The following is a 72,089-nucleotide window of genomic DNA, read 5'->3' as shown; positions in this document are numbered from 1 at the left end:
CCCTTGTTTCTTCCAAGAGATCCAAATAAAGCCTTTGACTGACCTCTTCATCTTCTTCCGTGTAACGATCTCTGCGAAGCGATCCCGAACCAACTTCCACGGGAACCATAGCTTCATAACTGTAAGTCAGCATAAATGGAGTTTCTCCCGTAGTAGATCGTGGAGTAGTGTTGTAGGACCACATCACTTTTGGGAGTTCTTCAGGCCAATTCCCTTTGCACTCTTCCAGCTTTGCTTTGTGGGTATGCTTTATTATTTTATTCACAGCTTCTGTCTGCCCATTGCTTTGAGGATGATAGACCGCTGCAAACTCCTTCTTAATTTTCAATTCCTCACATAGTTATCGCAACTCCTTGCTGTCAAATTGCTTTCCGTTGTCAGATACAAGCTTGTAAGGGATGCCAAACCTGCACACGATGGAGTTGAAAACAAAATCTCTGATTTTCTTTGCGGTCATAGTAGCCAATGGCATAGCTTCCGCCCATTTAGTAAAGTAATCAACCGCAACCACTGCATATTTGACGTCCCCTTTAACTTTAGGTAATTTTCTGATAAGATCAATTCCCCACATGGCGAATGGCCACGGGCTTACCATAGGCGTCAAGAGCGTCGCCGGCATAGACGAGTAGTTTGCAAAGCGCTGGCAGCGATCGCATGCCCCGACAAAATTTGTAGCATCCTCTTTCATTGTAGGCCAATAGTACCCTTGGCGCAAAACTTTCATCGCCAACGAGCTACCCCCCGAGTGATTGCCACAGATTCCCTCATGTACTTCTCTTAAGATGTAATTTCCTTCTTTTTTGTCAACACATCTAAGCAGTGGTTGATTGAACCCTCTCTTGTACAGAACTTCGTCGTACATCACATACCTTGCAGCCTGATAACGGAGTCGACGAGTCTTAAACTTATCCTCGGGGAGTGTTTCCTTGTGAATGTAGGCCATAATGGGCGTCATCCATGTTTTCTTGGGAGCCTCATCCACTTGCATAATTTCTACCTCTGGGATAATAGGAATCTCCTGGATTTCAAGGGGTATGGATCCTAACAACACAACCTCTTGTTGCGACCCCATTTTTGCTAGTGCATCCGCGTTACTATTCTTCTCCCGCGGCACACATTCCAACCTAACTTCTTTGAACATTCCAATCAGGCGCTGTGTGCATCTCAAGTATAATTCTGTTCGTGGACCTCACGCTTGAAATCCCCCGTTCACCTGATTCACCACCAGCTCTGAGTCGCTCCTCGCAATTAGGTTTTGCACTCCCATTTCCAAAGCGATCTTTAGGCCATTAATCAACGCTTCATACTCCGCATCATTATTTGTTGCATAAAACTTGAATTGAATTGCGCTCATCAGATGATGGCCTTCTGGAGACACGAGTATTATACTCGCACCTGCTCCTCCATTGTTAACTGCCCCGTCCACATGCAAGATCCACCAGGGATGTGAAAATTCCTCCAACGACTCCTTAACGTGAGATGGATGTAGCATAATTAAAGCTTTGTCGTTAACTGCGGAGTCAAATTCCAACAAGAAATCAACTAAGACTTGTCCTTTAATCGCCGTCCGAGGCATATATTCTAAATCAAACTGTCCCAACTCTATAGCCCACTCCAGCATTCTCCCTGATGACTCTGGTTTGTGAAGGACTTGCCGTAGCGGGTATGTCGTACGGACTTCAACTCTATGGGCCTGGAAATATGGCCGTAATTTTCTTGATTCAAGAATCAGGGCATAAATCAGCTTCTCCATGCTTGTGTAGCGAGTTTCAGCATCGTGCAACCGCTTGCTCACAAAATACACCGGTGACTGCTGCCCATCTTCTCCTCTTACCAGAACTGTGCTGATTGAATACTCAGACACTGCGAGGTACAGTATTAGAGATTCCCCATCCAATGGTTTTGATAACATGGGAGGGTTCCCCAGTTGTTCCTTGATCTTTCTAAAGGCCTCTTCATATTCTGGTGTCCATATGAAATCCTTCCCCGCCAGCTTAATGGCTTTGAAGAATTCCTTACATCTGTCGGATGACTTGGAAACAAATCGATTTAACACGACAATCCTCCCAGTTAAACTCTGCACCTGCTTTACATTGGTGTATGACTTCATATCCATCAATGCCTTGATCTTTGCGGGGTTAGCCTCAATTCCCCTATGGTTGACAATGAACCCGAGAAACTTGCCCGACTCCATGCCAGACACACACTTTTATGGGTTTAACTTCATGCGAAACCTCCTTAGAATGTTAAACATTTCTATCAGGTGCTTGATATGGTCATTCACCTCCTTGGACTTTACCAGCATATCATCCACATACACCTTCATGGTTCTCCCAATTTGGTTCTTAAACATCATGTTTACTAACCGCTGGTAGGTTGCGCCAGCGTTAATCAAACCAAACGGCATTCCTATGTAACAGTATAACCCTCTGTCAATGATGAAGGATGTATGTTCTTGATCGGAACCATACATCGGAATTTGATTGTAACCAGAGTATGCATCCATAAAACTCAGCAAGGCATGCCCTGCTGTCAACCAACTGATCAATTCATGGGAGTGGGAAGCTATCCTTTGGACAGGCCTTATTGAGATCTGTGAAATCCACACATGTCCTCCATTTCCCGTTCGGCTTTTTCATAAGCACTGGATTTGCAAGCCATTCGGGGTAGAAGGATTCTTTGATTAGTCCCAACTCCAACAACCGGTCTACTTCTTCTTTTAATGCTATTTCCCTTTCCCCGCTCACCGTGCGGCGTTTTTGACGTATGCCCGTACAATTCGGGAAGATATTCAACCGGTGACACATTACTTCTGGGTCGATTCCCACCATGTCTGAATGACTCTATGCGAAGACATCAAGATTTGCAATTATGAAGCGGGTAAGACTTCCCCTCATTTCATCATCTAACTGGGATCCCACTTTCAAAATCTTGTTCGGGTCATCTTTGTCAACCGGAATAGATATTGTGTCTTCGGCCGGTCCCGTCTTTTCGGCGGGCATAGGGATACTGGGATCCAAATCGAAATCAAAGTCTCGGGGGTCCTCGACTTCCACTCTTGCATCTGAGGGCGCATCCCCATGAGTGGGAGTATCTACCTCAGGACAAGGCATGGTTTTGTGCAACGCAGATGAAGAGGGCGCGTCCTCATTTGGAGGAGCATCAACCTCAATTCCATTTTTACTCTTAAAGGGCGCGTCCTCTTTTTGAGGAGCATCCACCTTGAAGTTATTTCCGAGACCTTGCAAAATCTTACTTCTTCCTTCCAATTTTTCCCCGTTAACCTCCTTCTGCATGATCTCCTCCGCCTGGTTCACCACAACTTCTTCCACGCTACGGATCCTCGAAACATTCCCCAGCGTCAAAACAGAGTTCCCGGTGACATAGGTTTCTTCCTCTTCGGGGCCTTCTATGAAATAGTGGGCATGAACCTCTCCACTCGGTTTTGTATGAATGTCCTCCGCACCCTTAAATGGAAGACCCTTTCCCTCGTACCTTCTCCTGCGGAATTCTTTAACAGCCTTATGATAGCAGTCGCGTGACTCGTAATGCGACCCTCTCAAACTGCCTACTCCGTTAGGTTTCAGAAACTTTATCATCAAGTGATGTATCGAGGTTATCACCCTGAACGCCCTTAACCACGGTCTTCCCACCAACACGTTGTGCGCGGAATCCTGATCCAATACCTTGAAATCTATCATTTGAGTGACAAACAAAGCTCCTTCCCCAAGTGTAACGGGAAGCCTAATTGAACCCATAATCCTTACTGCTTCTCCAGTAAAGCCATAGACGTGGTATCTTCAAAATACATGTCACTATCTGGGAAAACCAATTTTTTGTACGTGCTGTAATACAGGATGTTCGCAGAGCTCCCGTTGTCCAAGAAGGCCCGATGCACGTTCATTGCTCCGATAAGCATAGTTATTACCAGCGCATCGTTGTGGGGATGATGTACCCACCTTCACTCTCTCTCTCCCTGAACGTAATATCAGCTGACTCCCCTTTGAATATTTTTGGGGGTCTATCTTCCAAACTATGAATGTTGGTGAGCGGCGGATGCCGTGCTTCTCTCGCATTTCTTTCCAATGCTCGATTACTATCACCAACAAAAGGTGTCCTCCAAAAATTTCCCTGATACTACCAGCCCTCTGAAACTTAACTTCCGTAGTTTTTTCAACATCTTCCACCCGCGGGGGCTGCCTTTCATCCTTACCCTTGTCATCGCTTCCCTTGCGTCGTTTCACCTTATCAATCCACTCTCCCAGGTACTCAGTCTTGATCAATTCCTCAATTTCATCTTTTAGGTGACGACACTCGTGGGTGTCATGGCCGGTAGACTCATGGTAATCACAATACTTCTTCTTGTGTCTACTCTGCCATGAAGTTAGACGGTCTGGTTTCTTGAAGATTTCTTTATCCTTATTTACCTCGAAGATATGATCAATGGATGCCACCAGTGGGGTGTAATTTTTGACCCTTCTCTCATAGTTCGGTGGCGGGCTCCATTCTCTCCGCGTGTTCACGGTATTCACTCTATTAGGGCTTTTGGCATTCCACCGATAATCTGGGCTCAAGGATCTATCCCTTCTCTTTGATCGCCCCTTGGAGTTATGGTTGTTGTCATTATTTTTTGTTTCTGCAAGCGACTGCTCAATCGCTTTGAATGATTCCGCCTGCGCAAGCACATCAGCTAATGACACAGGGTCCTTCCCTTGCAGGTGCTTCCAGAAATCCGTTCTCATACGTAGTCCAGCTATAAGAAGTATTTTCAGCGTTTCATCAGTTGCGCCCCTTACCAAAGTGGATTCTGCATTGAACCTTTTAAAGTATGAGGTCAAACTTTCTCCTTCCTTCTGTTTCACATTAGCTGTAATACCCCAATTTTTGGAATTTTTGAAACCCTGATGAATAGTAACTTTTGCTGATGATGCTGATTAAGGAAAATTATCAGACCACACTATATAGGAGTACTGTTATGGAAATTCTAAGATCGTATTAGTATTCCATAAAGTAAATAAGTGTATGTAAAGATCGTCAGAATCCAAATTCGAACACTTTGATTTTTCCCGAAAATCCACCAGATACCGAAAGAATTGAGTATAAGGTAACATGATTAAAAGGATTTAAATTCAAGGATTATAAGAGAGGATCATAAAAGGAATATAAAATATTGAGAAAGGTTTAGGGGAACCCAAGTAATAAGATCCCGGATATGATCCCTCAAACGACGAACGAGAACGAAAGTTAAGCGAACCGTAAAACAAATAAGCGACCAAGAGATAAGCTTGTACAAGAAGCCAAGGATTGTGACATCATCACACTACAAGGAGAAGACATGTGGCAATAGGATGACACAAGCATGATGACATAAGCATGACAAGGAGAAGTGTTTTGTTGGATGATTCTAGGCCAAGTAAAAGTTACCATGGTAAATTCCATGTAACCAAGCTAAACACCACACAAAAACACCAAGCAAGCAAACAATTCATTTTCTCTCTTTTCTTCATGAAGCTCTCGGCCCTTTCCTTTTTTCAATGAAGAAAAATTGCAAAATTCAAGCTTCACTCCATAAACAAATCCAAGGTAATTTCCTTAGCTTCTTGATGATTAGATAAGCATATCCTAGGAGTTTATGCTTCCAATTCTTCATGAATCTCTTCCAATAATTCAAGGAAGAAGATGGTGAATAGTAACTTTTAAAAAATAACTTTAGTTTTCTTGAATTTTTATGAAAGTTTAAGGTTATACAAGCAAGGATCAAGGTTCTTTTAGGCATTCAAAGCTCTTGTGTTGTGTTAAGAAGCTTCAAGAAGGTATAAAATCCAAACCCTAGCTTTAGTTTTGAGTATTTAGGAATGGTTATGATTGATATAGTATATAAGAAGCATGATGCTTGTTTGTTTAAAGTTTGGTTGAGTTTTTTGAGATTTTGATGGTCGAATCTTGGTTATTAGTTAATGAACCTTAGTATGGTTAGTAGCTTTTGTTGTGATTGAATGAGTTGGATAAAACATGAAGTAATGGACTGATGTAGTGAGGTTTGAGGGATTTTGGTTGTAATGTTGATTGTGGATTTGTGGATTGATTGGAGTAGTTTAAAATTTGGTAATCGCGTAAACATAGCCGTCGTAATGCCCGATTTACCTTAGACTGTTTTAGTTCTTAACTTCAGGACCTGTGAATTCACTGTAAGATTCTGACCATTGCATGTTTAGATAGTTCATGTTACGAGCTTCGTTTTGATATGTGGTTCGCTTGAATCCGATGTACGGTTTAGGAGAAATGATAGTTTTAAGTAACGGCGTTTCGCGAACGAACCATTACCCTTTGCCTTACTTTAAAACCTTGGTTAAGGCCCTTAAATGACTAATTGGAGTATGAAACAATTGTGTAACGTGGATTAGGCAGTTGGTAGGGTACTCGCGAAAGAATCGCCTTAAAATTCTTAATGGTTAAATTATTAAAAATGGTGGAGCCGAGGGTACTCGAACGACTTATGTGATTCGTTAAGCGTAAGAAGTGACCATAAGCGAACGTTAGGGCTCAATTGGTTAAAGTCTAGTTTCTTAAGCGACCGGGGTTTAATTCCGACTTATGTTGTTGTTCATAGGTTATCGGACCCACTCTAAGCTTAAATCTCTCAGGGAACACTCAGGCAAGTTTTCTACCCGTTATACTGTTGTTGTAATGTATATATGTATATGCATTATCTTGTGATAAGTGCATGATTATTATTAGCAAAGTCTTGCGATATATTGGAGCATATGATATGATATTTATATGCATGCCTGTTTCGTAATCTTGATATCTAAATGTTGATTCAAATGCTTATAAGTTGCATAATACCTATGCTAGAGATAAGCAGTAGTTGCGTATACCCTTAGTATATGGGACCCAAAGGTGAACATTTTCAAAACCAGGAGTTGATGTTCCCGAGTATATTATATACATATATATTTAAATATATATATATATAGTTTTCAAAACTATTAATCGAATAAGATTTATTCGATAACTTTATTTTAATTAATGAATATTAGTTTGAATATTCATTCGAGGACTTATGACTCCGTTTATTTTATTTAATGAATATTAGTTTGAATATTCATTCGAGGATTTATGACTCCGTTTATTTTATTTAATTAATATTATTTTGAATATTCATTCGAGGACTAATGACTCCGCTTATTTATTAAATAATATTATTTATTTTATTAAAGAATAATATTTCGATAATCAAACTCATTTTTCGATTATTCAAATAAAGATCGTACTTTCGTATAAGTATATCTTTGGTTATTTATTATTCATTTCAAGTATGAGTTTTAAAACTTCTAATTCAAATTATTTTTATAAAGATTAACCTTATGGGAATATTATTTAAATAATAATATTCAGATATTTTCTAATATATCGGGACTGATTTATTTCATTAAATCAGCATTACTCCAAACATTCTTAAAAATGTTTTCGAGTCTTCAAAATGATTTTTAAAAGTTAGAGCGGATCCCAAAACTCATTTTTATATTTAAGATCTTCCTTTCGAAGGAGATTTAAATACTCGCTCAAAACCTGAGGGATCCGGCTCTGTGGTGTATTTTATATTCGCAACGAGGTTGCTGTTTTGAGAAAATATTTTGATTACTTGTCCAACGTTCAGGAAGTAAGTCCATCTATTTGAGTCGGCATAAGCAACATGGGCTCAGTGGGCGTCCATGAAAGTGTAAGTGGCTCAGTGGGAGTCCATCAATACGTAAGTTGCTGAGTGGCAGTCCAGCATAGGTCCTAATGCGGCCAGGGTGATGACCAGTGGGGAATTCGTCCATCTACTAGTAGAAAAGGTTATTTATTGGTAGTTTTGCCTGATCAACAAGATATCAGGTTTATGCCAAGGTTTTCTCCTTTCCAAATTCATTGGATATTACAACTCTGTTTATAATTTTCATAACAGAGGTTTTCAAGGAGTGTATGAAATGTATATATATATAGGTGTGTATATATATATCGGGACTTAATGAAGTATCTCGTAACTTCATTATTTATAATGATATTTCAAGGATTGAATCTATTCAAATCTTATCTTGTAGTCTTATCTATGTGATGAATTTTTGAAACGGATTATACCTTGAACGGTGGTAGTTCAAGTAGTATTCAGAAAAGATATAAGTATATTGGAGTATCTCGTAACTTCATCTTTTCAACTTATATCTGGTTAATGATTATCTTATGCATGACAAAAATTTTCAGAAAAACGTTGAGACAAGGTTAGATATATGAGATCACCTTGCAACGATATTTTTTTATATACAGTTATAAACTGGAACTCTGTGTATATTATATATGGCAGAGGATTTCAAGATTTTGAAAAGTATATATACATATATACTAAATATTTTGCGACTTGGTCGCATTAAGAGATCAAACTTGGTTCATTTCTTTTTGACCAAGACTTTCATGAGTGCTATGAGAATGCTCATATATTGTAAATTATTATACATATTATTTTGGTGGGCTTGTTGCTCACCCTTACTTTCTTCTTTCATCACACAACAACAGATAGATAAGATGAACATGATCAAGCTCCCAATTCGTGAGCGGTTAGGAAATGTTCCGCAGTTTCCTGTAGGCGTTGATGCCGTTGTAGCTGAGGTAGGAACTACCAATAGGCTAGGCTTTTAACTTTTGATGTGCCAGACTTATGTACATTTATGAATTGTAATAATGGCAAAGAATTTATAAATTTATTCAGAAACCCTTTTAAGGTGTAATCGCTTATAATTATGGAATAAAATGACTTGTGTTATTTTTGGATATTCATCTCTGAGACTATAACTTGTGGTGTGTGTGTATATTGTGGGGTCACAGTACGCAGTAGTTGGTTGATTATTAAGATTAAGTATTATTAAGGGAAATGGAACTCGTGACAACCCGGATCCCTGACCCCGGATTTGGGGGTGTTACAGTAGCCAGTGTGGTAACTGGTGGTGTGTACTTCACTGCAGCTTGGAATTGAGTTAAAAATAAAGTTTTCATCTGTTCCCAGGATGTGATCACACCTGGATCGAGTTTCTGGAACCACTGCTGAACGCCTTCTCTAAAAGTGGTCACCAGGAGACGGCATCGAGCCAAATCAGGTACTTGATATACATCCATTTCAATGTTGAAACGCCCCAGAAATTCCACAGGTCAGAGTTCCCATAAAAGCGCAAGTCATTGGTTGTGTTCATGTATCCTGCCGGCAATTGCGCCTCCCTCACAACAACAGCAAAAGGAGAAGGAGCTTGCGCAGTTGTCGTTACTCTTCCTCCTTCAAGATGGTTGAGTAACCTTTTGAGATCGTTCACATTAACGTCCCTACCCCATGAATGGTTTGAACGTTAGGCTGTTGGAGTTGTTCCGCGATTTGTTGGGGTTCCCCTTGATTACCCCCGGGTGTAGCGGTGGATATTGCCGCCCCTCGCCCTGAGGCTGCGGCTGTGGCATGTTACCATCTTGGTTTTGAACGTTTTCCCGTACGCGAGGTTCCTCTTGACCGCGTCGTGAAATTTCATCATTATTTTGCACTCTTACTTGAATTCGACCACCGTCCTGGTCATGAGGACGCGCCCTGGCCCGTTACCCGTAGCACTGTGGGAAGCTACAGGGATAACGACATGAGCTCCTTCAGTGGAGGGTGCGCCATCTCTCCTACCATTGTAGGGTGTTCTTCCATATTGGTATCCCATCCTTCCTCGTCCATTCCTCTGATAACCCCGTTAGTAATTCCCGGGCCTTCCTCGCGGAGGAGCACGCTCGTGCTCGCGGTGTCACGCCCTGTCATCCCTTTGGAATGTAGGGGGTACACGCGTTGTATCACGGGGCCTCGCTTCTCCAGCATTTCCTTCCTTTTTCCATCCTACCAGCAGCATCCTCAAATCATCATCTTCCAACCTTATGCCAAACCTTCTTTTCAAGGTTGAAAAATCCATTCCTTCCTCATCTTGATTTTGAGTGTCCTCCGCACGACGACGCTCGTCCATCTTACGCCCAGACCTATGTAGGTGTGGTACCACCTGGTTACCAAGGCGAGGCCTTTCCTTACCATCAGTGTCCTCATCGACAAGCTCTACAATAGGCTCTACATCATCAGAATATTCCAAGCGCCGCGGAGTGATTCGCGGGTTTTCTCCGCTGCCCTAGGTATCATCTTCAGCTACCGGTGATTTCCCCACGGCATGGCCGTGACGGGAAAAATGACAACCTCTCCTCGTTCTCCGACGCTCCACCGTATTCAGTCTTGAGTGAAAACTATTAAGAATATCCCCCATGCGGTACAACTGCTCCAAGATATCAGCATTGCTGATGAGAACCGGAGGTGTCCCCCCCACATCCGGAGCTCTTGGTGGATCTGCCATATTTCTGGGAACGTAGGGTTCATGGCGAGAGTAGCCTCCCCCGCCTTCTCCTTCAGATTTGCTATCACTTCCATCATAAGAACTTCCATCACGATTGTAAGACATCTTTTCCTCCTAAGATTACGATCTTAATTAGCACCCCTCCTTCTAGCGCCAATTTGTTGACGGAGGAATCTGGTGACAACAAAGATTGAGGTTTCTCGCCGGAACTAAGATCTGTGACGATGGTTCTTCGCCGGAAAATCAAGCGGTGTGTGGTGGTTTGTGGTTATTTTAGGCTGAGATTAATCACAGTAAGTGGTGACTCTCTTATCAGCTCTCAACTTCTTACCCTTTCAATGTGCCTACGTACCCTTTATATAGGGATCAAGCCTGACGTAGTTGTTGTAGAACAAGAAATCTAATGGGCTTAGACTTCTTATTCCTAGGCCCGATAGAAGCCCATCCAAATTTCATCTTCCGCTAGCTTTAGGAATGTCCAACTATGAGGCCCAACCGCAAAGGCCCAAGGCTCGTCCGTAATCGCAAGACTTCACGGATAATGCATTTTTCTGCGCAAGGACAACACTCCGCTACAACTATTTCCCTTGATTTACGGATGCAGGTACAACCACGGTTCACCCCAAGTGCCGGACGCATCCCTGTCCCCCGAATGAGGATAACCCACCAGATAACAGGACAGGTGATCCCAAGCTCTTAGTTGCAAAGTACGGGATGACTCCAAAGTTCTCCAACGAGGACACCCGTTGAATACAAGAACAGACTTCCCAAAGCACACACCAATGTTAACCCCGTATTCCCAAAGAGGACACCCGTTGAATAGAGGAGGAGGTCTTCAATCATCAGGCATACCCCTGGAGGCCTTCAAGCTTTTTACGGACATCCCCCTCCTTGACCGTCTCAAGGAGGGAATTCTTCAAAGAGTACCTGCAACAAATACGTTAGTAAAAACAATCTTCATTGCTCCTCTCCATGCAATCTTTGCCCTGAAGTCACCATTAAAGTGTATTGACCAACCACAGGACGCGTCCTAAGACTCTGGGCGCGTCCTCACCTTTATTAAACCAACCTTGTTTCTTCATCAACCGTTTCTTACAGCATGCCACAGCAATAAGACGTGTCCTAATAGAGATAGGCGCGTCCTCCAACTTCCATTGCCAAAAGACTACATTTTCCAAATAATTTCACCACTGTTGACGCGTCCAAAACGCTTGGGCGCGTCCTCTCCCAATCATGCACTCCCAAGCTTCGCCATCTCTAGACCATAAAACATCTCCTCAAATATAGGCGCGTCCTCGGTGCCTGGACGCGTCCTAACCTTCTACAACGCAATACCGGGTTTGACCGCACGTAATCCGCATTTGACCCGAGTTAATTCAATGCCAAATTTTGGGTATAAAAACACGCAAAAGCTTATTATGATTCCTGTTGTATTTGCATCTGGTAATTTCATCCTTATACCAAATCTTCCAGAACCCTACTCAGACATTGATTTAAATCGACCCCCTGTCATGCAAAATTACATTAACTTATATAAATACACTAGCTAGTACCTGATAATATATATATATATATATTTATATATACACACACACACAAAAGTTTAGTGGAGTCCGTTTTTTGTTCAAAGACTTGCGATGTGCTCTCGAGTTTTTTTGGGAGAGAAGAGAAGAGATGGGAGAGAAGAAAAGAGATGAGAAAAAGTGGAAGAAAAATGAATCTCTCTCGTGCTCCCGAGTTGAAAAAAAAGAGTTTCTAATGTAATCTTTCTTATGCTCCCGAGTTAAGAGGGAAAGAAAAAAAAATTACTTTTAACCACAATACCCTTAAAATAAATAAAATTGTATATCCTGCAAATTGATGATGCAGATACGATAATTTTTTAACTTTATAGAGATTTGCAGACACAGATATAATGCTTCTTTTAGCTGGAATAAGAGATGAACACAATGAAAATAGATAAAAATACAGAAGAAAAAAATATTTGCCAATGATTTTAGATAAAGAGTTTCAAAATTTATGTGACAAGGTTGGGTGAGGAAACCAGTAGAATAGAAAATTTGAAAGCTAATCAATTTATGTATGGGTATTTTCTCTTCCATTCCAATCTTTTCAATTTTGGAGAGAAAGTTTTGTAACCAAATTCTATCATATCTTCTCTCCTGTCAAAAACTCTGAGCACAGTTAGGAGAGAAAATTTTAAAATTTTAAAATTTTCTTTAAGAATCTCTTATCTTCTATCCTAATTTCAAATCGAGAGAGTCTGTATATAATAAAACCTATAAAACTATAAAAACTGTTTATTTTTCCATACTCAATATAATTTTTTATCTATAAAAACTGTTTATTTATGCATAATTTTTTTAAATTTTTTTTGTCATTTACTCTACATCAAATATATTACGCTATAATTTTTATTAGGTTAAGTTATGAATTAGAACTCTATTGTAGAATATAATTTTCAAATATAATTTGTTATTTTAAATTATATTTTTTATTTAGATTTTAAAGTACTACACTTTATTTATAAAAAAACTACAATTAATATGTTCTTCTCTATTTTTTTAAATATTTCGCATAATATTTTATTCTGCAAGTTGCATTAAATTTTTTATTTAGGTTTAAAAGTACTACATGTTATAATTTTAAGTACTACTCTACATCAAATATATATATCAAATATATTACGCTATAATTTTTATTAGGCTAAGTTATGCATTAGAACTCTATTTTTTAATATAATTTTCAAATATTAATTGTTTATTTTAAATTATATTTTTTATTTAGATTTTAAAGTACTACACTTTATTTATAAAAAATCTACAATTAATATGTTCTGCAATCTATTTTTTTAAATATTTCACATAATATTTTATTCTGCAAGTTGCATTAAATTTTTTATTTAGGTTTAAAAGTACTACATGTTATAATTTTAAGTACTACACTCTATTTATAAAGTTCTACGATTTGTTTTGCACTATATTTTTTTAATAGTTTTTTTCACATAATATTTTATTCTGCAAATTATATTATATTTTTTATTTAGGATTCAAAGTACTAAGTTTTTATTTATGCATAAATACTTTTTGTTGTCATTTACTCCACATCAAATATATTACATTATAATTTTTATTAGACGGCTAGAACTCTAGTTTAATTATATTTTTCACATATATGTGTTCGGCATGTTAAATTATATATTTTTTATTTAGATTTTAAAGTACTACATTTTATTTATAAAAAAATCTACACTAAGTTCTACACTATATTTTTTCTAATATATTTTTCACATAATATTAGATTTTGCAAGTTGCATTATATTTTTTTATTTAGATTTAAAGTACTACATTTTATAATGTTAAGTACTACACTCTATTTATAAAATTCTGCACTATGTTCTTCCTTTCATTTTTTAATATATTTTTTTCACATAATATTCTATTCTGCAAGTTGCATTATATTTTTTATTTAGGTTTAAAAGTATTACATTTTATAATTTTAAGTACTATATTCTATTTATAAAGTTCTATACATTATTTTTTTAATATATTTTTTACATAATATTTTATTCTGCATCTTGCATTATATTTTTTAGGGAATTTGGCAAATATACCATATTTTGGATATCTATTTGCAAATATACCAACTTGTCTAAACTCTTGCAAATTTATAATTTTTTAAAACACACAAGAAACTAATTTGTAAATATACGTTTTAACTACCTGGTTCATACTCTCTCTGCTCTCTCATCGCTCTCTTTATCTGCTTTTCATTCTTGTTTCAAGTTAAATTACGGTTTAATCTTTGTTCGTCGTGTCCAAATAGGTCATTTCTACGGTGAGTCTCCCAACGGCGCCGGAATTGCAGAGATTCCATGGTTCAAGATGCACAACTTAGATACACTGATGCGTTCGATGCCATGGTGGATAATGTACACTCTGCAATGGAGAAGGCTAGTGGCAAGTATTTGAATATAGTGATTTCTAGTTTGTTATTTTAGTTGTTTTTTAGGTTGTAATGTTTGGCCCCGCAGGAGAATTTATTTTTCTTATGTAGTTGCGGTTGCAGTTGCAAATGTTGCAACGGGTTGATCTCAATTGCTTGTAATTTTTATTATATTTAAATTTGAAATTGCTTTGGTTGTATTTGTGGTTGCTGGCCCTGTAGGGGAACCGTAACCTGTGGATATGGTGGTAGTGGCGATTGGTATGGAGGTGGGTGTCATGAATGTGGTAGTGGTGGTGGCAGCTATGGAGGTGGGTGTTTTAAGTTGCAGGTTGTTTTGGTTGCATCTGTGGTTGCAGACTCTGTAGGGGCACTGCAACCTGTTATGCAACCACTCATGTAAGATTCAATAGTGATTGCTTTTGGTTGAAATATGGTTACAGAAGTTACAAACCGTATTATTAATTTTGATTGCATTCAGTTACATATGGTTGCATCCAATTGTATCTAGATGCAATTGCCCCTGAGGGGCCAATATAAAAAAGTTGTACAATATATCAGGTAACTTAAATTGTTCGAGGAAGTGATCATAGTGGATAGTGTACACTTTTCAATGGAGAAGGCCGGTGGCAAGTCTTTGGATATTGTGGTTTCTAATTTGTTTGGCCCCGCTGGGGTTTTATTTTTCTGCATTGCAACCAGTTGCAACTTATTATGCAAATAAATATAATTTTCAAAAGATTTTTTCAAAGTTGCATTTCTGGTTGCATATATGGTTGCTAGTAGTTGCAGATATGGTTGCATATGCAACCACCGTATTTTTGCAAATATTTTTTGGAACATAGTATTTTTGCAAATTATTTTAAAAAATGACAGTATTTTTGCAAAAATTCTTTTAAACTTAGTTATTTATGAAAAAAGCCCTATTTTTTATTTACGATTAAAAGTACTAAATTTTATAATTTGAAGTACTACACAATATTTATAAAGTTGTACGATATATTTTGCACTCTATTTTTTTACATAAAATTCTCACTTAACATTTCAATCATGTTACAATTTAAACTACTACACTATATTTATAAAGTTCAGCACTCTATTTTTTTAATATATTTTTAACATAATATTTACATACATGTTACATTACATTAAATATTAATGGTGTCTTTCCCTTTGCATTCATTTGTACCCGCGATCTTACAAAAATCTAACGGTAGTTATATAGGTCTCCAAGTCTCCAAATAATATTGGTTCTCCACGGAACCCAACTCTCTCTCTCTCTATATATATATATATATTGTCTTACTCCAATACAAACCGAATTAAACTACAAACTACACCACACCCAATTTAAATATACCCTCTCATATACAACTCCACATAATTTCCTCCATTTTAATCGAATTTTTCCCATTAATTGGTGAACTCTTTTTAAAAGCTAACTTCACAATATTTTTCTAGATCCTCCAACAATCAATACGAATACCATATTTGATATATTTCTGCGATAAATCACTAATTATGACTACGAGAATCACTAAAATCTACTAGTTCCTGGAATAGTACTGATGTCAGCTTAGTAATTTGGGTAAGTTTAAATACCGATTTTTCGTCAAAATATAGCAAATATACGATACAAATTGATGAGCAGGAGATCAAGAAAAATACGGTGAATTTATTTTTTAAAAAAAGTTAACTGACTAACGGGAAAGTCAAATTAAAAATGTAAGGGAAAATATATACATTAATATATATTGCACATGGAGAAGAGAAAGAGATTAAACATGTGGCCCTTATTGATCTGTAGTTTGTATTCTAATATTGGTTTGTATTTAAGCACTTGCCTATATAAGGAACTATTCAAATAGAATCACCCTTAAAATAAAAACTAGAAACAAGCCCAACCCAACATGAATTTTAAATACACAATCCCACACATAACTCTTACATGCATCATGTTATACACAACACACCTAATTCCCTCCATTTTTAAATTAATTTTTTCTAGTCATTCAACGAGTTTTTTTTAAATTTGACTTCACTGTATTTTTGTACATCCTTCAACGATCAGTATTAATACCATATGTGCTATATTCCGGCCCAACCCATTAAATTTTATCTCAGCACCCCGTGTCCATGCTTTTGTTAGCCCAGTACACTCCTTTATCAATAGTCGTAACTCTTACATACAGCATGTTCACAAAGCACCACTAATTCCCTCCATTTTTAAAATATTTTTTTCTCTTATTCAACGAGTTTTTTTTAAAATTTGACTTTACTGTATTTTTGTACATCCTTCAACGATCAGTATGAATACCATATGTGCTATATTCCGACGATAAATCACTAATTATGCTTACGAGAATCACTAAAATTTAGCTAATTTAACTAATAATATAAAAGGAACAGAGAGAGATATTCATACTAATATACTCTTCAATCACTAAATCGTATGACGACAATCACTAAACTGAACATAATAATCACCAAATTACACATAATAATCAATATATTGTACATATAAATCACTATTTACATGGTCTGGTTTCTAGGGTTTAGGGCCTTAGGCCCTAAACCCTAGACTAAGTTAGAGTTTAGGCTCTAGGGTTTAGAGCCCTAAACCCTATACCCTAAACCCTAAATAGATGGAATGTTTATCAACTAATTTCCTATTATTAGAAAGGGCTAAATATTTTTAAAACCTATTTAAGGATTTGGTGAACCCTAAAAACTTAACAACTACTAAATTAAGTTCCAATTTAAATTTTAGAGAAAATTTTTAGATCTTGAATCACTAATTATGCTTACGAGAATCACTAAAATTTAGCTAATTTAACTAATAATATAAAAGGAACATAGAGAGATATGCATACTAATATACTCTTCAATCACTAAATCGTATGACGACAATCACTAAACTGCACATAATAATCACCAAATTACACATAATAATCAATATATTGTACATAAAAATCATTATTTACATGGTCTGGTTTCTAGGGTTTAGGCTCTAGGGTTTAGGGCCTAAAGAACCTAAACCCTATACCCTAAATAGATGGAATGTTTATCAACTAATTTCTTATTATTAGAAATGGCTAATTATTTCTAAAACATAATTAAGGAATTGGTGAACCCTAAAAACTTAACAACTACTAAATTAAGTTCCAATTTAAATTTTAGAGAAAATTTGTAGATCTTGAATCACTAATTATGCTTACGAGAATCACGAAAATTAAGAAAGTTTTGAAATTATAATAATTCCGGTTTAGTGATCCTGTTAAGTATAAATAGTGATTATCGTCGAAATATAGCAAATATGGTATGCAAATTGATCGTTGGGAGATGGAGAAAAATATAATGAAGTCATATTTTAAAAAAAGTTTATCGATTAATGAAAAAATTAAATTAAAAACAGGAATAAAATTATTTACGCAAGAGTACAGGGCACACAAATGAGTCACGTGAAATTCAAGTTTGTTTCTGGAATTCAAGTACAGGATACACGGAGGATACACAGAGGGACGAGGAGAGAGAATGAGTGGATAAAATTTATGTGGTGGAGATTCAATTCAAGTTATAAAATTAGTGGTTGTCATTGGTTTCTAGTTTTTAAAATAAGGTTAGTTTCTATTTGACCATCTCCCTATATATATATATATAGGTTGTTCAGATAAAAATAATCTTAAAATGGATACTAACATAATTAACTAATGGCCCAACACTTTAACAACCTCACCCACTTCGATCATGACTTACACAAAAGTTATTTTTTTATCACCTTCTCTATTCTTCATTACAACTAATCAACCACCATCTCCGATCTATCTCAACCCACCGCCATGTCCGATCTATCTCCGCCCGCCATCACTACCTACCACTAAATTCTTCGATTCATATAATCACCTAACTTCAATCATTGTTTATACTATATAAATCACTAGCTTGTATAGCAGAAAATGATGAAGATGAACAAAGTTGGAAATACATGACAAGGGTGTTAGGACAAGGGTATTGGTGTTTGGGGTCTATTGAATGATTACTGTGAAATAGGGGGAGATATATATTAATGAAATATAAAATCATTGAACAATCACCAATAATAACCACCAAATTCCAATAAAAACACCATATCTGAAATTCGAACATTATATATGAATAGATATAATAATACATATGAAATTAATCACCAGATCTACTCTTCAATCACTAAATCGTATGACAACAATTCACTGATTTATATCACAAAAATCACCAATTTATATCATGAAAATCACCAAATGTTATATACAAACAAATAAATATAAATATATTTTTATGACATAAATCGATGAAAATCGGCAATCTTGTTGGTCGGAGAAGTTAGTGATGATTTACTGTAGTAGAGTTATAATTAATTTATTAAGAATGAGTTGGGGAGGAAGTGGTCCAATTGGTGTAGTAGGAGTAAGGTATAATAGGAGATTAATGGTGTATGATAGGGAAAAATGACGAGACACTAGGAGAAAGTTGTGGTATATGAGAAAGGTGTAGCAGGAGAAAGACGATAAATTACTAATTATGCTTACGAGAATCACTAAAATATGAAAAGTTCTTAAATTATATTAATTCTGGTTTGGTGATCTTGTTAAGTATAAATAGTGATTTATCGTCGGAATATAGCAAATATGGTATGCAAATTGATTGCTAGGAAATAGAGAAAAATATAGTGAAGTCGGATTTTAATAACAGATTATCGATTAATGGCAAAATTTAAATTAAAAACAAATAGAGAATTATTTACATATAGATGTACGAAAGGGAGTAACAGTTGGAATTGAAGGGAAGAGAGAGAAGGGGTTGGATAAAATTTGTGTGGTGAAGATACAATTTAAGTTATAAAATTAGTGGTTGTCATTGGTTTCTAGTTTTTAGAATAAAATTGGTTTCTATTTGACCATCTCCCAATATATATATACAGTATATGATATGTACCTGGTACCGGCTTGTAAGTTACTTAAAAGTCAGAAAAAGAAAAAAGAAAACTATTTGAAGTTATAAGTTACTTATAAGATATATTGAACGAGCACATGAACAAACATATGAAAAAGTGAAAATGATATCAGATGAAGCATACACATGACATAGTTTTGACTTTTGAACCTCCTGAGTAGGGGTGTAATCGAGCCGAGCCGAGCCGAACCGAATACTGCCAGGCTCGGCTCGAGCTCGATTAAAATAGTTCGGGCTCGAGCTCGATCGAGCCTTTAATTTCAAGTTCGAAGCTCGGCTCGTAAAAGGTTTGATAGGCTCGAGTTCGGCTCGAAAGCTCGAATTAATTTACTAAATATTAACAAAAAATTAGAAATATGACTGGTTCAACTCGAGTTCGGCTCGAGTTCGGCTCGAGTTCAGCTCGATAAAAATAAGTAATATATAATAAATATTAAATATTTACCTAAAAATATATTTATAATAAAAAAAATTAAAAATACTAGAGGCTCGATAAGGCTCGCGAACCTTACGAGCTGAATAATTTGAAGCTCGAGCTCGGCTCGGTTAAAAATTCGAAAAGCTCGAGCTCGGCTCGATTATTTTCGAGTCGAATTCGAATATTTTACGAGCCGAGTTCGAGTAGCTCACGAACAGTTTGGCTCGTTTACACCCCTACTCCTGAGTACTGATCTAACATCAATTGTATTTCTTTATTGTTGCTAACACGAGTGAGATGATTACTTCCCGACAACGAAAAATAATTTCGATCAAAGCTAACATCATCCTCGTAAACTCCATTCACATAGCTAGCAAAAACAAGAGATAATACAATTTTTTTGAGAAAATATAAAGCCATTGTGTTGAAAGTATTGGATGGTCAAATGTTGGAGTTTAGCAAGAGCAGTTTATATAGATGTCTTATGGGCCTATATGATATTGGGAGATTAGGATAACTATGAATTAAACATTTAATAAAGATACCCTTAATTATGTCTGAAATACTGTGGACAGTAAATTAACCGCGTTATGCATGCATTAGCTGTAAAAAATTAAAGTTACCCCGTAACTAGATAAGTGATGCTCAGCTGAATTGAAAAAGAAAACTTGACAAAACTAATTAACAGTATGAACATATAAAATTTGTTATTTGAGGAACATCCATTAGTCTTGCCTGAAAAAATCGGTTAATTCATTCTTCACTCGTTTTTAGCCTACTAATTAACAGCAGGCTTTGTTCTCAATTATCGGGGTTCTTCAAAATTTAAGATTCGGAGAAAATAGCCCATGCAAAATTTACTCCCTCTGTTCCCGCTCTTGACTTTGTAACACCTATTTTTTGCATGTTAAAAAATATACTTAAACGTAATTATCATATTTTATACATATATAAATAAAATTTTAACTATAAGCTTTAGTTTGATATAAAACTAAATTTTAATTTTTATAGAATATGAATAATTTTTTTGTTACCTTGAAACATGAGCGTGTTAAAAAATTAAATTATTGAAAATAAGACTGAGTAATAATTTGTTTAATAAACAAAGTCTAAGATATTATAAACAATATATATGAATGAGCCGTGCTCATTAGGTACCAAAAAATGTCCAACATAACACATTACCATAATATCTTAGGCAATAACGATAATAAACTGACAAATAAGTTTTTTTTTAGAGAAGAAAATTCCATTAATCACGAAAAGAATCACTCAGAACATACTCCAACACACAGGAAGGAAGGTTGAGTTCCATGTTCACTCCTAACACGTGCATTACTCGACATCTGATTTTTATGCTGAGCCTTCTGCCACTCATCAACCATCTTCGTTGCTACTTCCATAGCCACATTTGGAGGCATCTGTTTACCTTCCCAGACTTTCCTATTTCGTGCAAACCAAATTCCCCATAGAGTTCTTGCTAGCCTTACCAAGCACAAATTTGAATCTAAGCTGAGCCTTTCCAAAACCCAAGTAGATAAATGATTCACATTCGTTGTCTCATACTCCTCCCCTATGTAGGACCAGCATCCCCTAGCATAAGGGCATTCCAGGAACAAATGCCGAAAGTGCTCCACATCATTACACATAGGACAGAAAATTGGAACATTCACCCCTATCCCTCGTAGCATGTTCCTTACTGGTAGATTGCGCTTACATACCCTCCATAAGAAGAACTTCATTTTATGAGGGATTTGAAGCTTCCATAGCCTAGCCCGACCTTGAGAATCACTCTCCAGACTCTGAGTATGATGTCTTTCAAACCAGTAGTGATAACTCGATTTAACTGAGTATTGTCCATCCTTCGTATAAAACCATGCTACACGATCCTGGATTTGATTCTGAGGAATACGTGTATTCAAGATACAACGAGCATCACCATCATGAAAGGTCTGAGTTACTTTTGCCTCATCCCATTGTTTACTATTTGGATGGAAAAACTCACACACCTTGTCAACTCTGGTGTTATTCGTATGATCAATATCCACTCTGTAATCTGACTTCCCCCTCAGCCACTGATCAGTGAAGATGCTTATATTACGACCATCACCTAACACCCATTTAAAACCTCTGAAAAACTCATCCTTTGCTTCACAAATTCCTGACCAGATGAAACTGGCATTGCTGCCTTTCTGCGCCTCCAAAACATGCTTGTCTGGAAAGTACCTTGCTCTGAAAATCCTCGCCACCAATGACTCCGGATTCTTCAGGAAATTCCAAACATGCTTACCTCGTAAGGCTAAATTATAGCCATATAGACATCTGAAACCCATCCCACCTTTGTTTTTCGTCGTACACATCTTATCCCAAGCATTCCATCTAAAACCTTTACCACTATTTTTTCCTGATTTCATCTTTTCTATTTCATTTGATAACGTTTTTGGTAACAGGAAGCATGACATACAGTGAGCGGGAATGGACTGAGCTACATTTTTCAGCAGGATCGATTTACCAGCTCTTGACACTTTACTATCACTCCACCCTTGAATTCTTTTCCAAACTCTTTCCTTAACAAAACTGAATACTTTCTTCCTTGATCTACCAATTAGAGACGGAAGTCCCAAGTACTTACTCTCCTTCAGCTCATTACTCACACCCAGGATGCTAGTAATCTTGTTTTATTTGTCTCTTCTCACATTTGAGCTAAAAAACATTGTAGATTTTTGAAAGTTCACGGTCTGCCCTGATTGCCTTTCGTAAAGATTCAACAGATCTTTCACCACCTTGGTTTCCTCCACCTTTGCTTTGAAAAAAAGGAACGAATCGTCAGCAAATAGCAAATGTGTAATTGCAGGAGCAGAGCTGCTAATACGACAACCATTAATATTACCAGTAGCAGCTGTACTGTTCAACATATTGGATAACCCCTCTACGCATAAAAGAAAGAGATAGAGAGAAAGGGGGTCTTCTTGCCTTAAGCCTATATTCGGCATAATAGGGCCTACATATGAGCCATTTAGACATACCATGTATTGAACCGTAGTTACATAGAGACGCATCCATTTCAGTCATTTCTCGTTAAAACCCATTGTCCTCATTATGTACCATAAGTAGTCCCAGCTGACTCGATCGTACGCTTTACTAATGTCAAGTTTCAACGCTACTTCCCCATCCTGACTTCCTTTCTTGCCTTTCATGAAGTGAATCAGTTCAAAAGCTATAAGCACGTTGTCCGTAATGCCTTGACCTTGGACAAAAGCCGATTGATTCTCCGTAATCACAACTGGTAGCACCTTCCTGAGTCTATTGGCTAAGACTTTTGCCAGGATCTTATACAGAACATTACACAGGGCAATCGGACGAACATCTTTAAGATTTTCCACATGCTCTTTCTTAGGAATCACCACTAAATTTGTACTATTGAGTTCTGCATGGAATATAGACTCATCCAGCCACTGTTTACAACAACGAAAGACCTCCCTTTCAAATAAACTCCAAAAATGCTGAAAAAATATTGGGCTATAACCGTCAGGCCCCGAGGCTTTGTCTGGGTGCATTTGTTTTAAAGCATAAGTAAATTCCTCAAACTCTACCTCTGCTGTGAGCATTTGATTCTGTTCTTCCGTTATGACAGGTGTCTCTGTGCTACCTCTGGGAACATCAGTATTGTTGACCTCTGTAAAAACACCTCCAAAATACTCTTTTACTAGCCTGCACATCTGTTCATAAGAATACACCCTCTCATCAGTTTCATTAATCAAATACGCAATCCTGTTACATTTCTTCCACTTCGATGCTTGTGCATGAAAAAATCTCGAATTGGTATCCCACTCCTTTAGCCAAAATACTTTAGCACGCTGCTTCCAATATGATTCCTCATGTTCTAGCAAGTCGTTTAGGATCTCTCTTTCTTCAAAATAAGTCTTGATTCCTTCCTCATCATCACGATCATTTAGTGTATTCAGTATCTATTTCTGGCGCTTCACTTTATCTCTAAACTTGTGGAAAAAATTCCTCCCCCACTTCGACATGAACGAAGACACAGAAATAAGCTTTGGAAGTATATGAGTTGCTGGTAAAGCTTTCCTAAAACCTTCGACCTCAGCCTTAAAGCTTGGCTCTTTTAACCATGAATTTTCAAACCTGAACCTAAAATGTTTTCTGGACACTAAAGTATCCAATAGTTTCAGTTCAATTGGTTCATGATCCGATATAATAGTATGCCTCAGTTCAAGTGTTCCCAATGGGAATTTCTGCCACCACCTCTCTGTAGCGAAAGCTCTGTCTAATCTCTCCTTAACCCAGTTTGGCTTCCCTTTACTCTTCTCCCAGGTATACTTTCCTCCCTTAAGGTCTACCTCTATTAAGTTACAATCTTCTATCGCTGATCGAAAGCCATCCATCAACGCCTGAGAATGAGGATGGATTCCCTCTTTATCTGAAACATAAAATAAGTGGTTAAAATCGCCAAAAACACACCAAGACAGTGTATCTTTAACCGCAATCTGTCTCAGCAAGTCCCAGGACTCTTGCCTCCTGGTACGCTCAGGCATTCCGTAAAAATAAGATAATCTCCACACATGGGAGTTTTTTCGAAGAAAATCACATCAATATGATTAACAGAGGAGTCAACCATTTTATAAACGACCGATTGCTTCCACATAACAACGAGGCCCCCACATTGGCCAACTCTATTCACTGCAAAGTACTCTGAGAATCCCAACTTTACATGAAGACCAACTATAACATTATTATCAACTAAAGTTTCAGACAAAAATAAGAACGCGGGTTTAAGAGACTTCACACGGTCTCCAAGGACACGAACTGTACGAGGTTTCCCCAAACCTCGAGAGTTCCAACTTATTAGATTCATAATGGATGACTAGCTTGCTGAGCAAGCTTAGCCAAATCAAATTAAGAAGATGTTGAACAATCGGAACCAGAAAGACCAGCTTCTAGAAGTAACATGCTTTTGTTATTCGCTCCATTTAAAATATCATCTGTATCCATTGTTGTGTCCGTTATAGGCCCACTTCTCCTTCTTTTTCAATCCTCCACAATAAGCCCATTTTCCTCCTCTATACTCGGCCCAATATTTATATCCTGGGTACACATTCTTGAATTTGAAATTGTCCCGCTCATTTCCTTTCCTAATATCTCCTTATCCTTTCCAGATTTAGCTCCCATGCTTAAATCATGCACCACAGTTAAGCTTCTACCCTTATCATCAAAATTTCCTCCCGTGAAAGGTGGACAGTTGGTTGATCGCCCAATCTTCGCCTCCCAGTCAGCATCGTCCTCGTTACGCAACCATTTGCTCTTTCCCTGGTTCGTACCTCTTCTCGGCGCTGTCCGGAGCCATGTTCCCCCAATCTTTTGCACCTGCTTCACTCCGCTTATCTATATTTCTTCTGCAGAAATGTTCCGTATGGGATACCAAACCACATATAAAGCAAAAGTCACCCAACCTTTCGTACTTGCAAGTAACCACGAACTCTGTTCCATCCTTCCTCTTGATTTTCTTTCTCCTCTTTAGAGGTTTACGCACATCCACCCTAATCTTTAATCTCATGTATTCCATCCATATGCTAGAATTATTCTCCGCATCATACTGCACAAACTCACCAAAGAAATCACCCAGCTGCTTACCCATTATCTCAGACATGAAACCTTTGGGTAGATCGTGTATTTGGATCCACATCTTCAAGAACCATAAGGAGACATTCAACTCTCCAGGTGGGATTTTATTCATAACCAGCATTGCATTGTCGAAAGACCACGACCGTCCATTAAACACCCACAGCAAATCCTCTCGATAATAAAATTGAAATAAGAAAATGCCAGAATCAATCTCTTTGTTATTAATCCCCATCGTTGGCTTCCAAATGTCTGCCATTTTAGACGTCATGGCCCGAGCATTAATATTCTTCTATGTTAGGAACCTCCCCACAAGACATAATTCGTATCTGTTAACTTGCTCCTCCACGTCCCCATTGAACATAAAATCTCCGTTTTCCTCCTCCTCTATGTTAAGATCAGCCAGTTGTTCGTCGAGATTTTGATATCGTGCCATTAGCCTCTCACAAACCTGGTGAAACAGGTTGAAGAGAAAAACAAACTCTCACAACATTGGAGAGAACTATACTTTTATCTATTGAATACTTAAAATAATATTAAGAAATATTTATGAATTTAACTGACAAATAAGTTATTTGGAATGTTTTATGAAATGCTTTTTGGTATCCTATGTAATATCCCTTAATTTTTAGAATTTGATTAATAATTCAATAATAGAATAAAAAGTATTAAAATTAGATAAGGACTAGAATTTAGAACTGAATTAGATTAATGAGCCTAAATTTTGGATCAGATTCTAATATGGATAATTTGCAGTATAAGATATAGGGTTTTGTATCGTTATAAATACATCATATTCGTCTTTCTCGTTTTAATTATTAAAATCCGTAAGGCTTTTAGCCATAAAAATCAGCAGTCTTGTAAAAATTGTAGAGAATTCATCGTAAGTTGGAATTCGTTGATTCTGGAGTTTTAGGAAAGGTCTCTTCGTTCTCTACAACTTTCGTATTTTTCAAGAAAACGTCGTTTAGAGGGTCAAAAAGAGTAAATTCAGATCTGGTCAGGTTTTAAGGTAAGTACACTTTGACTTACTATTATTTTCTGAAAAGATTTTCATATTGTGAATTTCGAATTCCGTATAAGATATAAGAATTTTGTTTCGAACTATATAAGAATAAGATTCCAGAATTTTTAGAATCCTGGTCTCTACGTTTTTGAACTCGTTCGTAATTTACCCTTAGTAGGCGCACGAGTGTGCAACTTTAGATATATATTAAGTGCGCGTAAATATTGAACTTTAGATGTCGACCACTGGTAAAGTGTGGTAAATAATAATAAGAATAAGAATTAGATGTCGTATATTAAGTCTATGGTATTTATAAAAATTATCGTTTCGTTCTGTTTTATTATATTCCGATCTGTTATAAAATATACTATGTTCTGTTTTAAATTCCCAATTTTAATATATAAAACTTTGGATTGGATTTATTTTATAAAATTATTATTGTTTTGAGAAAAATCGTTTTATTAAAATACTCATTGATTTCGATAATATAGTTAGTCAATTTGTACTTGCTAGGTTTTGTAACACATTATTTTAATATTTCAGGTTTCGTCTAACATTCTAGTTGGATAATATTGGAGTTCAAGAACTTAGTATTGGAGTCGATTGACTTTTGGGCTTCCGATTTGAGCTACGCTTTCGTAATAATACCTTTGTAGTAGAAATTTGGATTAATTATTGTATTGTATTTTGATTTCGATTTTAGGATTTATTGTTCGGAAGTGCGGTGATCATTACCTTTGTAATGAGATTTTTGATCAAGAAATTGTATTTTATTTTAGTTTTCGATTTAGACTTAATGGTTCAGAGGTGCAGGCTGTTATATCATAACATTTATATATAATAATTAAATCGTGGTTTGAAATATTCCACGGTCCAAATGACAGAAAAAAAATATAGGTAAAGAGGATATAACCTATATAATTTGAAATAGTGTGCACCAAATAAAATATTGGGTGAATGATAAAAAAAATTGCCTTGGTAAAATTAATTCAAAATTAATTGAAATTTGTATACAACAATTCAAATAACTTCTAGAAGCTACGCAGCAACAGCCTTACAGGAAGATAAACAAGTAATCTTTCTGTTTAGTGAAACTATAATATTTCTTCACTGGAAACATTTTTGCTAGAAAAAAGAAAAAAATTACAATTTAATTTCTTCAGCTTGTTCCCAAAAAAAATTTAAGGAAGAAAAGAAAAGATCTCTAAAGTTTTATAAAAAAGATACTTATATATTTGTCCCCAATTTTTTTTTTCTCATTTTTGAAAGAATTTAGAGAGAAAAGAAAGTAACTCATTTTTCATTCTTTTTTTTTCTTTCATTAGTTCTGAAACACAGTGTAACGTTTTCAGGAGGGAACAACTTTTGAAAATGAAAAATTTGAAAATGAAAAATGTCAAATGCAAGTTAAGATAAACACAAGCCAGTTGATTAGGGATTCACAATTTTGAATTTTGAATTTGATTTAATTTGATACTTCAATCAGTTAATTGATCCTGATTTGGTGCTCCTTATAAAAGGTAACGTGAAAACGAAAAACAAGGAGCTACCAAACTCTAATAAACACAAACCCCGTTAGTATAAATTAACCCCCCCCCCCCTCTCTTAATATTTTGTGTCCAAGCTACTCCTTGGCCAATCATAGCAATGTCACAGTCATCATCTTCTGCTAATGTAAGTTCATAATATCAGTTATCCATGACTGTTTAAATTTTAGTTATAATTCCAGTAGTATTTGTTGTAAAAATATCCAATGGTAGTTTGTTAATGTACCTGGCTCTTTGGCTTGTTTACGTTACAAGTAACTTATAAGTTAAAAACGACTTGTGTGGATTCGATGGGTCCTAATTTGTGTTATTTCCAGAAAAATGGCTGTTCGAGTGCGCTCCACCGTGCATGCCTGGAGCTACAAGGTTCTGCTTCCAAGATTGTCAGGCTTATTGATCAGGAAAAGGTTTATTATGTTTCTTTTACCTTTTTTTTTTCAATCCTAGTAGTAAGTGGATTTTGATGAACATAATTAATAGTTTTTTTCAGCCCTGGCCATCTTGATTTAAAGATAAGGTGTACATTTTTATAATTATGCATTTTAGCCCCGGATGTTTTAAAATCTTGATTCTGGCATGTAGAACGGGTCGGAAGCTGCAGGCAGAGAACATACTGAGTATCAGGACTCCATTATCAATGCCCTGACTGTGGAGAATTTTAAGCTGAAGGAAGAGAATGGAGCAGCTAAAAGCCTGCTTATTTCGGTATTTTCCTTTGATTTTTAATTATTTATAGTGAGAGGTATGTTGATGGTTTGATATGTTGTAGTAATTCGTTTTGCTGTTTTGATAGAATCTGCCTGAAAATTTTAGTGAAGAGTGCGGCATAGAGATCAAACTTATAGGAGAGATAGACATCGCGCCCTTCATTAGCATTTTTACGAGAAGACAATCAGCCAAATTGTCCAATGAATCGACGATAATGAAAGCTACCGAGATGTGCACACGTTGTCAGGAAAAAATTAAGGAAAGTGGCAATCAATGGAATTTCGAAAGTATGTTTCTCCAAAACACTGATTTGCATAATTCTAGATAGTAATACTTCATAGTAGTTTTTTGAGATTAGTGGATGATGTATGCAGGAGATAGTGGACGATAACGATGTAGAGCTGAAGAAACTAAAGAAGGAAATGGGATTTTTGGTTTTCATGGCAGTTAAGATAGGCTTGGAGGAAATAAATAAACATAATCCGAGTGGACGCTATCCTGTTGCAAAGCTGTGGCATGTGAAGGAAAACAGAGAGGCGAGACTTGATGAGATTATGCAGAGTATGTTGAAGAAAACGACTCGTAAGCGCAAAGCAGGTGAGGATCCTACTGGCGAGTGTCAAGCTTTTACCAAGTGAATTATGCAAACTTCAACTTCTTGTTGGATCTTAACTAAGCAGCTTTTTAATAACAGTTTGTTCTTTTGATTTACTTTTGTATGTTGCACGAACAAGTACGAGATGCAGTGATTTGCAGATTACAGGCTCTGTTTTAAATTTATGCAATGTTTTCTTTCAAATATAACTCTTAAGTACTAGCAAAGCCAAAACAAAGTGTGTGAGAATTAGAAATGCAAGAAATTGGAAGAATGGGCAACACTCAATGGTGTAGATCATGTGCACTTTAGCTTGTCACTTCCACCCTGTGGTTCCAAAGCCCTACTCAAGAAACTTTACAAATCAGATGCTCATACTTATGACCTTAAGGGAGTTGCAAACATTTTTTTTAACGCAAATGCATAGGACGTTTTTGTAATTGTTTATGTTGATCGAATAATTTACAATTATTTTGAATCGCACTTGGCGGCACAATTCTCGGTGAAAAAGTAGTCTTTAGATAAAAGGAGGCCAAATGAAGAAGTTTATCCTAGTTCCATTAATATAGAAATAATGTATTAAATGAAAGTTTATCATCGGAGATTTATATGAAAATTTTAATTCTTTTGTATGTAACAAAGACAGGAAAAACATTTAACAAAAAGAGACAATGACATATTTATATATCTTGAAAATTAGTGATTAACCGATTTATATTTTATCGAACTGATTTTTGAATTCGGTCAATTCATCAGGTTTGATCATTCAACTCATCGGGTTTAATGTATTACCTTCAATCTAACATAAGTCCAATAGTTTTGACCCATTATCCATAAGTCCAAAGTTCAATTGTTTGGCTTTCATTTAGGCCGAGTCCCTGTCATATTTTTTTTATAAAATTTAAATTAAGTAAATTTTGATCAAATATTAAATATTATTAAAAAAATTAAAATTAAAGATTAAAGTAGATTAAATTTACTTTTGGTGATGTAATTTTTCTATTTTATTTAATTATAAAATATTAATAAATTTTGATTAAATTTTGATCTATTTGACTAGTTCAAAGTTACATTTGACAACTAAAAAAGGAAGGAGGATTACGGAAGTGAAAGAAAATGGAAAATATGTTATTTTCTTGTCTTTCCTAACTTTTTGAAATAAAACTTTAGGTGTAACTATTTAAAAAATTTCTCACCTAATTTCCAACCTTTCTATTCATCTTAAAAGCTATTTTTTCAGTAATAAATTAAAATCTATAAAGTTTCCACTTTTTTATTTTATTTTTATATAAATTTGGGAAGCACAGTGTTAGAGAAATGAGAGGAACACAAGGCAGATATAACCGACAGCTAATTGTTCTGTTAACTATTTAATTAAATTAACAAATGTTTTAATATTTATCAAAATATTATTGAGGATTTCTGATTTCACTCCGACCATCATCATCATCTATATATCTTAATTACTACTCCTTAATTTACTCATATATTTTGGTATATCCATGCACTATCCAATTAGTTTCAATTGACCTATCTTAATTACAAATCAATCTATCTATGGAAAATAATTTTAAAAAAAAATCATATCATGCATGATTTTCTCATAAGGATATTTTTGAAATTCAAATTTAAATTAAGATATTACCATGATTTTCTCATATCACTCATTATTTGTTAACCAATACTCCTTTATTTGTAATATTTTTAAATTTTGAATCTCAAATTACTTATTTATAGAAACTATCACTAATTTATATCTTGCTTGATTTGTGCATTCAGTTGAGATAGATTAGATTGATATATACACATACACAAATTCAAACACACGTATAATCAATTAGTTTTCTTCTCAAAATTTTCAAATCTCAGAATCTCATTCATCTCTCTCTATTTTTTGCAGGTTACATGCAAATTTTAATCGGATTTCGTTTGATTTTCATGTTTTACAGGATGATGAATGCGAGATAAAAAGTAATCACAAGAATTCTCACTTTTAATCATACAAAAGTTTCGTAGACCAACTGTTTGAATAAAATTCTTAGAGAATTTCAACTCTTTGTATTTGTTTTAATTGTTTGTATGTGTTTTAGAGTAGATACGTATTTTGTGCAATAAGTTTTGTGAATTTAATTGTTTTAAATTGTGAACGGAGGTATGTGTTTTTATTATACAAATTGTGTGTTTTTTGTCTAAATTTTATGCTAATATATGTTTATCCTCATATTTTTTTTCACATCCGTCGTTGGTACTTATAATTTTGAAATTATATCTTGATTTGCAATTTATTTTCTAATTATGCTATCATAATGGAGATACCATGTCAAGCATCACGATAAAGGAAAAAAGAAACATAGTAAAGAAGGTGAAATTCGTATTCTTTCTTTACACTGTTAGTAAAGTTGATTTGTATTCATATTTTTTTAAAGAACAATATTGCAAGTTGCACTTCTCGGTAGTTGAGACTACTTGAGACCCTTTTTTCCTATATAAGGAGTGCTATCTTAAATTAATTTTTCACACTCCCATTTTTATGTACCCAATTTTCTGATTTTTTTGTTACTTCATGATTTGTTCATTATGTGTTCTTTTAATTCATTGTTGTTACTTTGGTATAACTTAGTTTTATTGTATATGATTTTAAATATTTTGAACTAACAAGTTTTAAAATGGTGAATTTTTCAGATTTGTAGCTGAAAACGTGTATCTTGCAAAAAGATGTGAAAGTTCTCAGTAAAATCGAAGATTAATAACTGCATCTATGTCTTTAAATTGATGGACTTGTGTTAATGTTATAATTCCTATTGATTTTGAGGTAATATTATTTTTCCCAATATGTATTTTGAAGTTTTATTTTATTTTATAATATTTATATTGCAATATTTTCGATGATTTTAAATGCTAAATTTGAACTCCACTCTAAACTTTGAATTTTAAAAATTCTATAATCTAGAGATTAATTTGTTAAAATTTTAATTATTATTTTTTCATTTCTTGCTATGTAAATATTATTAATTTTTTAATCAAAATATTTAGCAAAAAATATTCATGAAATTTAAGAGTAATTTTGATATTGAAATTTGAAAGGTATTATATTTACAATATTAGCATAAAAGTCAATAATTTAAATTTTAAAATCAGGGCTCATAATAAGGTTAATATAATGAGGTATGGATGTACAATAATCTTTCTTTTATCAAATAATTTTGTATAAGTATAACAAATTACAAGTTTATTTTTTTTTGTTAACAAGCCAAAGTAAAAGTGTATTCATTTTTACATTTTCGTGAAAAAATCAATATATGACTATCATAGTATATAAATAATAAATTTAGTTTATATGCATACTTTTCATTATATATAACTAATAAAATTATTATCTCATTCAAAAGATGTACATAAAAATATTATTAAGATAAAATTGCAATATAAAAGTATGAGAAGTGCGGATAACTTATGTAACCTTATGTAATACTGACTTTGTAGTCTATTATATTTTTATATTAATCTCAAATATTGAATGAATTAATGAAAATCTTCAAAAATTTAAAAAAGAAATATGGTTAAAAATAATGATAATTTTGATGGTCACGAATTTCACCTTTAAACAAAGTATGACATTATTACGTTATCAAATCATATTGATCAAATTAATGCTAATTTAAATGAGAATGTAAATGTTATGATTTCAATAAATTATCTTTATTGATTAGCATCGATAATATACTTATATTGAATTCTAATTCTCCCTCCGTTTTAACAAGGTGTAAAGAAAATATATTTACATATTTATTTTTAAAAAAATAATTTTTTTGAAAAAAATATGAATGCTAAACTTTTATTAAAAAAAAAATTGAACATATTATTACTATACATATATGTTTTTATTCTATTTAAGTGTAAAACATAAAAGCCAATATCATAGTCGGAGTTTTATACTTTTATTTGTAATCACCTTTCTATACATTTTTTAAAAAAGAAAATTAATGATAAATTATAACTTTTGAATTTTAAAAAATCGCTCTAATAATTTGTAAAAATTTCATGCTATTGTGCGTTAGAAAATTTATATTTGTAAATTTCCAGCACAATAAATACTTAAAAAAAAAGAAAATATATATTTGTCTTTCTAAAAAAATTGATATTTTATATTTAAATCATGTTGTATCACTAACATGAATTCTATTTTTTTACTTTATTTTCTAATTAGTTTATATTCTATGATCCATCTCAAATATGATGTTAAAACAACGTTAAGTATTAATTTTTATAGAGCATTTGGTATAGAATTTTGTTGAGAAAATAAATATTCTAATTTTATAGTATTTAAACTATAACGCGTCTAAGACGCCGCCGAGTAATATTGAAATAAATTTTTGAATCAAACTTTTCATTTAGCATGATAGTGGACGTATTTTAATGCTCTAATTTTCATGTTTGTGCAACACTGTAATTTTAAATTTGACATATATTAAAATAACTAATGTTTAATATTTACATTTTTCAATTTTCAAAAATTTAAATTGCATGGGCCGTTGTAATTTGACGGCAAGTAATATTGAACTTATTTTTTATATTAAAGTTTTATATAGATTAATGCCATTAGAGGAGTAATTAACAAAAATTGAGTTTGAGCTCATTTATTTAATGTGTTTAATATTTATATCCACATAAAAATATTTATCAACTAAAATAATCGTGTAAACAATATTTATAAACTAATATAACCGCGTAAACAATATTTATCAGCCGAAAAAATGAAATGGGAAGAAATATCAATAACTCTCTCTCAATTGAATTAATAGACAACAAAATATTTACGTAGAATTGTATAATTTAAATTATTTAAAAAGAGGAGAGATTGTAAACAATAATGACGAATTTTGTTGAACACTGAGCTTCACTTTTTAAGAAAATATGACATTACTATGCATACTATACAAAATATCAATAAATTAATGTTAATTAAAATAAAAATGAAAATATTTTGTTTTCAATCAATAATAATTATTTTTTAATACACTGTACATGGATAATATATTTATACAATTCAAATATTTCCTTTTTTCAAATGAAAGTGGCTTAAGTGATTTAAGTTTAAAGAAAACATATCTACATATTTTTTGAGTAAAAATATAAATGCTAAACTTTTATTCAAAAAAATTTCTGAATAAAGATATATAGTATGCATTTTTCAATTTCTTGGCTATTTTTCCAAAATTAACTAACATTAGAAAACTCAATAATAATAGCAAAGTCAATATTGAGTGATCATGTTGTACTAATTTTTGCATTGAGTTTTGTTTATGACATTAGTATAATACAAATAATCATGAAGATTGCGTGTGTTCAAGTCAGTTTTAAGGCTGCAACTATTTCAATTTAATTTTAATAATTATCAAAATTTACTTATTTGTTAATTAACCAATTCTAAACTTAAGTTTACATGAACACTAATCCAATATCGGACAAAAATTATGAAAATTTCAGAATTTTAGAAATAGCTACCACTATTTAGATTCTAACTACTTTTTAAATATAAAAATTTCCAAACTTTACAGACATTTAGTTTAGAAGTCTATAACCAATTATCTTTGTTTAGAATTTAAGTAATTTAAGTAATTTAAGTGATTATTCCTTAAAGGCCGGTGAGGCTTAAATTCAAAATAGGATAAGTTTGATGTAATTTATAATTCTGTCGCGATAAGGATTAATATAGTGCGAAAAACTATTTACACTTATTTTCACTACCTACAAGATTTTTCTTTCATTGTGGATCTCAATTTTTTTTGATAATATGATTTATAGGCCTCCATTGAGTCTGCATCTGCTGAAAAGAAAATGTAGACGATTAATGTCTACGACAATGAGAAACGTCTTAGAATATTATAGGAAACCTTTTGTTTGACTGAGAATTTTTTTCTAGGAAGCCTCTATTTTGATTGATGTGTTTTTTATTCATTTACTGTTTACATAAGAATTTTATATTTACTTAAGATAGAGCAATCATCTTGTGACAATAGCATGTATGTGGATATCGAAAGCTATCTAGGACACCTACCATCTTAAGACTTTATTGATATTTTCGGGTTATTCTTTTAAATGTATAAGAGATGTGAATAATTCATTAGAAAATAGTATTTATGTGCACACATTTGATGAATTGCATGCACCTAATCAGATTCATAACTTTTATTTTATTGTATGCTAGGAAATGTTTCGTGTAGAAACTATTAATTAGAAATATCATATTTATACCTATATTATATTGATTTTTTAGTTCTGAACATATTTCGCTTAGTTTAATCTTATGCATTATGATGTAAGAATATGTAAAAAAGTGTTACATTTCTTTTCAGTAATTAACCCACAACTGGAAGCAGTTTGAGTGTGTGATTATTTAGTTTCATTTTAACTTTTGTTTCGTATATCTTGATATCAAGTGATTTTTTTTAAGAGTGTTTGATATATTATGAAAGTTGATGTCAAACTTGATTTGCGTGGTGCTGCAAATAAGTTAATGCATTTGGTAATTCTATCATAACACCGAAGGTGTTGCATAAAGTGAAAAAGAGGCGACTAAGACTATCTGGAGCTGCACCACAATTTAATCTATCAGTTAGAGTTTCTTCACAAATTATCACCGGGCGAATAAAAACTTTATTGGGCCATTTCTCATATTTTTCCCAGTTCAATAACTTGCAGGTGATTGATCTATGTTACAATAGTCTATTTCATTTCATACCTGATCAGCTTCTTCTTAATGCAGAACATTGCATATTATTTTGATTACAAAAAATATTATCACTGGTCTAATCCCAAATACTTTTCCTTCATGTTCAACACACCTGGAGAATTCCGGGTTGGAATGATTTCAGAGCTGTGAGCATGAAAAAAACAGTTTCAATGGAAAACTACCAAACTACATTAAATAATATTTATATCACAAGATTTTAAGGCAATCTTTTTTCTGGAAAACTTCTATGATCAATGCAAAAGTTTAGTTTGTGCAATTCTCTTCATTAAGGATAAAATTTACTATCCAATGAATTTTTGAATTGTATTTCTAATATGAGAAACTTTGAGATTTGATTTTTTCGGCTATTAGTCTGGTGAAGTTGCATACTAAACGGGAGAGCTTAAATTCTTGCAACTTTAGTAGAAATTTCATCTAGCATCTGAAACTTGAGTATAATACTGTTCTTGAATATATCCAGGAACTTTTAATTTTGTTCAATTCCTGCAATTTTAGGTGAACTACAAGGTGCGTATGTTCTTGATCTGATCATTAATTAGCTAAATGAAAGCATTCCATCTAGCATTGACAGTGCAACATCATTGCTAAAATTATGATTGGAGGATAATTTTAGGGAGATTCCATATGAAATTGAAAATGGCCATATAATAGTAATAGATTATGTAAACATGCTTATGGTTTCGCTATAGGCATCAAGATAATGATGAATGACAAAAATGAAGCATGCTTATGATAATATATATTTTTCAGGAACTTATAACGATACTTTAAACTATGTCCAACTGTATTTTCAGATGATCAGATTTTTAGTTTTATTTAGTTGTTTGATACCTAACTGTTCTTTTGTCATATATCTGAAACTTTATTTCTTGTAGGTTGAGTTGACTCATATTAAGAAAATGGTTGCTAGTTACGTCTGATAAACTTGCAAAGATAAAAAATCATACTATTTTTTTTATCACAAATTCATACTATTTTGGTATGTACTGATAGGAGTGAAGTGGTAGTTGTGGTTACAACTACTGTAGCAGCACCGGAGGTTGTAGCTGATGCAGGGAAGTTGGTAGATATATGCAAGTGCTCAATACAACAATATGCTGTAAAATCCAAGTTTTTTGTTGAGTGATCTAACTAAAAATTAAAGAAGTAAAAGTGAGTAAATATGGTAATGATATTATTGAGTTAGTGTCATTCGAACATCTCTTATGGATGCTTGAAATGCTACAATATTATGTAGGATTTTCTTGAAGAATTGGATAACCTCTACGTGGTACAGTTCATATTGTTCATGATACAAATCATAAATAATAAAAGAGTCAGGATGCTTTTAATATTTAATTTAATTGGTTCTTGATGCCTGTAGTATCTTTTAGTAAGTTGGCAAGATTTTTATATTGATTTTTTGTATTTTTATGTTGATTTTTTGTATCTTTTATGTTGTTTTAGTCAAAAGTTTACCTATTTGAGTCATATTTATATATTTGTAATTGTAAAAATTCTTACATAAAAATTGTGTTTACAAAAATACATGTACTCTTACCTATTTCAAATTTGGATATTAAAATATTTTCATTTTTTAAATAATTTTGAATAAGTATAACAAATTACAAGTTTATTTTCCTTTTTAAAAAGAGAAATTACAAGTCTATCCATTTTTAATTTTCTCAAAATTACAATAGTATGCAAATAAAAATTTCAGTATTATATCCATATTTTTTATTCTATTTAACTAATAAAGTTATAATGTGAACAAGGTCTATATGTATTTGATTTTGAAATCTCTAATATGAATAAATTAATGAAAGCCTCCAAAATTTTTAAAAAAAGCAGAAAATTGTCACAATAAAGATGAATTTTGTTGGCATGGAAGTTATAATTTTATTTCCCCATTTTCAACGTAGCCATTACAGTTTTAAATTTCAACAGCGTTGTGCTTCCCTTTTAAGAAAATATGACATTATTAGGTTTACCGTACAAATTATACGAGTAAATTAGTGATTAAAAAAGAAAATATTAAGTTTTTAATAAATTATCATTGCGCATGGATAATATAATAATATTTAGAATAAATTAATGATGGGACTCTGATTTTTATGCTTTATTTATGTAATCACCATTGCTATAGAGTTTTTATAAAGAAAAAGACTAACGATAAATTATACCTTTTGAAAAATCACAATCATAATTTCTTAATTTATTTAATATTTAAAAAATATGGTATTACTAACATGAATTCTACTTCAATTTCTTTTATTATGATAATTATATGCGGTAAATTAAAAAATAACATATTTATATTATAATTCATATATTTTATACATTCAGGAGTGGGTTATACCTCAAATAAAATGTAAATGTAATGTTATGTAATTTTGCAAATTATAGAGCATTGATATGGATATGTGTTGATAAAAGAAATATTTTAATTGTATAATATTTAAACTACGAGGCGTCGCAATAATATTAAAATACTTTTGAATAAAAAGTTTCCTTTAGCAGAATATTGACTTTTATTTAAATGCACTAATTTTTATGTTTTGTATATGTATCTAGGTAAAATATTGCGGTTTTCAATTGAACAATATTAAAATAACTTATATGAGTATTATATCTTTTAATTTTTCAAATTTTAAATTGCGAGGCGTCGCCGGTGACGCCGAGTAATATTTCACTAATTTTTTATATTTAAGTTATATATATAGAAATACAGATAGAGAGTAATCGATAAAAAATGATTTCGAATTCACATGTTTAAGCAATATAGGTAAAAATGTAACACTGTAGTTTTCAATTCAACTGTTTTAAAATAACTTATATTGAGTACTTTCATTTTCTTAATTTTCCAAATTTTAAAATGCGAGGTGTCGCCGTAAGGCGACGCCGAGTAATATTGAACAATTTTTTTATATTTAAAATATTTATATAAAAATACAGATAAAGGAATAATTGATAAAAATTGATTTCAAATTCATATTTTTTAAGAAATATATGTAGAAAAATATATACGTGAAAAAATATTGATTAACTGAAAAAATCGCTAAAACAATATTTATAACTGAAAAAATTGTGTAAACAATATTTATTGACTGAAAAAATGAATAATAGAAAATGAAACAGAAACAAAATATCAACACCTCTCTAAATAAATTAATTATATATTAATAACAAAATATTTAAATAGAATTATATAATTTATTTTTTATTTATAAAAAATAAATTTAATGAGCGCGCGTAGCGCGAACAAAAATCCCTAGTTCCTCCGAATGCACACTTAATCTGTTTTAGACTCTCTCCGTCTCATCCATCACGTATATAGTTCTATATTTTTTCATAATTTTTTCTAAATATTTTATTTTTATTCAAATAATAATTTTTTTAAAAAATTAAAAAACTATAATTTTTGTTTATCTTAAAATATATAAAATTAATAAATATATATGTTATATTTATCTTAAAATAAATGTCCTACGTGATGCACCAAGAGAGTATAACTTTGAAATCACAAAAGTTGAAGCGAATCTCTTCTCAAAGTGTCAAATCTTTGTCACAGTAGTACAACAAGTCTACAAACATAAAATATACGAAAAATAGAAAAAATATATGAAGGCGTGCACAACTTCAACTTGTTTAGTTGTATCCAAATTGAGAAAACCAAAAACATGAAGTAGCTAGCTGCCTCGTGCTCTAGTCATCAAAACAGCCGTGACTAACGAGAAAAATATACGTACAAAATTAACTTTATCCGGTATTTTCGGTGAAATTCAATCTACTGCCAAATCAACCCTAAATATACACACAAAGTTACACAACATCACAAACAGATAAAACATCAAATGACCTTGCGAGTACTACGACTTGTAGAGAGACTGAGTGGTTGAAAATATCAATGTCTGAAAATTGATGTTCCCAAATCCATCTGCCCCCCCTATTCTCCTTTCTCTATACTCTCTTCTCTTCTTCCAAGATTTTTGTATTTCTGTATGTATGTGTAATTATAGATACACAACTGCAGAAGTGGAAGACTAAAGAGGAGACTAAAAATGAGTCTACAGTGAACCCTGCTGTGGGCAAAAAAATCTTATCTTTATGACTATCTCTTCTTCTTCTTCCCCTTCAAACCTTCTTACCAACCCCTAAACTTGGCTAAAAATCACATCTTTTTCCAAGATTCTCCCAAGAATTGCCTAAAAATCTCACCTTTTTTCATGATTGAAAACCCCTTTTGGTCAATTTCATCTTTTTCCAAGATTCACCCAAATATTGGCTAAAAAGCTCATCTTTTTTTAAGAATCACCCAAGATTCTTAAAGGTTGATAAACCCTTTTTGTCAATTTGCATACCCTTTTGGTGAATTTGAAGATTTCAATGGCTACTCCTACTCCGCCATACACTCTCACCACTGCTAAACCCTATCAAAACCATAGAAATCTTCAACCCCATCAACACCAACCACCAAACAATCATCACCACCATCATCAAAACCCAATCTTTACAGCCCCAAATCATCAAAATCCAATCTTTTCAGCCCCAAGAGTCTCTATCAATCATCATCATCAACGTTTTCAAGCAAACCCAAGAAATATTTCAGCCCCAGCTCCTCCTCATATTCAAAACTCACCCAGGCCTAATTTCCCTTCTTTCAGTTCTGCAAAATCATCATCTGGGCTAGCAGCTTCTGATTTTTCGGGTCGAAGATCGACTCGATATGTCTCGAAAATGCATTTTGGGAGGCAGAAGACTGCCAATGCTAGTCGACATACTTCAATTGCGGAGGAAGCTTTACAGGAAGCTATTAGGTGTAGTGGTGATGAGGATTGTATCGAAAGTATTTTGAAAAGTTTCGAAAATAAGTTTTGTGGGACTGATGATTATACATTTTTGCTCAGGGAGCTTGGCAATAGAGGTGAGTATTCTATGGCTATTAAGTGTTTTGAATTTGCTGTTAAACGCGAAAAACGGAGAAATGATCAGGGTAAATTAGCTAGTTCTATGATTAGCATTCTTGGGAGGTTGGGAAAGGTTGATTTAGCTGAGAAAGTATTCGAGATTGCTTTGAATGAAGGGTATGGTAATACTGTTTATGCTTATTCTGCTTTGATTAGTGCTTATGGTAAGAGTGGGTATTGTGATGAAGCTATTCGATTATTTGAGACTATGAAAAAATCGGGGTTAAAGCCTAATTTGGTTACTTATAATGCCTTGATTAATGCTTGTGGGAAAGGGGGTGCGGATTTTAAAAGGGCTTCGGAGATTTTTGATGATATGTGGAGTAATGGGGTGCAGCCTGATCGGATTACGTATAATTCTTTGCTTGCTGCTTGTAGTGGTGGAGGGTTGTGGGATATTGCAAAGAAGTTGTTTAGTGAGATGATTGATAGAGGGATTGATCAAGATATATATACGTATAATACTCTTCTTGATGTTGCTTGTAATGGTGGTCACTTGGAAATGGCTTTTGGGATTATGTCGGAGATGCCTGCTAAGAACATTTTGCCTAACGAGGTAACTTATAGTACCATGATTCGTGGTTGTGCGAAGGCAGGAAGATTAGACAGGGCACTTAGCTTATTTAATGAGATGAAATATGCTGGTATTAAACTTGATAGAGTTTCTTACAACACCCTGCTTGCTATTTATGCTAGTCTTGGTAGATTTGAGGAGGCATTAAGTGTAGGCAATGAGATGGAGAGTATGGGAATTAAGAAGGATGTTGTAACTTACAATGCACTTTTAGATGGATTTGGAAAACAAGGGATGTTCGATAAAGTTAAAGAACTTTTTCAGATGATGAGAGCAGATAAACTTTCTCCGAATTTATTGACTTACTCAACATTGATTAGTGTCTACTCAAAAGGTGGTTTATATCAAGAAGCTATGAAAGTGTATAAAGAGTTTAGGAATGATGGTCTTAAAGCTGATGTCGTATTTTATAGTAAACTCATTGATGCCCTTTGTAAGAAAGGACTAGTGGAATCTTCTGCATTGTTACTTGACGAGATGACCAAGAAAGGGATTCAACCAAATGTTGTCACTTACAATTCTATAATCAATGCCTTTGGTCAGTCAGCTTCTACTGAAATTTGTCCAGATGTTGATTCACAACTTGAATCCTCAGATTTGATGGCCCACGAGAACGGTTCTAAATTCAAGGGTGAAGTTGTGGAGGAAGATAGGATCGTAAAAGTTTTTGAACAGTTAGCTGGTGGAGGCTCCCGTCGAGGAATGAAAGACAACAAAGGCAGTAATGAGGAGATTAGCTGTGTGTTGGGAGTTTTTCAGAAGATGCATGAGCTGAAAATAAAGCCAAATGTTGTGACATTTTCAGCCATTTTAAATGCATGCAGGTATGCTTGTATGCTCGATCTATACATTATTTTCGTAATTTAAGTTCTTGTGATTTCAATAGAATGAAGGCCATACCACCTCCTCCTTAACTTATTAACAAAGAATTGAGGTTATTTTATTATCTTTTTTCCTGTTTTTAACTACCATTTTTGTCAATCTGGATCTCTTTTCCTGCATTGTGAACTGTTTTGTATGTAAGCCGCTAAGCACTAAACATTTCATTCCATCTCTTCTTATTGTTGCTTTTATGCCGTATTTCCCATTTGGTTTGTTATTTTGTGCCTGAATATTATTTTTATACTGTACGATCCGTTCTTATGTAAGTTGGTATAAGTATAAACTCATTCAGCAAAATTTAGAACATTCTGGGTTCATCTCGGGTGGAGATATGCGTCCAATCATTCTCATATTTATTTACATTAGGTTCAATGGTGTAATTATCATTTTTTGTATAATCCAAGTTAGATTATGTTGAATGATGTTTTTGCAGGTGGACATAGAATGACATCCATTAAACATCTTTTTTTTTTTCATTTAGGATACTAGTATTAATATGTTATATATTGCATGTATTTTCAACACAATTTTAGTAAATAATGATAATCTCAGTTCTGTTTATTGTTATTTTCAGCCGTTGTAGTTCCTTTAAAGAAGCTTCTCTGTTACTGGAAGAACTTCGTTTATTTGATAATCATGTATATGGTGTAGCACATGGACTTCTCATGGGCCATAGAGAGAATGTTTGGGTCCAAGCTCTATCACTTTTTGATGATGTGATGCAGATGGACTCACCAACTGCATCTGCCTTTTATAATGCTTTGACGGACATGCTATGGCATTTTGGACAGGTGAATTTTGGTCTGTTGATCCAGCATACATCTCTGATCTCTTGCAAGTCTCACCCATTAATTTATTTCATTGCATCTCTAATATTGTTTCTTCAATTGTCCAACCAGTATTATTTTGTTTGCTTAATTTTGTATATAGCCAAAAAATAAAAATAAAAAAGTTCCAATTTGTCAAAAACTCGCATGTTGTATCAGAATTAAGGAACTACTTTTTAACCATGCCAGCATTAGGAATATGTGTATTAAGCACACAGACATGGACTTTTGTATGCTGTGTTTGGTGCATGGTTCATACGTAACGATTCTTATTTACGAGAGACTAGTCAGACTCTGTAAATCAGAACATTACATTCTATGTTTAATATTTAATATCCACCTGACTTTTTTCCCTAGTTTTCTCTGTGAATTGTCACTTGTGTCAAGCAGGCCTGGTCATTAAAGCTCAAATTTGAACCGGCCTTGGTATCAAATTCAATAAAATAGCTTTATGTTATCATGCTTGTAAATTCTGGATTTTGCATTAGATGTTGCCTCACAGATGTTTTTATATCAGAAACGAGGGGCAGAACTTGTTGTTCTTGAAGGCAAGCGCAGACAAGTTTGGGAGAATACTTGGTCTACTTCATGCTTAGATTTGCATTTAATGTCATCTGGTGCAGCACGGGCAATGGTTCATGCGTGGTTGCTGAACATACGTTCTATTGTGTTTGAAGGCCACGAGTTGCCAAAACTCCTGAGGTAGTTTCATGTGAAAAGATTTCAGATTGTGTCACTGTTTTATAGATAGAGCCGAAGCAGTCACACTCTCTTATTTTTGTTTGTGCAGCATCTTAACTGGATGGGGTAAGCATAGTAAGGTACAAGGTGATGCTACCCTTAAACCAGCAATTGAGGCGCTTCTGGTTGGCATAGGTGCACCCTTTCAGTTGGCAAAATGCAATATTGGTAGATACATATCCTCAGGTCCAGTAGTAGCTGCCTGGTTAAGAGAATCAGGTACACTGCAAGTGCTTGTTCTCCAGGATGATAGAAATCAACTGGAAAGCACGGGGTCATATAATGTCCCCATATTAAGTGCCTTACCATCATAAGTTCCGTTCGCCCGTATTCTCCCAATTTTCCCTTGAAATGTATTAACTCGAACTGTGGTGGGGGAAAGGGCCTCTGAACCCAGTAAATTAACCAGTAAATATTTAGTGGTATATCGGCTCCTTCTGCCTTCTGTTTTCAACAAATGACTAAACTTTCCCATGTGTAACTGCTATGTTTCACGTTTGTTTGGTTTTGCTTGAAAAAGGTTCCTAAGAGGATATCCTGTAAAACATTGTAGATTTATCTGGAAAACAAAACTCTGTTTGAACGTAATGCCTCGTTGCAAGGCCGATTGCGAACATAATGACTTGGCGCAAGGCTGGATACATGTTTTTCTCTAATTTATGTTAGAGATAAATATGTATGTAATAACCTTGAAGCTATCTGGCTAATTATTTATGATTTGAAGGGTAAAATTCGTTTGCAGGTGATAAAAAAATATTGTTATAGCTGTTTTTGACTTGGAAGTCTTAGTTATTTAAGCGGCGTTAAATTTTTTCTAAATTTTGATTAAATTAATATTACAATGTAGATAAAAATTAAATTAAGTCATACTTCCGTCAAATACAGTACAGATTAAAAATTATCGGTTTGGAATATATAATCTTGTCTATTTCGAATATCATTGTATTTCGAATATCATTGTCTGGTATAAAATGAAAAACCTAATATTTTTTCTTACTTGTAAATCCAAACTACTTTATTTTGATTATACGGATAATTTTAAACTTATTATTTGTTAAAAAATGATATGAACCTATCTTTTTTATAAGTAATTATCTTAAAACCCGTGCCATGCACAGATTGTACATATTTTTTTTAAAATTACATGATTTGAGAAAAATATTTAAATTCAATTCTTAATTTTTGTTCATTTAAAACTTTAAATGAGATGACTTCAAAATAATTATATAAGTAAACATATATGTTCATAACTTTTTTAGTATATTTAAACTTATTTAAAGTGATAACATTGGTAAAAGGGAAATATTATTATAATGAACTTATTATTTTATTGAGGGTAAAAATATATTGTATCCATTATGTTTGCACCTTAAAAAACTATTATTTTAACATGATGATTACTTAATCGATTAACTATAACTCTATAAAAGATATTTGAAAAAAGCAATATTACTGATTGAACGATATAGTTTTATTGAAAATTCTAAGTATATTAAAAAAAATTATGTTTTAAATAAAATTTAATTTTTTATTTTACAAAAATAGGATACGAATTATACTTGGTCTAATATTAATTTGATTTATCTCGGATTAGTGATTTACATTTGTTAGGAATATGTTGTGAATTTGATGATAAGTTAAACAAAACACCTTAGTAGATTTAACTTAGTGAATTTTGTAGCACTCGATGGATGATCAAATATAGTCCCGACGGATGACAAATTGACATCCATCGAGTGAGTAGCTTATGTAACAAATAAGAACTGTAGCACATTTCTGTAAACATGTATTAGTCAAGTAGATTGCTTAGGGTTCTGTAAGTCATGTTGACTACTAGATTGATATGCAGAATATGTTGATTAATTGTAAATATGAGATGTCTTGTAATTCTGTATAAGTGAAATAGAGCCAAGTGGTAAATAGACTCCCGACGGATGATCTACAAGACTCCCGACGGATGATCAACAAAGCTCCCGACGGATGACAAAGCATAGTCCCGATGGATGATCAAATTCAAATAGCTGTTGACAGTGGCAACACAGTCACATGGGTTGGATGTTTGAAAAAGGAATGTGGCAGCCTGTTAAGCAGGAATTTGAGAACAAAGAAGCATTACCATTTTCATGCAATTGTGAAGATATTCAAAGATGCTGGAATGGAGTAATGAAGTAGCATGGAGTTAGACTAGATATATTTTGTTTTATTATCTTGTCTTATTGTCATGTAAACTTGGTGATATATAAATCAAGTGTAGCAAGTAGAACAATTAACTAGGCAAACTTATTTTTTAGAGAAACATATCAAGCTGTATTCTGTAAGCATTTCTCTGTAGTTTAATTGTTCAAACTTGTAAGCAACTGTGAGCTATTCAACACTTCACAGAGTTCTCAATTTAATATATATATATATATATATCTGATGGATACTTTCAAATCCACCAAAAAGTTTTAAAAGTTTGTGTTTTTATTACTTAGTATTTTGATTCCTATCACTCTTTTATTCCGCACCATTGCTAATCAAACACTGTTATATTTATCAAGTTAGAACATTCTTTAAATTTGAAAAAGTAGCCAAAATTACATTCAACCCCCCTTCTGTAATTCTTGTTGTATTGTTAGGGAATAACAATTGGTATCAGAGCAAGCTCTTGAAGAACAAAGAGTATAAAGATCACAACAAACAACAAGATGAAAAAAAGGATGTTGGAGTGAAGATTCCATTTCTAGACAAAGACAACTATCACCACTGGAAGGTGAAGATGCACCTGCATCTTCTTTCTCAAGATGAGGCCTATGTGGACTGCATAGAGAGAGGTCCTCATGTACCAATGAGAGCTGCAACTGGCAATGAACCATCGTTCTAAAACCTAGGCATGAATGGTCAGATCCTGACATTGAACAAGTCAGGAAAGACAAGAAGGACATGAATATATTGTTCAATGGAGTTGATGGTGATATGTTTGATAACATCATTAACTGTAAAACAACCAAAGAGGTTTGGGACACAATCTAGATTATTTGTGATGGTACTGAGCAAGTAAGGGAGAATAAGATGCAGCTACTGATTCAGCAATATGAGCATTTTCACTGTGAAGAAAGGGAGTCTCTCACTGATATATTTATTAGATTTCAAAAGATACTAAATGCTCTGAAGTTGCATGGAAGAGTCTATCAAACAAAAGACTCCAACCTTAAGTTCCTTAGATCTCTTTCAAAGGAGTAGAAGCCAATGACAGTCTCATTGAGAAATTCACAGGATTACAAGGAGTTCATCTTAGAGAGACTGTATGGCATCCTGAAAACCTATGAGTTTGAAATAGAGCTAGATGAGAGGATGGAGAAAGGAAGGAAGAAAGGAGGGTCCATAGCACTGGTTGCTGAGTTAGAGAAGGAGAAAGAGATGAAGGTAGAAGCTGTTGAGTCTACATCAAAGGTCTGTGAAAGCAAGGGTAAAGGGCTGGTAGCTGAAAATGAAGATCAATTGAGCCAAGATGACATGGATGACATTGATGAACATCTAGCATTCTTATACAGAAGATTTTCCAAGCTCAAATTCAAGAAGAATTTTGGAGCAGCCAAGCCAAACAGAAACATGCCTGATAAGTCAAAATTCAAGTGTTTCAAATGTGGCTTAGCGGGTCATTTTGCTAGTGAATGTAGAAAGTCTGATTCCAGCAAAAAGAAATTTGAGCCTATTGATTATAAACAGAAATACTTTGAGTTGCTCAAGCAAAAGGAAAGGGCTTTCATCACACATGAGAATGACTAGACTGCAGATGGATTGGATGAAGATGAAGAAACAAGCTATGTCAATCTAGCCCTAATGGCCAAATCTGATAAAACAGAAACAAGTTCATCACGCAATCAGGTAATCACCACTAACCTATCATATTTATCTAAAGCTGAGTGTAATGATGCAATTAATGACATGTCTACAGAATTATATCACATGCGTGTTACACTTAAGTCTCTCACTAAGGAAAATGCTAGAATTAAAGAAAACAATTTGTTTTTAAGTGAGAGGAATAATGTGTCAGAGTCTCTGTTTATTGAATTTGAGAAATTGAGAATTGAGTGTAAGATTGCTAAGGATGAATTAACAGAGTCCTTGAAGAAAGAAGAGATTTTAAAGAAGCAGTTTGAACGAGAACATGAAGTGATTAAGACATGAAAATCATCCAGAGATGTTCATGCTAAAATCACTAAAGTTCAAGGTATTGAGTCCTTTTGTGATGCAGCCTGGAAGAAGAGTAAAGAGAAGCTTGAGTCCAATTTGGTTGAAGTATTGTTGACAGATTTGGACTCGACTGATGATGAAAATCATCCGTCGAATAATTAAAAGGATTATCCGTCGAGTGACAAGGAGCCACATCCGTCGGCTGTAAATAAACCAGTTAGCAAAGCTAAGCTAGCTAAATTAAATAAGAAATAAGGATCAGTTTCTAAAAACTATATTCCAGGAGAATCTAGTCAAGTCAGGAAATAAAAGAGAGTAAATGTTGGTCATCTGTCCATCAAGCAATTGAATGACATATTAGAAAAGATTGAGGTTAAAACAGAAGCTAAAAAGAAAAACAATAGAAATGGGAAAGTAGGAATTAACAAACATAACAATTACATACCTGATAAATATCCACCAAGAAAAATCTGTGTTAAGTGTGGTAGTGTTAATCATTCGTCTGTTAATTACAAACTTACTATGCCTACTCCCCTGTTTGCACCCTCTTCTTTTCCCAACATGCCTGCCATGCCTACCATGCCTATAAATGCTATGTCTACTCATAATATGAATGCACAATTTGCTAATATGCTATTTGCACCTAATCCTTATTATGATGCATTCAGTATGCCTCAAATTCCATTTAGCACGCCTTACTGGAATAACATATTTGCAAATAGCATGCCTTTTCTTGTTAATCAAAATTTGCATGATAATTCTGTTTTAATGACTGGTTTCAAAGGTCCAACTCAGATGACTAAGGATGAATCAGAAATTCCCCAGTCAAATGAGATCAAACCTAAGAAACCAAAGAAGAAAGCTAACAAGGTAGGACCCAAGGAAACTTGAGTACCAAAATCAACTTGATTTGATTTTGATGTGTGTAGGGAGACAGAAAGAATCTTTGGTATCTGGATAGTGGTTGCTCAAGGCATATGGCTGGAGATTCTACCCTACTCACTGAGTTCAAGGAAAGAACTGACCTAAGTATTACTTTTGGAGATGACAACAAAGGTTATACTGTGGGATATAGCTTAATTTCAAAAGATAATGTCACCATTGAAGAGGTTGCCCTAGTGGACGGTCTCAAGCATAATTTGTTGAGTATCAGCCAGGTTTGTGATAAGGGCAACTCAATTACTTTCAATTCAGAAGCCTGTGTTGTGACAAACATAAAGAACAACAAAGTGGTTCTCAATGGAGTGAGAAAAGGAAATGTGTACCTAGTTGACTTCAACTCATCAAATGCATAATCAGTCACTTGTCTTCTCAGTAAAACAAGTCAAGATGAAAGTTGACTATGGCACAAGAAGCTGTCCCATCCAAACTTCAAGACCATGAATGAGCTTGTCAAGAAAGAACTGGTTAGAGGTATTCCTCAAGTGGAGTTTACTAAGGATGGATTGTGTGATGCCTTTCAGAAAGGAAAGCAGATCAAAACATCATTCAGAAAGAAGCTTGATTCAATAATTGAAGAACCTTTGCAATTGTTACACATGGACTTGTTTGGACCAGTCAATGTGTTGTCCATCTCAAGAAAACGATTTTGCCTAGTAATTGTGGATGATTTTTCAAAGTTCTCTTGGATATATTTTCTAAAGTCCAAAGATGAGGCTAGTAAAATCATCACCAATTATATAAGGCAAGTCAACAATTATCCCGACTTTAAAGTAAGAAGAGGAGTGACAATGGAACTGAGTTCAAGAATTCTGTGATGAGATCATTTTATGAAGAGAATGGGATTATGCATGAATTTTTTGTAGCAAGAACTCTACAACAAAATAGAGTAGTGGAAAGGAAGAACATATCTCTTATTGAAACTGCAAGAACAATGCTTGAAGAATCAAAGTTACCAACATATTTTTGGGCTGAAGCTGTGAATACTACTTGCTACACTCAAAATATCTCTTTGGTTAATCAAGAAAAGTGCATGACACCCTACCAATTATTCAAGAATAGGAAGCCAACTCTAAATTTTCTTCATGTCTTTGGCTGCAAATGTTATATCTTAAGGAATCAAACTGATCAACATGGAAAGTTTGATGCTAAAGCAGATGAAAGAATTTTTGTTGGATATGATGTGGGAAAAGCAAATAGAGTCTACAATCTAAGAACCAACACTGTTATGGAATCAGTACAGGACTGCAAGATGGAGATTTCCATGAAAGCCTCAAGTTTGATAAAGTGGAGATGGTTAGTGATGACAGTGATGATGAAAGTGATCAAGAAATAGTGACTAAGGATAATGCAGAAAAATCTACAACTAATGAAGCACATAATTCAACATCTGTCGAGTTACAAAATGCTTCATCCGTCGGGAGACAATCTGCCTTATCCGTCGGGAGACAATCAGCTTCATCCGTCGAGATACAAAGTGCATCATCCGTCGGAACAATGAGAGAAGCTGAGAGTCAGAATAGATCACCTATAGAAAGTACCCCTTTCTCAAATCAAAGATTCACAAAATCAGGGGGAGTTTCTCATAATCAAAACTCAGTCACACATCAAGAAAATAGTGCGGCCTCTTCATCTAGAGCTAATCTACCTCTACAAATAAAATGGACTAAAGATCACCCTTTTGAGCTCATCATTGGTTATGTATCTTCTAGAGTTCAAACAAGGAGAGCAACTCAAGAAGAATATCTATATAACAGCTTCCTTTCTAAGGAAGAACCAAAGAAGGGAGAAGAAGCTTTGTTAGATCCTGATTGGATTTTAGCTATGCAGGAGGAGCTAAACTAGTTTGAAAGAAACAAGGTATAGAAGCTGGTACCCAAACCTAAAGGAAAGAATCCAATTGACACCTAGTGGGTATTCAGAAACAAGATGGATGAAAATGGCATAGTGATCAGGAACAAAGCTAGATTGGTTGCTAAAGGCTATTGTCAACAAGAAGGAATAGATTTTGATGAAACTTTTGATCCTGTTGCAAGACTTGAAGCCATAAAAATTTTCTTAGCCTATGCAGCCCATGCCAATTTCAAGGTCTATCAAATGGATGTCATAAGTGCCTTTCTGAATGGAGATTTGGAAGATGAAGTCTATGCCGGTCAGCCTCCTGATTTTGAAGATCCAAATTTTCCAGAATATGTTTACTATCATTTGAAAACACTTTATGGATTGAAGCAGGCACCTAGAGCCTGGTATGACACTTTATCAAAATTTCTTTTGGAAAATCACTTCACAAGAGGTACAGTTGATAAAATTTTATTCTTTAGAAATGTTAATGGCTCTAGTATACTTGTTTAAATTTATGTAGATGATATTATATTTGGCTCTACAGATCAAAATCTTTGTAAAAAGTTTTCCAAATTGATGCAAAGTAAGTATGAAATGAGAATGATGGGAGAACTAACTTACTTTCTTGGTTTACAAGTTAAGCAAGTTAGTGATGGAATATTCATCAGTCAAACTAAATACATCTATGATCTTTTAAAGAAGTTTGATATAATGGATTACACATCTGCAAAACCTCCCATGGCCACTGCAACTAAACTTGAATTAAACACTACTGAAAAGTCTGTGGATATTTCAAGCTATAGGGGCATAGTTGGCTCACTTCTGTACTTAACAACTAGTAGGCCAGATATAATGTTTGCTACTTATCTTTGTGCTAGATTTCAGGCTGATCCTAGAGAATCTCACTTAGTAGCTAAAAAGAGAATTTTCAGATATCTCAAGGGAACACCAAAATTAGAATTTGGTACCCTAGAGATTCTGGTTTTGATCTAACTGGTTATTCAGATGCAGATTATGCAGGTTGTAAAATAGACATAAAAAGTACAACATGAACCTGTCAATTTCTAGGGAACAAGCTTGTGTCCTAGTTCAGTACAAAGCAAAATTCAGTTTCTACTTCTACAGTTGTAGCTGAATATATTGCTGTTGGTAGTTGCTGTGCACAAATTTTGTGGATGAAAAACCAATTATTGGACTATGGTCTACAAGTGGACAGAATTCCCATTTTGTGTGATAACACAAGTGCAATTGCCATCACTGAAAATCCACTACAACATTCAAGAACAAAGCACATAGACATCAAGTACCACTACATGTGATGAATGGTACTGTGGAATTTCATTTTGTTCCAAGTGAAAAATAACTTGCAGATATCTTTACCAAGCCACTTGATGAATCCACCTTTTCAAGGTTGGTAAGTGAGTTAGGTATGCTTAATTATTCTAGAATTATTTCAGATATTTTTTCAAGTTATAATGCAGCCAGAAACTTAATTGTTTTTTCTGTTTTGGATGAAATTTTGGCTAAGTCAAAATTTACATCCCGACGGATGCTTATTATCCATCGAGTTTGATCATCCATCGGAATATTATTTATTAATAAAAATCAATTACTTTTCTGGATTATTTTACAACCCAACGGATAATTATTCAATTCTCATTCATCGAATTGTCCCAATCTTAGCCGTTAAAACTCTGAACACTATCCATAAGATGATGGATAATTGACAGATTTTGACGGTTTATTTATTTTTAAACGGCTATTTTGGGCTATTTTGATTGGTTACTATATTTCACTTTATTATTTTTGACAATTTATTTCTGAGATAATATAAAAGCAGAATTCATTTTTATTATATTCTTTTGTCATTCTCAAATCAATTGCTCTAACTCCTTTTTTCCAAAGCAAATACTCTCTCTACAAATTTCCATACTTTAACAATGACACCAGTAGTCAAAATCATGTCTCAGTCTGGGTTCATTTATGGAAAGAACAACTTCGTAGCTCTTGTGAACAAGGAGATTTCACAATATGGAGATTTTCACAAAATGATAGATTTTGTGAAGGAATGCAAACTCAGTTATGCTATGCTGGAATCACCCACAATCTACTGTGAGGTTGTGGAGGAGATATGGACAATAGCTGTGTATCATTCTACTGACAAGACCATAACTTCACTCTTAAAGGTAAGTAGTTCTGCATTAATAGTGACATTATCAAAGCATGCTTTAAAATTCCAGATAACACTACTACTGTTCCACACACTGATGCTAATTTAGTTACCATGCTAAATTCTATGGGCTATGCACTTTCTACTTCTAAGTTAAGTGAGATTTGGAGGCTAGGTCTTAGAAAGGAATGGAGCTATTTGTGTGATGTGGTAACTAAGGTATTTTATGGTAAAGTGAGTAATTTTGATTCTGTTAACATTTCCATGCTTAACATGCTTTATATGCTAGTTACTGATAAGTACTTTAACTTCAGTGACATGATCATGTTTGGGTTAGGTTATAAGTTAGGGGAACTTAATAAGAGAGGTAAAAGTGTCTATTATACTAGATTGTTGGTGAGACTGCGTAGCTATATGAACATTTACGTGATAACTCAACACGATAACAACACTAGAACATGATAGGTTAATAATACTACGTCTACACAAGAAATCAGGAAGAATGAAGACAAGGAAAATACAAAGAATCAGAAGATTAGAAGAAGGCCCGAAGTCTGTCTATAGTTCACTGAAAAAAGTTCATTAATATGATCATCCCTCAGTGAAGAACAAAGGTTAAAGACTTTCTGGGTTTCAGAAATGTTGAAGATTCAGTATACAAGTGCTACCGGAAGATTTCAGTGTATTGGCATTGATTGAAGATAGACAGTGTTCGAAGCATAGGAATCTGAAGAATTGAAGACAGGATATAGACAGAGGTTAATGAAGACGTTGTCTAAATTACCATAAAGGATTCCAGTGAAAGTACAGTTATTTATTGATAGTCAGTGTCTGAAGCGATAAGGTTGTTGCAAGCTTAAGAGCATATGCACCCATCAGGGGCATCAATTCATCAATTCATCAATTGAATCAATGGAGTTGGTTACTATTCATGCTAAATTCACTTTTTTCCTTAGTTTTTATACATCCACATAACTCCATCAATTCATCAATTACTATTCATTAAATAAATAATTATACTATATATCATAAATTTAATTTCATCTCTATTATTTAATGGTCCCACAAATAATATCCAATAATATATTGTTGGATAATTTTAGATTTTTGATAAGATTGTGGATAAATTTAAATTTTTGATAAGATTTTCGTTGAATCACATTATGACACGTGTCTTGATCTAGATTTATAGATTGAAAATTGTCTATAAATAATATCATGATCTTCATATTATAGTCATCTCAAAATCACTACAAATCTTTGCAATAATGAATTCATTAAAAAGATTATTGAGTCAGAGGCAACAACGCAGTCAAGAAGAGACTGAAATTATGAATACCATGGTGACTGAATCGGCGATGATGATGGAGTTCATCAATACTCCAGATGAACAACAAGGACGGGGCTCACGACCTGGAAAATCTTCTAATCATCCCAGAGAAAGGCTATCGAGAGGAAAAAATCTCATGGAAGATTATTTCGTTGATCGTCCAATATTCAATGAAGATGATTTTCGTCGAAGGTATAGAATGCGCCCTCATGTTTTTAATCGCATCATGACAGCTCTTTGCACTCAAGATTCCTATTGGCATCAAAAAATAGATGTAATTGGATTATTGGGGTTGCTACCACAACAAAAAATGACTGCTGCACTACGAATGCTAGCTTACGGTGCAGCAGCTGATCAGTGTGCCGAAATATGTCGAATGGGAGAATCAACCACACTTGAGTGTATGAAAAAATTCTGTCAACAAGTGGAAGGGCTCTTTGGTCAAGAGTACCTTCGTGCTCCGACACCAACAGATTTACGAAGGCTTCTAACAAGGGGCGAACAAAGAGGATTTCCAGGTATGATTGGAAGTATCGATTGTATGCACTGGGAGTGGAAGAATTGTCCAAGCGGGTGGGGAGGGGCTTATAGTGGTCGAAAAGGACGACCTACTATTATTCTAGAGGCAGTCGCTTCTTATGACACTTGGATCTGGCACGCTTTTTTTGGTGTGCCTGGAGCTCAAAATGATATTAATGTTCTAGGTCAGTCTCATGTATTTGATAAAGTCATCGCAGGAAATAGTCCAACGGTGGTGTTTCACGTCAATGGAAAAAGATACAACAATGCGTATTATCTTGCTGATGGAATTTATCCGAGGTATTCAACATTTGTAAAAACTATATCAAATCCTGCCACTCAATCACAAAAATTATTTGCTAAGAAACAGGAGGCATATCGCAAAGATGTGGAGATGTGTTTTGGTATCTTGCAATCTCGATGGGCTATTCTTCGTCATGGTGCTCGGATGCATAAGCGTTCCACACTTAGAAGCATCATGATGACTTGCATCATATTGCATAACATGATAGTCGAGGATGAATTCGTGGAAGAAGATTTTGTAGAGCCGGTAGAAGAAGATTTAATGAATCCATTAGCATCATAAGTTTATGATGGGCCAGTAGATAGTAATGGAGTTCGAATTCCTTTTGCACCAGTACAAAGAAATGGAAGAAATCAACAAGCATTTTGGGATCGTATTGAGAACTTGGAATCAGCTTATATCCATACAATGCTTCAACATGATTTGGTGGAGCACAACTGGGCAATAGAAGCTAATCAATAGTTTTCAATTTATTATCTCTTAAAATGTACGACTTGATAATTTAAATAAATTTATTGTATTGAATTCAAAAGTATCAAACAAAATTAAAATTAAAAAACATAGAACATAAATGAATTAAAAACATAATAGCTAAATCTAATCATAAAAATCATCATCAAAGCGAGGAACATAAGCACTGCCAGTAGTAGTCTCATTCACTTGTTCCATGATCTCAGCCTTCTTTCTTTTAAACCATTTTTTCGTATTAGGGGTCATTTGGCTAGTATCCATTGTCATGATCTTTGTTTGCTCCCTTAATTCTTCAATAGCCTCGTCTTTTGCCAATCTTGCTTCTTTCCGTTCCTCAAGTGCATCAAGTCTTGCCTGCCTTGCTTCTTTTCGTTTCTCAAGTTCTAACATCTCTCTCGACATTTGAAGGGTTTCCTCGTCTCTTTTGATGTTGGCCTCCACTAGTTGTTTTTGGTGACATTGCATATTATTGAAAATAGCTATAGACATATCTTCTTTTTCGGTCATACGTTGCTTTCCTTTCTTTTTTTGCATGTTTGGACGCCTTTACTCCCATCGGTCTAACTGGACTAGAAGGACTTTCTATTTCTCGATTAGACTCTGGAGTCGTGAAACCTTCTTCATCAACACAATCATCACTATTCAAATTGATTGGTGGTGAATCCATTTGTGTTGGAAAATTTCGTTGAAATGGAGGAGAAGTAGTGGGAACGTCTATAAATTGAGGATGTGCCGCAACTGCTTCATAACATTCCCATTTGTCAAATGTCTTATTCATTTCCTTAAAATATAGTCCTTGAGCCTGAGTTATCTAAAAAAATAACAAATTTTGGATACTAAGTTATCACATAAATAATATAAAAGCGTATTTAATATATATATATATATATAATTATAATTTACCTCATCTACCAAATTGGTTCCGCTTGCACTATATCTACTAGCTTGATTTTTTGCACATTGCCATTTTTTAAGTGCTCTCTTCAATGGTGCCCAATGCGAGTCTAGAGCAATTTTTGAACGAGGTTCGGCACGAGGATTCTCTGGAGTGCCACACCAATATTTTGCATATTCCTCATGAATTCGCCCCCATAAATTATTCTTGTTTGAATAGCGACCGGTGATCCGATCAACAGATTGTCGATCCCACGAAACACATAATTGTAATTCTTCGGAAGGAAGCCAATTAGTACCCATTTTCTTAACTATAAATATGAAAAAATCACAAAATATGTAGAAAAAAATATGAGTGAAAAAATTGATATTGGAAATAATACTTAAAGTTGCTATTTAAAAGCAAAAAAAAAAGAACGTTGAAATTGATTTTTTATAGCCGTTGGCACACATGACCGTTGCTTCACTAATAAAACTACAATTTTTTTCTTCTTGTAACATGTGGGGTCCAGCAACCAATGGCCATTAATCAGTCCATTTATAATCAATTGCCTACTGGCTGAATTGATGCTCCATCAAAATTTGAGGGAGTAATAAAAGGCACGCTGCATGCCACTTTTTTCAGTGACCATCAATTCAGTTGCTGAATCAATTTTTTTTTCACTCCCGGTGCATATGCTCTAACAATTTAATCAAGGCCATAATATGAAGACCTGAATCGGGGTTAGTCATCTGTGAAGCAGACCAGTTGCACTAGGCGTCAACAGCTCGTGAAAGGAATCTGGGTATTATTTATAGAAGGATTGTTAAGTTGAGAAACGTACTTGGATTGAACATTTATCTGTTAAAGTATGAGAAGAGGTGCGCAGGGTATACAGCTAAACAGCTCAGGGGACTGGCGAAACTCAAAATTTAATTGTTAAATTAAATATATTTATTTAATGGACTTTAATATAATTTATTTAATAAACTTAAAATGATTTATTTTATATACTTTAAATAAGTTTATTTTATAAATCTAAATTAGTTTATTTATATAAGTTATATTTAAGTTAATCTTATAAATTAATTTGATTACAATTTAAACTTAAAAAGAAAAAGAAAATACAAAAAGAAATGAAAATAGAAAAAGGAAAAAACAAAAAAAAAAGAAAAGGAAAAAGAAAATAAAATAAAAAAAAGAAAAAAGAAAAACAAAAAGAAAACAAAACAAAAAGAAAAAAGGGAAAAGAAAAAAAGGAAAACAAATAACAGGAAACGAAATAACAAAGTACAAGTTAGTTTGCTTTGGTGTTTAGTTGGTCGCCACACAAGTTTTCTACCTCCTGGTCGCCACAGCTTTTGTTAAGTTAGGCTTAGTACAAATAAATGTACTAGTGGTAATAAAATATGTCGCCACAGAGCTATTTGGAGTCGCCATAGAGTGTGAAGTAAACTCCCTGTATCTCCTTGATCGCCACAGAGTTCTCTATCCTCAGCCACATAATTTTATTGAATAAAGTCTACACTTTGCAGCAGAAAGAGAGCCATTCATTTTTCTGTTCATCTTCTCTCCCAAGAGAGTAGTGAAAATGGCAGCATTGATTTACAGAGAAGCTCAAGCTTTTTGTATATCCGTTTAACTTCTCACCGGAGTAACGTTATAGTGTTCGATCTAATTCTTGTATATTCTTAAGGGCATTATAATCGTTACCCGGTAATTAAATCCTAGTATAAACAAAAGCTAGATCATTGTATATGATTTGATTTGTAAATCTTTGTAGGAGCTAGGAACTTTATTGTTCTTAGATTGTAGCCGATTAATTTATTTATAGGAGTGTAGCAACACCCCTCGAGGATTTATATACGAATATATATTTCCCCGAATATCTTGTGTTCCTTATTTTTATCGTTCCAAACACTATTCCTCTCAAGAACATGAAACCACTAACCGAGCACTAAATCTATATCCGCTAAAGATTCGAAAGAATTTTTAATTTAGTGATTATCGTATTCAACCCCCCTTCTACGATAATTCGGGACCTAACACTAGATTCTTTATAATGCTTGCTAACCATCTTATTGAGAATATTGCTGTTGAGAACCTAACCAACAAACTGAATTATTGGGTTCAAGAAAGGTGAGTCATTGCATATCTCAACATAGTAAGTCACCACAAAAAGGTGCCCCTATTTTATTTTCCAATCTTGGAGGGCCCTCAGGTAAGTGAGGTAAGCACCACTGTCTCTACTCTTCCAACCTCACAAATTTCTTTGCCTTCAAGTGTAGCTATGACATCTGTGTCAATGACCCAACATATGCCTACCCAAGCTACCAAAACAACAACATCAAAATCCAAAGCTAAGAAAACCCCCTATGGTTTCTCTCAAAAAAACCAGTTGCAAAAACTACCAAACACAAAGAGGGGAGTGTGAAGGAGGGTGAGTTAGGTGAGGGACAGGGTGAAAATCAAAGAAACCCTAAGGATAAGGCTGGTGAGATTAGTGTACCCAAGCCTAGCCACACCATAGTTTCCCAACAAACTGTGGTTGTTAACAAGGAAATCAGCTCAATTCTAGTTTCATCCTCCCAAAAGGATGTTACTATTGATACAAGCTCCCAACCAAGAGCACAGGCCAAGAGGGTTAGGTACACAAGTTCACCACAAACTTATGACAGAAAGAAAAGATCCAAAACCCTTGGGGATGCACAGGGAATATACATAGTGCAAACTGGAGCTAAAGACTCATTCACTGCACCATCTCAAAGTCAGCTTGATGTGACTCCAATAAATGTGGAGTCACAGCCAAAATCATTGATAATTGAAGCACCTGAAACACCAAATTCACCCACACACTCACTGGATGTAGACATGATTCATACATCACTTCCAAATTCTCCATCTTTAACTCTATTGGAGAAGCCAAAAATCCAAGTATGTGAGCATCATCTTTTAGATGATTTGTTGGCTGATTTGTTGGCTTACTTGCCAAATCTTTCTGAGTCTATTGAGATATCTGTGCCCAAATTTTCATCAATCTGCACCAGAGTCTACAATAGTCTCCACTCCAAACTCATTCATTTCTCCTATCTCGGCGGATATTATTCATCCGTCGAGTAGTGATGGTATCCCGATGGATGTGCCTAACAGCAGTCATCCGTCGGCTAGCCAAACTACTATTCCGATGGATGTTCCTTATCCATCGGTATTCTCTACACAACTTCACATCCCCAATAATTGTCACAAGTGCAGATGACCTAGTAGTAGTACAATCACTCTTAGGACTAAGGGCAGGGAGTGAATTGAGTGAGAGGCTGGGTTGCTCCCAGGAAAAAGAAGAGGAAATGAGTGAACCAATGCATACCATTTCTTCAGGTCTGGAAAAAGTGAGTGAGGGGAGTCCTACCTTAGATGGTGAAGGCGAGGGTGGGAAGCCAAGGGGAGCCCTTGATGCAAGAAAAGAGAGATAATGAGAGAAATGCATGTACAGGAGTGATAAGGGTGGACACCATTGTTAGTGAGTCAATGAATGTCAGTGATGCAGAAAGGAAGAGACTATTACAGCAAGAATATCAAGCTGTTATAGATTCTATCTCCCTAGATGCTGAGGCATTTACTCATCCTATTCCAGCCTATCAAACTCTAGCTGGACAGAGCAATTAGGATACTGAGAGGATGCTGAACCTAGTGCATACAACTGCTTCTCTACAAAGGACAAAGGATGCAATCACTGCCATGCCATCTACAATTGGCAGTGATTTTGAACTGGCTGAAGACTCTTTTGGGGATGATGGCGGGGATGATGACGAAGACAACATGAGTATAGGGGGAGATGCAGACATTCCTTCCTGGATGATAACCAAAAAGTGTTCATACTCACATCTCCAATCCATATTATTCAAGCTCATTCATGACACCCAAACAACCATTCAAGCATCCACAAGTGCCAACATAAAAAGGTTACTTACAGCACATCTTGAAGCTCTACAGATGCACAAGATTAAAGCTCTCCAACACAGTCAAAGTGTGGATGAAATAAAGCAAGAGGTTTCTGAGGTTAAACATGATTTCGTAGCAAGGTTGGATGCTAGACTTTCTGGAACCACCATGACTGAGATAGCTCAGAAATTTAGAAAAGAAGCTGATTTAAATAGAAAGGTTGAGGCCATGGACTCTAGGTTATATGATGTAGAGAAGTCAATGGCTAAAATACTTGCTAATCAGGAAACTCAGACTGCTCTGCTCCAACAGTTGGTGGCTGCACAACTCCCTTCTTTTCAACAACTTGATGCTAACAAAAAGAGGGAGAAAGGTTCATCAAGTGAGGGGGAAAAACAGCTCAACATTCAAGTCAGCAAAGTAATTGTGCCAGCAATTGCTTTTACTAAGCCACCAGCTATGGATATTATTGATCTCATCAATCTAGCAGCATCAAAACTGGAATCAAATGACGAACTTCCAAAGATTGATGTAGCAGCAGCTGAGAAGGAACTAGATGAAAAATGGAAGAAAATTGATGCTGATATTCAGAAGAAATTTGGTCAGCTACAGAAGCCAGACAAGACTTTTCATCACCATTCTGAAGTTAAACATATCTCAGTGAATGAAGTGAGTCTAGGCAACTTGGGAAAAGGCCAAACTTCATGCATCAAATCTCCAAAAGCTAATCTGATTTTGAAGCCTAAAAGAAACTACTCAAAGCTCTCAGACAAAAACCCTGTGGATCTTTTGTTTGAGACACCTAGGCCAGATGAAAAGAAGCTGCTGGAAAGGTCAATTGCATTTTACAAAGATCCATCTGATTCAGTTCAAAAGAAGAGAATTGCCAAGATCTACAGGAATGGAAAAGAGATCTTTGTGGTGGCTGGACACCCTCTGTTTGTAGAAGCTAAAAAGGAAGAAAAACAAAGGATCAAGCAAGAAAAGAAGCAGGCTGCTCTGGATGCTAAGAAGCTCAAACAAAAGAAGGAGCAAGCTGCTATCTTGGCCAAACTTCAAGCTATCAAATCTATAACTGAGATTTTTGAAAAACCACATGTGATAACTGAAGCTCAGAATCAACAAATACAAAATGAACATCCACAGAAAAGAAAATTCAGATACAAGCTTCATTCTAAGAGAAAATTGGACTTTAGTGATGAGGAAATGGAAGACTACATTTGTAACACCCTAAATCCGGATTCAAGGGGTTATTTATTTATTTCTTTATTCTATGTAAGGATTATTTAGTGACACCAAGGGTGTTACAACATTCCCAAACAGTCTACAACTACAATTCAGATATCCAAGCCCTCAGTGGTACATGAAGAATTCAAGGTGGATCCAACTAAGAATTTTCATGGTGAGTCTATTATTCCCAAGGATGAGCCATTAGATTGGGAAAGTATGCCAATTCCTGAATTCAACTTAGCTATCTTCAACAAGCCAAAGATGACAAAGATAAGAGCAACCAAGAAAAGGAAGCCTGTTACTCTCAGAACCAAGACCTTAAGCAAACCTAAATCTACAGTCAATAAGGAAGATCTCTTATATATCTGTGATATCAAGGAGTTTTCAGATTTAAACCTCTACTTGGATGAACTGGAAGAAGTAAGAGGAATTGATGCTCACAGACATCTTCCTGAAAGATTGGTTTTTAAGTACAAGGCAGGGAAAGAAATCACATGGCCCCTTCACAGGATTCTAGAAGAAATCCAATCTGTATTGATAAAGGTCTACTCATCTTTCAAAAAGAACTTTGGTTTTAATGTGACTGCAAGGAGATTGGTTTCTAAGAAGATTGAAGAGTTAAGGAGTAATAAATCCAAATATTCACTTCCAAAAACTCTTTCAATTTCTTTCACTGGGAAGAGAGTGCATTTGAGGCCTTATTGGCTGATACAATTCAAGGATGATAAGGGAGTTAAAAGATTCTTCCGACTGGATGACCAATTGAGTATCTCTAGCAATGAGACTCTATTGGAAATGAAAGAAATGATGGATATATTTGAAGCTGATGAACTTGAATTCCACAGACAATTTTAGAATCAAATAGAGGAAAACAACATGAAGCTTGGGAAGAAATTCAGACAATCAAGGAAATAGAATTATCTGCTCAGACTAGAGGATCACCTTGATAATAATTGTGAGAACTCTTTGTACACTTTGCTTTGTTCAATTTTCAATAAATCCTGTAGCACTTATCAGTTTTATCTACTACCTTTTTAATCTGTATTTTTAGGGTGTTTTGTTATCATCAAGTTTCTCTTAATTTATGGCTACAATTCCAGTAGACATAAATTGGGAGAGATTGTTAGGAATATGTTGTGAACTTGATGATAAGTTAAACAAGACACCTTAGTAGATTTAACTTAGTAAATTTTGTAGCACTCGACGGATGATCAAATATAGTCTCGACGGATGACAAATTGACATCCATCGAATGAGTAGCTTATGTAACAAATAAGAACTGTAGCACATTTCTGCAAATAACATGTATTAGTCAAGTAGATTGCTTAGGGTTGTGGCGCCCTCCAAATCCGGGTCAGAAGTTTGGGGTCCACACACATACACCTTATTTATAACTTGCTTATAATAATAATAAAGATAATAATAATATGCAGTGACCCTACTTATCAACTACCACGGATCACAACAGGTTAAAGTATGCACACAAGCCAACCACACTTACTTATATTACAAACCGTTCAAATCCCAACTATCCAACTCAGAACATTATTACAATCTTTTTACAAACTTAAATTATTCCAAAAGAAGCCTACTAGCTCAACTCGATCAACCTGAACCCCTAGCTCTCGCGCTGGACTGGGGATCCTCGGTACCAACCGGTTCCTTCTTAACTGGAAAAGAACATAAACAACATCGCATAAATGAGCTAACTAGCTCAGCAAGTCACAATGACAAAATTGAGAATAATGATCATTAGGGAAATATGATTATGATATCAAGTGAACAATGGATTATGATTTAGAATTGGATATTATATTTTCATTTTAAAAACCAAGGTTAGGCTGCTGATCAGTCACGCACTAACCCCGAGCAAAGCACACAACACTGCTCTAACTACTGGATCCAAGGCACACATTGGCCTAACTTGACCATTATATGGTCTGACCATGAATCTGGTCCACAATTTTATAAAAACAATCCAATTCTACCATAATAACAGAATAAGCAGTAATAAACAATAAACAGGATTATTAACAACATTGGACGTTCAATAAATGAAAATGGTTTCAATTTGTATAAAGATCAATATGGCATTTCCAAAGCTTGGCTGTTAGGTAATGAAAGAATTGGATAACAAAGGAATCAACATTTCAGGGTTCCAAGGATTTGGTCTTTCAAAACATAAGATACAATGGTTTGAATGTGTAAGCAATTTGGTTCAGTGTTTAATACTTAGTTTGTATGTATTTGTGGAGTAGTATCGTATATTTGAGGTTTGTATTTGGGTACACAATAATCAATAGTCTGGAAAGAATCAGTTTTACGGCTCAAGATCAATAACTGGAATCAAGGTTTAGGGTTCAGTGCTTCAAAGCACTTGCAATATAAAACAGGAATATCAATCACTACAATATCTCGAGAAAGTTCAGAACACTTGCCTGGTACTAGCTTAATACACTGCACTTGCTCTCAATCACCACTGTCTCACTCCTTGACTATCTGTTTCCCTTTCCTACGCCTTGCCTCTTCTACTCACATATCATAAGCATCTATCAATATTTAACTCATACGATTCTATTCGACACATACTTCTATCTACCCTTCGTTTCACCCAAATCCGATTAACGGATTAAAAGTTATGCAATAAACAAGTAAACATCGAATATATAGACCGACAGTTAACCAACAAGTCACATATAACACATAACATGTCACATAATCAATGATATATCATTATAAAGAAGTCTTGGGGTCATAAATAGGCTTTCAGATATTCAAAATGATTTTTAAAACATTTTTCAGAATTAAAACAGATCGTTGAATCAATTTCGAAGTAATAAATAGGGTTCAGTTGGCCAATTCTGGTTTCAAAACAATTTCATAATAATTATCGAGCCTTGAAAACAATTTAAAATAATATTTTAAAGCTCGAAACTATTTTTCGGAAATTTTAAATCATTTTTAAATAATTAAATCTAATTAAATAATTAATTAAAATCAATTAATAATTAATTAAATCAATTAATCAATCAATTTTCGAATTAATTGACCAATTAATCAATTAAAAATTAACTGAAATTAATTAACTAATTAATTCAGATTTATTTTTGAATTAAAAATAATTTTCGGAATTAAAATAATAATTTTTGGAATTTTCAGAAATTAAAATCGAATTTTTATAATTAAAATAAATAGGAAATATGATTTTTAAATATTTTTAAAACATGAATCCAAAATTTGCAAGTTCTGGAAACCTCAGGGACCTAACTGTTTCTTCCCCAAAAGATAAGGTACTAAACTGCAATTTTACAACTCCCGTCGCCGGAAAATACAGTGGTGGCCGGAGAACACGATTCCGGCACCCTCACCTCACCACAAGCTCCAGATCACATCTACAGAAAACCAGGAACTTATTCATGCAATCAAATCATTCAAATAACCCCAGACTTGGCCGGAAATTGGCCAAGAACATCGCCGGTTTCCGGCGAACTTCGGAAATTTTCAAAACACAACTCCCTTCGATTCAAACATCCTCTGTTAACGAGCTATATACCAATCGATTGCAAATTTCATAAGGAACATAATCCACTATAAATCAACAGCTAATAACCCCTAAATCAAAAAGCCCCAAATTCCAATTGAAAACATTCATACGGGTTATAAACCCTAATTTTAAAATTCGAGAATTAAACCCACTTGTGAGCATGTTATTGAACTCCAAATCAGACGTATGACATATGAAAATCATCAGGAAAACAAGCTCTACAACATGCAAGCATCAAATCATACGAACAATCATCCGAACAAAAAATCATATTTTTAATAAAATTAATTCGAAAATAAATAATTTTTCAGAAAATAAACCTTGATTTCTGCAGTGATTTGAAACACATAATCTGATAGAACACCTCAAGACCTTTGGATTGAGTACTCGAGCTTTCCAAACGGACTCCGGTAACACCTCCGATTGTTGGTTTGATTCTCAGAAAGGTTTATGAATATATGAATTTTCTCTGAAAATTTATATAATTACTGACTGCAAATGATTTTTGATACGAAATAAAATACGGTAAAGGCTATTTATAATTACGGAAAATTTGTATCCCGTTGGATCATTCCGAATATAAAACGGTACATTTATTTATAAAATCTGATCCAAACGGTATCGGTTTTCGAGACAGTTATCCAAACGAGTACAATTTGTACTGCGGTCTTGGTCTCAGCGCCTGGTTACACGTACTACGAGGTGATAATTGGGATAGTTTAATAAAAAGCTCCCGTTTATCGAAAATACGAGTTTTATTGATTTACCGAAACGAATATTGTATCGAAAATGTTGCGCCGGGACCCGCGCAGGACAAACCGTACGTCGGATCGAAAAAGTCGAAACATGGAATATGCTCGGAATATTATAATTAGGTTAGGAAGGAGTTCTCGGAAGAGTTTCGGGTTCCAAAAACGTAACAACGGATGACGTCGGTTGGTTCCCGTTTTTATAAAATAGATTTTAAATACTCGAAAAAAGATTTTAGAAATTTTATATGATCCTTATAAATCCATAAATCAACATAAAAATAATTAGGAAGATATGACAATTATCTATATTTTATTTTGGACATATAAAAATTAAAATACTCAATTATTAATATTTTTAAACATCCAAACACATTTAACACTTAACAATTAATTCACAGAATATATACTGAACACATTTATTAATTATTTATTAGCAAAAATAATTACACGATATATCCCGGATATTACAAGGGTTCTGTAAGTCATGTTGACTACTAGATTGATATGCAGAATAGGTTGATTAATTGTAAATATGAGATGTCTTGTAATTCTGTATAAGTGAAATATAGTCAAGTGGAAAATAGACTCCCGACGGATGATCTACAAGACTCCCGATGGATGATCAACAAAGCTCCCGACGGATGATCAAATTCAAATAGCTGTTGACAGTGACAACACAGTCACATGCGTTGGGTGTTTGCAAAACGAATGTGGCAGCCTGTTAAGAAGGAATTTGAGAACAAAGAAGCATTACCATTTCCATGTAATTGTGAAGATATTCAAAGATGCTGGAATAGAGTAATGAAGTAGCATGGAGTTAGACTAGATATGTTTTGTTTTATTATCTTGTCTTATTGTCATGTAAACTTGGTGATATATAAACCAAGTGTAGCAAGTAGTACAATTAACTAAGCAAGCTTATTTTTCAGAGAAACATATCAAGCTGTATTCTATAAGTATTTTTCTGTAGTTTAGTTGTTCAAACTTGTAAGCAGCTGTGAGCTATTTAAAACTTCACATAATTCTCAACTTGATATATATATATATATATATATATATATATATATATATATATATATATCTAGTGAATACTTTCAAACCCACCAGAAAGTTTTAAAAGCTTGTATTTTTATTACTTAGTATTTTGATTCCTATCACTCTTTTATTCCATACCATTGTTAATCAAACACTGTTATATTTATCAAGTTAGAACATTCTTTAATTTTGAAAAAGTAGCCAGAATTACATTCAACCCCCTTATGTAATTCTTGTTGTATTGTTAGGGAATAAAAATATTATTTTATTTTAGCCTGATGCCCAATACACTAACCAAATTAAACTAATTATTTTTAGTTTTTTTAATTCCGGATCAATAAGATAATTTTGTTTTAGACTGAATAATTATTATATATGTTTTTTTATTGGACGAATTGTATTTTTATTTTAGTTTTGTGTTAGTCTGAATCAATTGTATAATATATTTTTTATCATGGATAAATAAAATATATTATTTTGTTTATCCAAGTTCATTAGTATAATTTTTTTAGGAGGATTGATAGTATTATTATTTTATCTTAGCCCGAGTCACATTTTATATCAACCAAATCTTAAGAATTATATTTAGTTTGTTTAAATTTAGCTTAGCCCGAAGTAACAAATTAGAATGATTTAGAATTCGATATGAATTAAGAACTTGAATTTAATATAAATTATAGTGATATAGAGTTCTATATAAAATAGAATTGAAATTGGTAAAGTAATAGAAGAAGTTGACTTCAATATCAATTAGAATTAAAATTGATCGAATCAATAATTAGAATTAGAATAATTAAGTAAGGGTAATTAGGTAATTTCAGCAAGTACCGACCGACTGACTACCAAACTTTTAATATTTCGTCTATTATAATATAGTATAGATGATACATTTTCTTTAAAATCTAAACTATTTTTCTTAATAAATTACGATACATGTGAATTTTACTAGAATACATGAATTTTATAAAAAGAGCGATCGAGAACTTGTATATGATATTGACCTCGTATATAGTATTTGTAAGCCACTAACTCTAATATATTCACCCGACTTCAGCTTTTAATAGATCTAGATCTTACATATATCATAATTTTCTTACAAATTCTGATATGAATTAAAATTACAATTTAGATAAAAATTAATTTGAGACGCCCTCCCATCAAAGACAATACAAATCAAAATTTGTCTACTTCGAATATATAGCCTTCTACTTTGAATATTCTTGTCAAGTGTAAAATTGAAAACCTAGTTTCATATAAATTTGAAGGTTTTTTCTAGTTCTAATTGGATGCCTCCTTACCTCTCTCATCTCATCCTTGTTAAATAATACTATATTTCTTTAAAAAAAACTACCCTCCTTTGATTATACATGTACTTTTAGATTTATAATTTGTTAAAAAGTATCCTGAAGCCCTCTTATTTATAAGTATTGATAATTTTACTTATAAATCCGAAATTTTATCCATCATAAAGTAGGATGCATGTAAATTTTACTTAAATACGAGAATTTTAAGAAAAGAGTGATCCAGGTCTTGTATGAATTTCACGTCATGAATGATATTGTAGGCCACTAACTCTAATATATTCTTCGCTTTCAACTTTTCACAGCTCAAGATCTTCCGAGTCTCATGATTTCTTTTATAAATTTTGATATGGATTAATATTATAATTTAGGTAAAAATAAATTTAAGTCGTCCTCCCATTAAACACAATACTGATAAAAAGTTGCCAGCTTCGAATATATAACGTTGTCCACTTGTAATGTACTTGTCTATTGTAAAATCGAAAACCTAATTTTATAAAAATATGATTGTGTTTTCTAGTTAGAATAGAATGCTACACACATCTCGCATCTCATCCTTATTAAACATTAATACATTTTTTATGAATCCAAACTGCTCGCCTTTGATTATGCACACATTTTTAAACTTATAATTTATAAAAAAAAATGACCTGAACCCCTTTTCTTTATAAATATTGTTTATAAATAATTATAATTTTCCTTAAAAATATGAACTATTCTTCTTTATAAAATATACATGTGAATTTTACTTGAATACATTATTTTTTTTAAATGAGAATATGGAATTTCTACATGAATTTCAGTTCTTGCATGATATTTATAAACCACTAACTCTAATTTGTTCACTCGCTTTCAGCTTTTTACAGATGAAAATCTTTCCTATTTCATGATTTTTTATAAATTTTGATAGGAATTAATGTTACAATTTAGATAAAAATTAATTTGAGTCGTACTCCCGTCAAATACGTCAAACATAATATTGATGAGAAATGGTCTACTTTGAATATATAATCTTGTCCACTTCAAATATTCTTGTCTACCATAAAATCGAAAATTTATTTTTTAAATAGATATGTATATATTTTCTAGTTTGAATAGTCTGCTACTTCTCGCATTGTTAATCCCGCCCGTTGGGCCTTCTATTTTAGCCGGGGAAAAAACTTTGGTTGGCCCTTCAGAAGTTTTTTAAGATGTGGGCAATACTATTTTTTGATGTCAAATGGGCCTTTTCTTTTTGAGTTAATTTTACTTTGCATTTCTTCGATTTCTGCTTAATGTAAATTGGGTTAAAAGGGTTTAATTATATCTATACCCTTATAATGACTGCCCCTTAACCAATATTCTGTCAATTTTGACCGTTAAGTAACTGTTGATTAGGGGTAAATCGGTGATAAAGCTATAAAATATTTAAATAATACAAAAAAATGCAAACTAAAAAGTAAAAACATATATTTTTTAATTGAATCAAGTTTTAATTAGATTTTAAGCCCTTTTTAAATTAATAATAATTGTTTTTTAATTTTTCTATTTAATTATTTCATATTTAAAATATTAAAGTCAAATAATATTTTTTGATATGTTTATAATAGTGTTACACATATTACGAAAATTAGTATATATATACTCGCACTATAAAAAATTTAACAATATTTTTTACTTTTTATTTTGTAGTTTTTTTGAGTATTTAATATATCTTTTAAATATTTGATACATAATATCTCTATTTTAATCCTAGTCAATCGTTACTTAACGGTGAAAATTAACAGAAAATCGAGTGTTTGGTGGTTATTATAAGGATATAGAAATCTAAGGGATACATATTGCATATAATTAAAGTTCTTGATTCAATCTACATTATGGTAAAATTGAAGGGATTCAAAGTAAAATTAACTTTTTCATTTTTTACTTGGGTGGTTTTTTTGACGGAATGCAAGTTTTATAACTCATTTAAATCGTTCAGAATACAAGTTCTAATATTGATTGGAATGGACCTCCAATCAAACATTCGATCGCGATACATATGCGACACACGTGCAAGCTCGTGAGCCGACATATTCGTAGGCCGCTTAATGAAATACAACTTAACGTTGTTACCACTACAAATCATCTCTCTGCACTCATCTACTATCTTTCCAACTCTTGATCATAACAGAGTCTTACTTCTGCTCATCTGCACCACGACCAAGCAATCTGATTCTGTCACAATGTTGTTCCATTTCATCTCTTTCACCTAACTCAAAGCCTCTTTTACTGCCATAGCATCTGCTAAATTCGGGTTCATTATCTCTGGATAACTACTAGTTCTTGCCAAGATGAGGTGACCAGTGTGATCTCGAGCTACCATCCCAACACCTGACCTGCCATGTTCTTTAAAAACTGCTGCATCTGTCGTGATCTTTACTTCATTATGGCGTGGCTTTGCCAATAAATAGCACCATCTCCTTGAATTGAAGAATAGAGAGGCGTCCCAACAACACAAGTCTGAGCAATGGTCCACTGTGAAAGATACTCCCAACCTTTTGCAACAATTTTCATAGCCATCCATCTTCTATTATTCCACACCAAATCATTCCTGGCTCTCCAAATGGACCAGCACAATGTAACAATCTTTGCACTGCTGGTTCTTGATTGACCTGAAAGGGTACGTTGAAACCATTCTGAAAATTCATTAAAATTACCTGCACCAAAGTTCGAGTCAAAAATCTGCCAACATCTTGCTGCTACCCTGCATTTAACTAGAACATGAAAACTGGACTCCACAATCTTATTACATACAGGACACAAACTATCAACTCGCACATTCTTGCTCTACAGTTGAACTTTAGTTGGTAAGCACGAAGCAGCAGCTCTCCAGACCAGATGCAACACTTTAGGTGGTGCCTTAATACTCCAAATTTTTTGAAATAAACCATCATTGTCAGCCATGTTCCATGCTCCTTTTTGCTGTTGAATGAGTTTGTATGCACTCTTCAACGAGTATTGTCCAGAGGCTTCCATCTTTTAGTACAAAATATCTGATTCCAGGTGTTGCTCGAGTACTGTGTTTAGAATAAGTTGCTTATCTCTTGTATTAAATATGTCATCGACAACTTTCAAGTCCCATTCTTTCCTGTCCATTCTGAATAAAGCTTGCACTTTTTGGTGAACCAAGGCTGGAGACGGCGTTTCAACCAAAGGGTCTGCCAAATTATTTAACCATGGTTGCTCAAGAATTTGAAAATCTTTTCCGTTACCAATCCTCCACATTGACCCTGCTGATATAAATCTTTTTACTTCAACAACACTTCTCCAAATGAAACTCGGGCTACCCCCCAATTTAGCTTCCATGAAACTAGTGTCTGCATAATATTTAGCTTTATAAGTTCGTCCCACCAAGATTTCTGGTTTAACGAGAAGTCTCCAACATTGTTTACCCAGCATTGCCAAATTAAAATCTCGCAAACACTTAAATCCCAGACCTCCTGCACTTTTATGTCTTGTCATTCTATCCTACGCCATCCATGAATTTTAGAGCTTGAATTCCTCGATGTGTTCCAGAAAAATTTAGCCATATCTTTCTCCATTTCTCGAGTCACTTCTAAAGGAAGCAGAAACATATTCATAGCGTATGATGGCATAGATTGAGCTACCATCTTAATAAGAATCTCCTTCGAAGGCTTAGATATATTCTTCTTGGTCCAACTTCTAATGTTGCTTCTAA

General features: G+C 34.0%; 3 protein-coding genes across 3 annotated transcripts; 2 read left to right on the top strand and 1 right to left on the bottom strand.

Annotated features, from left to right (window-relative positions):
* The first annotated feature begins 27,962 nt into the window (after nt 1–27,962).
* LOC141693389 (uncharacterized) lies at nt 27,963–29,733 on the top strand. Its single transcript, XM_074498486.1, has 5 exons — nt 27,963–28,063; nt 28,254–28,343; nt 28,519–28,641; nt 28,730–28,931; nt 29,019–29,733. Exons 1-5 carry the CDS (start codon nt 28,037–28,039, stop codon nt 29,033–29,035), a joined length of 459 nt encoding a protein of 152 aa, XP_074354587.1. The 5' UTR covers nt 27,963–28,036; the 3' UTR covers nt 29,036–29,733.
* A 10,064-nt stretch (nt 29,734–39,797) lies between these two features.
* LOC141692734 (pentatricopeptide repeat-containing protein GUN1, chloroplastic) lies at nt 39,798–44,551 on the top strand. Its single transcript, XM_074497666.1, has 4 exons — nt 39,798–42,337; nt 42,970–43,186; nt 43,740–43,924; nt 44,013–44,551. The coding sequence occupies exons 1-4, from the start codon at nt 40,359–40,361 to the stop codon at nt 44,275–44,277; spliced, it is 2,646 nt and encodes an 881-aa protein (XP_074353767.1). The 5' UTR covers nt 39,798–40,358; the 3' UTR covers nt 44,278–44,551.
* A 26,235-nt stretch (nt 44,552–70,786) lies between these two features.
* On the bottom strand, nt 70,787–71,386 carry LOC141691641 (uncharacterized). Its single transcript, XM_074496407.1, has 2 exons — nt 71,202–71,386; nt 70,787–71,114 (listed from the first exon to the last, which is right to left on the bottom strand). Exons 1-2 carry the CDS (start codon nt 71,384–71,386, stop codon nt 70,787–70,789), a joined length of 513 nt encoding a protein of 170 aa, XP_074352508.1.
* Nucleotides 71,387–72,089: the final 703 nt, after the last annotated feature.

This window comes from Apium graveolens, chromosome 10 (assembly GCF_009905375.1).
Source record: "Apium graveolens cultivar Ventura chromosome 10, ASM990537v1, whole genome shotgun sequence".
Lineage (NCBI taxonomy): Eukaryota > Viridiplantae > Streptophyta > Magnoliopsida > Apiales > Apiaceae > Apium > Apium graveolens.
This window is presented reverse-complemented; position numbering and strand designations above follow the sequence as displayed.

What these genes read in the sequence shown, in the direction of transcription:
- LOC141691641 (XM_074496407.1), bottom strand. Translation starts at nt 71,386, where the DNA reads ATGGAAGCCTCTGGACAATACTCGTTGAAGAGTGCATACAAACTCATT. An exon ending in TTACCAACTAAAGTTCAACT is followed by an intron (nt 71,115 to 71,201) that starts GTAGAGCAAGAA and finishes AGTTAAATGCAG; the next exon opens with GGTAGCAGCAAGATGTTGGC.
- LOC141692734 (XM_074497666.1), top strand. Translation starts at nt 40,359, where the DNA reads ATGGCTACTCCTACTCCGCCATACACTCTCACCACTGCTAAACCCTAT. An exon ending in GCCATTTTAAATGCATGCAG is followed by an intron (nt 42,338 to 42,969) that starts GTATGCTTGTAT and finishes TGTTATTTTCAG; the next exon opens with CCGTTGTAGTTCCTTTAAAG. An exon ending in GAGTTGCCAAAACTCCTGAG is followed by an intron (nt 43,925 to 44,012) that starts GTAGTTTCATGT and finishes TTGTTTGTGCAG; the next exon opens with CATCTTAACTGGATGGGGTA.
- LOC141693389 (XM_074498486.1), top strand. Translation starts at nt 28,037, where the DNA reads ATGTCACAGTCATCATCTTCTGCTAAT. An exon ending in GGCTTATTGATCAGGAAAAG is followed by an intron (nt 28,344 to 28,518) that starts GTTTATTATGTT and finishes TCTGGCATGTAG; the next exon opens with AACGGGTCGGAAGCTGCAGG. An exon ending in CTAAAAGCCTGCTTATTTCG is followed by an intron (nt 28,642 to 28,729) that starts GTATTTTCCTTT and finishes CTGTTTTGATAG; the next exon opens with AATCTGCCTGAAAATTTTAG.